Genomic DNA, 72,089 nt, shown 5'->3' on the forward strand with positions numbered 1-72,089 from the left:
AAAGACTGATGAGAGATCACATCACTTCTTCACTTCCTGCCACCATCGACTCACTTCAGTTTGCTTACCGGACTAATCGTTCCACAGACGATGCCATATCTCACCTGCTCCACACATCCCTGAGTCACCTGGACACTGGCAGAGGGAATTATGTTAGGATGCTGTTCGTGGACTACAGTTCAGCATTCAACACAATAATTCCCTCTAAGCTTTTCACCAAGTTGACGGATCTAGGACTCAGCTCATCACTGGGTCAGTGGATCCTCAACTTCCTCACAGACAGACCCCAATCAGTGAGGGTGGGAAAACAAGTCTCCCCCTCCATCTCACTCAGCACTGGAGTGCCTCAGGGCTGCGTTTTAAGCCCCCTGCTGTACTCACTGTACACTCATGACTGTGTAGCCACATCAGACACCACCTCCATTGTCAAGTTTGCTGATGACACTGTTGTTGTAGGACTGATCTCCGACAACATCGAGACGGCCTACCTGGAGGAGATTAGGAACCTGGAGACCTGGTGCCAGGAGAATAACCTCCTCCTAAACATCAGCAAGACTAAGGAGCTGATCGTGGACTTCACCACAAAGCAGGCGAGGAATTACAAACCCCTCATCATCAGTGGCACGCCAGTGGAGAGAGTGGACAGTTTCCGATACCTGGGTGTCCACATCACTCAGGACCTGTCATGGTCCTGCCACATCAACACCCAGGTTAAGAAAGCCCGTCAGCGTCTCTTCTTCCTCAGAAGACTTAGAGACTTCCATCTGCCACTGAAGGTGCTCAAGAACTTCTACTGCTGCACCATCGAGAGCGTCCTGACGGCAAACATCTGTACCTAGTTTGGGAACAGCACCAAGCAGGACAGACGAGATCTGCAAAGAGTGGTGCGCTCAGCCGAACGCATCATTCAATCAGAGCTCCCTGACCTGCTGTCCATCTACACCAAGCGGTGCAAGTCCAAAGCTAGGAAGATTATGATGGACCTCTCCCATCCCAACAATGGACTCTTCTTAAGGAAGCGCTTCCACTCCCTTAAGGCCAAAACAGAGACAATGAGGAGGAGCTTCTTCCCCCAGGCTATTCGGGCCCTGAACCAGGTGTAGGACTGTACTCTCCCACACACATCACTATAAGACTGGACTCTCACACACATCACATCACCACACGCACCACCACACATTTCCTATAATTTCCTATAATTTATAATCTTTATAATCTCTCTCTGCTGTTTGCACATTTTTATTTATTTTTATTTTTACTGTAAATTCCTAAGTTAATTTGTAAATTTTGTAGTAAATTGTAAATACTGTAAATCTTTTTTCTGTCATTTAATGGTCGGGCATTGCGCAGCTACAAGCATTTCACCCCCCATGTCATACTGTGTATGGTTGTGTGTGTGTGACAAATAAAATTTGAATTTGATTTGAATTTGATAATAGAAGATAAGAAGTCTGTAAAATCCTTCAAGAACACAGTAGCAGGGCCAGGATGGCAATAAATTAAAACACAATAAAACATGTTCGTAGAGCCAGCCTTAGTCCTTTGTGACTCAAAAGATGAATAGTTCTCAGTTTGCCCCCAGTTTGCTCAGGGGGCACTCAGATAGGCGCAGCCAACAGAGCACAGTTCGTTTAGGTAAATAAACCCACCATCCATTTGCCATGTTTTTGTGAGAAACAGAAAGTTATTTTCTTTTGAAAAGCTCATTAAGGGAGAAGGATTTGTTAGAGATGGAGTGAATCTTCAAAAGGGCAATCCAACTAGTGCTGGTGTAATGCAATCTGTACTTATGCCAAAACCTTTAATGCTTAGAAATCAGGACTGTTGACCTTGGGCAGTTTACTAGGTGTCGGTATCATCAGTTTCACCCCGATGTATAGGCCCAGAATCACAGTTTCTCTAGAAATAGGCTACAAGAATTCAATATCATTCAAATATCATTTACCAAATATCTGTATCCCATCAGAGGCTAGTTTCGTAAAGGAAATTGGTAGTAGCTGCTCCACCACAGGAACAGTAAGGCTTCCAGCACACAATGGACACCCCACTCACTTAACATAAACACATTTATTAGACACAATTTTAAATAATAACCCTTTTTTGTAGTGTCTTTCCACTCAGTGTCCCAAGAAAAATAAAAAAATAAATACAAACATATATCTTCCAAGGTCCTTTGGCAAAAAGAAAACGGTGTAGTTTCCAATAATAGCATCCAGCAAGCAGAAGCATCCACCCGCAGCAAAGACCATCTACCGGCCAGGATGATTCAGAGTCATCAGACTTCCACAAGGCAGTTCATCCAGTAGGATCCAGGATATCAAAAGAGCAAATAAACCAGCATACACACAAGTGTGCAGAAGAATTAACCAAAAAATGTTCATAAGTCTCAGTACCACTGACTCAGTGTCCATGTCACTAATGGCTTATTTACCAGTCTTACCACTGTAATAATACAGGCTTGTTCAAATAAAAATATAATAGAACATAAATGCTGTTAACAATGGTTATTAATGCTCTTCTCTTAGGCATAACACAATAACTCTGTAACTGATCTTGTATCGACACCATTTTAGGACATTAGCCAGGCTTGCTTAATGGCTAGCTTGCTAACAGTCAGCTATGCAGTCAGCTACTAACCTCATTCACACATTCTACAATATCTAGCCTTCTTCTTTAACAAACATGGCAGTGGTAGATTTGACACCTCGCTGCAGCATAATAAGGCACAAAACATTTAATGTGAAAATGCGCTGCAAGCTAACTCACCAGAGGGGTTCATGTAATGGCGAATGGCTGTCGGATTCAGCTCAGCTTCACATTCGTACTACTACAAGACTCCTTTTTTAAACAACCAGTGTAGGGACTAACGCATTATTAAGTAATGCGTTACAGTAACTACGTTATTATTGTGGTAACAAGCACGGTAACTAGTTATTATTCCAAAATCAGGAACGTGTTACTCGTTACTGGGATTTAGATAGGGTCATTATTCGTTACTTCGTGTGGTGTCTATTCCGGAGGTTCCACAGATTCAGTAACATTAGCAAGTGGTGGAGGCCAGCAGGTGGATGAGGGAAAGGGGAGGCAGGAGAAGGAGGAGAGACCCGAGGCGGCCGCCGGTCCGAGTGTCAGGTGAAGTGAATTTCAGGTAAGATGTTATGACCTTCAGTCTACCTGGGTCAGATATAAACCAAGTTTAGGTGGAGTTTATTTTCGTTATTCTGACTTTTTCGTACTGGGTACTAGCTAGCATGACGGAGTTTGTATACAGCTGGGTGGGTGCTATGATGTTACTGATGTTGAACTTTATTTTGTTCATAAGGTTAATTATTAGAGTTGCCAACCATCCCCTAAAAACGGAATTGTCTTGTATTCAGAGAAAATATTACGCGTTTCGTATTGGGGTGGCTGTAGCTCAGGTGGCAGAGCAGATCAGCCACTAACCAGAAAATTGGTGGTTCGATCCCAGGCTGCTCCAGTCTGCATGCCAAATATCCTTGGGCAAGATACCAACCCATGTTGCTCTCCGATGCATCCATCGGAGTGTGAATGTGTATGAATGTTAGATACTTAGCACTTAAGCTTAGAAGTGCTTGTGTGAATGGGTGTGATTGGGTGAATGGGGTTGTATAAAGTGCTTTGAGTGCTTAGACAGAGTAGAAAAGTGCTTTATAAGAACCAGTCCATTTACCATTGAGGTTAAAAGGAATGCAGTTTGTCCCGTTCTCCAGCTACAATGAAAAAGGCACAAAGCTGGAGTTATTCTGTGTCTTTGCTGCACAGCTGCCTCTTCTTCTCCCATTCTCTCCCTCTTCTGTTTCTACTTCAATTATGAAACTGATCAATGATTAGCTGATCGGCTTTTCTGTCACAAGTCCCGTCTCTCGTTTGTTTATCGCCCGCTTTGCGCCAGAAAAAAGAACCCAGCGGAGGTCGCGTTAAGATTGATTAGCTGTCCCGTTTGGATCTTTAGCCATCAGAATTGTTGTCTGAAGGCCAAGAAAGATGCCAAGCGGATTTATTTTACCAAGTGGATCATCATGGCCTTGCCATATTGGTCCATTTGATTGACCTTTATTATAATTATGTATTTATTTTATTTTCGGTTGCTACAAACGGGACAGACATGACTGGGGGATAGGACAGGGAGAAAGAATGAAAGAAAGAGAGGGAGAGAAAGAAAACCAGAGGGGAGAAGAGACGGTGAGAAAGGGGGGAAGAAAGAAAGAAAAACAAACAAAACACCTGGATCACCTGTATGGAGAAAAAAAACCCAGAAGAGAAAACAAACAAAAAAGAGCAACATAATAAATACAGCACCATGACAATAAACTAGCTAGCAGTAGATAACAGTAGATACTAAATATTAAATGATATTGTGCAGCGCACAAGATAGACAGTGCACAATGTGCATTGAGGCAGCAGCTAAGAAAGGTGTAGTCCGCGTCTGTGAACACCCGTGTGTACACCTGTGTGCACACCTGTGTGGATCAGCATGCTTGTATTCCAAAGGTTTCTCCATGTAACGATCTGCTAGGGAGTGTGGGGAGCCATAGCCCCGTCCCCCAGGGCATGAAGCCAGTATGGAGGAGATCCAGGCGCAAGACATCCAGAGGCCACAGAGTACGAGGACCCGAGGAGGACCACCAAAAGGGGGGGAACCGTGCCCCCCTCCTGGGAAGAGCTGAGTAGAGCCCCAAACGAGAGGTCACCCAGCAGCTGCGGAGCAGAGGCCAGAGGGGGTTGCAGTGGCGTGCCCGCGGGCTCTGCCGGCAGCCAGATGTGCCAGAGAGGACCGAGCTTCAAGCCCAGAGGCCAGAGGCCTGAGGGCACCCCACGCCCCGGAAGGGGCCCAGCCGGGCCACAGGCGCCAGGCCCCGCCAATCGGCCACCAGGAGTGAGCCGGTACATAAGTGAGCGCCCAGCCCCAATCGACAAGGACCACCAACACACCAACGTCTGAGGGCATCAGCCACCGGCAGGGAGTGTGGTGAGGGGAGATAGGCCTCCGTACTTTGGATGTACCCAGAGAGGTTGAGTCTAAGACCCAACCTGACATATAGACACAGACGAACAGGCGCATGCGGACACAAACATGCATTCCCACCCCCATATACACAACCAAATACTCGGCACTCACCCAACGTGTAGACAGACACAAATAGACACTGCACAGGCAGTCACACTCCCCAAACATACTCTATATCCCAGGTCCAGGTACCCCCGCCCCCAGAGGGGCAAGCCGCACCTAAACCCAGGAGATGTAACCCTTCTCTCTGGGGTGGAGGCAAGCGGACCACCTCCTTATCTGCAGTAGCAGGGAGGCCCCGCATCCCAGACCCCATTCTGACGGCCAGCACCTCCTCCCAGCCCCCCAGCCCTGACGGCTAACAGAACCGGGGTGAGTGAAGACCCCAAACCTCCCTACGCCCGCTCATATGTAGTGTTGTTGTGTGCTGTTCTAAAGTGCATTTAAAACACAGGAGAGCATGGTTCCTGCTTCCTCTCAGAGAGCAGCACGGTTCCTCCCGAAAACCCTTAGTGTCTATATGCATTTAAAATTGAGGGTAGGGCACCAGTGCCAGAGGTGGGTTGGAATACACCGACCATCCTCTGGATGCTGTAAAACGTGCCCACCCCCAAGGCCCTATATGTATGTGTTATATGAGAGTGTGAGTAATGTGGATGTCTAGGTTGCAGAATAAAATTGAGGCACAGGCGACCAGAAGGGGACAGAGGGGGAGTGCCTCCCCTGCACCCTGGTGACATACCTGCACCCAAAGCCCTGCGTGTGTGGGTGGGTGTGGTAGAGCGGGAATAGGGAGGCAGCTGAGGATGGGGAGGGAAGAAAGGGAGGGGCAAGCGGCCCCTCCCTGGGGCCAGCTCCCCCGCTGATGCCGACTCCACCCCAGAGAAAACTGCACCCACCCCATCATCCAATCATCTCCCAAACTACACAAGACAATAGACACCCAGGTTGAGTTCCTTCTCTACCTCTCCTATATCTCTCCCCCACCTGCAGAGTGAGCTCCTGTAGAGAGGAGACCACCTGCTTTTTTCCTTTCTATTGGTAGGTGGCACAGTGCACTTGTGGCAATTAAGCAAGCTAGAAGACTGGCAATCTTGCTGGGTATCCAGTTACGGAAGCAACACATTAACAAGAGAATTCTGAGTAAAACCAAAGTTACTGTCTCTAGTAACTAGTTACTTTGAAAGTAACGAGTAACTTGAAGTAACTAGTAATATAACTAAGTTACTAATTTAAAGTATGTCAATAGAAAATTGTACTTAGTAGTCAGTATAATCTTTTAATAATATAAGTTTGCATATGGCAGTGATAGGATGTGCGATCCTTAATAGTCTGCAAAGGCTTTGTGTGCATTCCAGAGTGCGCTGGCATTCACACCCACACCCTGGGAGCATGGGAGAGGTCGTACCTTGTCTTATTGTTTTATGGTAGGATAAAAGTAGTTATGTCAAGCTTTAGTCTAAGTGCTTAGATGAACTGTTGGACTTCCAGACCAGCAGATTTAGGGACTGACTCCACACCTACACTCACACACACACACACACACACACACACACACACACATAGACATCCACATTCCAATGTAAGGAACAAACACCCACTGATGTATAAAATAAAGACCAGGGAAGTCTCAGAGCTGCGAGTCTCTGAGCCCTCACTCTCGTGCAAGCGCTCTGGTGGCTGCCCTTGCTAGCAAGAAAACCCGTGTGTTTCTCCTCTCTGATTCTCTGCTGAAGAAGTGTTTTAGAATACATCTATTGACAAAGTAACTTACCCAACACTGCTAACAACACATTAAAACATTAACTTCAAGTATAAAGGTTTTGTAAAACTATTTACAGCGTCTCAAATATCAAATGTACCCGAAGTTCCAGCTCGCAGAGGGCACGAAATCAGCATGCGCCTCATCGGATGAACGGAAGGCTGTGGTGTGTTCAATGACTACCAAATCATCAGAAATCCCACACTCAAAAAATACCTGGGTTGCACTGGCAGCACAGATTTCACAACAGCTGGTCTCAGTGAGAGTGACAGCAAACACCTTGTCTGATCACGTGGTCTCTCTAGCTGTGCCACGTAACCAGCGGGGCCAGGCACTGGTTTTGCGATGCAAGCTGTGAGGACGCAGCGGTAAGGCACAAATCAACAGAATCCAGAGCATCACAAAAGAAAAGGCCAGGCTGCAGTGGCTGTGAGTGCATGTTTCCAACTACATCCGGAAGGGTAACTGGCAGCAATATTCAGGACACCTCCAGTCCACTCATAGAATCTCTGATCTGGAGGCTCATCTAATATGTACCTGGATGCCAACCCTACAGCCTCTTTTCCTTGATTTCTTCTTGGGATTTCCTGAGGCACTTTTTGTAATTATCTCCTTTTCCTATCAGGAAAAGCACACAAATAGTAGGGGGAAAGTTTCCTTGAACCAGGCACGTGCAGGGGGGGGGCTAGAGGGGCTTGGGCACCCGCCCCTTTCCTGATGAGTGCCCAAAGTGCCCTTTTGTTGAGGCAACTTTTAAAAATTTTTTTATTTATTTTTAATTTTTTTATGTGTGTGGGCGTGCGGAGTCCTGTCTGTGCCCCTCAACAATAATATATACTATTAATCACAGTTTTGCTAAATAAAAGGATCTGGCTTGCATCAGTCACATGATCACATTTAACCAATGATCGCCCTTGACGGCAGAACGCGCTGGTTACGAGCCGGGAACGAGCTCACAAAGAGCACGCACATTTTTTGCGGTCTGGAGCTGTAGGAGAAACACAAATTAACTCAGAGACACAGACTTACTATATTTCTTCCATACAGACTGATGCGACACAACCAGTAAGTAGGTGTACAGCGTACACTGTAGTGTATAGCACCCAGGAGTATTGGCTTATTACGTAAGTCAATATTACGTAAGCTGTTGGTAAGCTGTCTTGTGGCAATTTGACGAACTGAAACAAATGAGCGTGCTGTGTTTGCAACAGCGTGACAAACATTACCTGTCCTTTTATTAACTGCACAAGTAGTGCTGGTCATAGCTGCAAGCTCACTGGGTAAGGCTGTCATGGGTCTGTAGCTCTGTCACCGTTTTAGGGAATATATTTAGTTTTAAAGTAAGTTACAGGGCTTTTCTTGCCTTTCTGGAGGGATTATATTTCACTAAAAAACGATCTAATATGCATGTCCACATAATTATGCATTATTATGATTATAATGTATTAAAAAACACACGCTGTATTTTAAAGAACATACATTAAGAAGCAGATTATATTAGATGTATATTTTAAATAAGACAGAATTTGGATTTTACAGCAGTAAAATTATTGTATCTCTACAGTTTAAAAATGTAATAAGCTTTGCCCCTGCACAGAGTGGATAGTGAAACAAAGAGTGATTCACAGGCAGAGCCTAAATTATTTTTCACAGTTTTTGTTGCCTTATGGTTCCAAGCGCTGTCACCAGTCTTTGCATTTTGTTATTATCTCATGATACTTGTTTAATCAGCTACCATCTCTCCTATGAACTTTTTAATGTCTACAGTCTCAGATCAACACAGCCCTGCCCTCCAGCACTATCAGCAGCAGGAGCAGCAGAAACCCCTCAACAGCAACATTGTACCCATCAGGTAAAACATTGGCTACGTTTGCTTTGCCTTGTTGCCCATATTAGATTCTTGATTAATGTGTGTTGTTGTTATTCAGCCTGGTTCAATGTACCCCTTTTTAACTTTGAGCACCCGCTCCTTTAAACGTCTCTGCACGGCCCTGCCTTGAACTATCCCAATCATCATAAAGGCGTTCCATAGACTTTTTGATGTGGAGCAGGGAAGAACAGTCATAAGTCACAGCGGCAGAGGTGCATTTATTAAACGTCAGGGTTGATATAATAGCATAAAATGTAATAGGAGATTGCAGACAGGTAGAAGCCAAGCACAGGCGTCATCTTGCTTGTCATCAGAAGCTACAATGATTTTAATCATTTTACATCTCACCAAGAGATGTAAGAGATACTGTGTGTGTGTGTGTGTGTGTGTGTGTGTGTGTGTGTGTGTGTGTGTGTGTGTGTGTGTGTGTGTGTGTGTGTGTGTGTGTGTGTTTGTGTCTGTGTGATTAATATATTAATATATCAGTGGAACAGCTCAGATAGGGTAGCTAGAGAAACAAGACTAAAATGGTTTCAACATTTGCAGAGGACAGATAGTGGATATACTGGACAAAATATGCTGAAGAATAAGTTGCAGAAGGGGAGGAAAACTGTTTTATGAACAAAATGGACAACATATTTTGTATGGTGGTATACTGAAAGGACTTTATTGTATGTAAACACTTCCAAAAATAAGTAATCTCTGATACCCAACACACAACTAATGAACAAAACTACACTTTTTTTTTTTTTTTTAGATCTACTATTCTTAAGTATTTTAATTCTACAGTTCTGGGGGCTGCTTATCTTAATGCCCCTGAGAGACACCAAAAGCCAGATTACCATCCTCTGAAAAAATGAATTTTCCGTTGCTTATGAAGTTTCTCGATATATTCATATTCCACCCTTCCAGCATGTTGTCCAGTTCTCAGACGTGTGTTTGTGATTTGCTCATAGTAATGATTCCAGTTTCCATTCTTGTCTGCTCCAAATCCAAACACACTAACCTGAAGACACAAAAATGTGGATTATTAATCACAAATGAAATTAACATGAAATAATTATAGATTATAGACACTACAGATTTCATTAACATGCTTTAGCTCAGGGGTGTTGAACTCCAGGCCTCGAGGGCAGGTGTTCTGCAGGTTTTAGATATCACCCTGGGTCAACACACCCTATTCAAATGATTAATTCATTAACAGGCTTCTGGAGAACCCCAAGACATGTTAAGGAGGTAATTTAGCCATTTAAATCAGCTGTGTTGGATTAAGGACACATCCAAAACCTGCAGGACACCGGCCCTCGAGGCCTTGAGTTTGACACCTGTGCTTTAGCTTAATGCAGTGTAGGCGATTTGCCATTCCATTTTTCTTTTTTAAGTATATTTTATTAAAACCAAAAATAAAAATACAGTCTGTGTAAGTTAGGATTGTCAGTACTTGTCATAAATTCTACTACTAGCACCCTCACCATCCCCTGGAATTTTCTTATACCAAGGGCCTTATCAAGGCAATAGGAAAGGCCAAGAAACAAACACTTCAACATGCAAATACAGTAACAGTATAAAACTATAATAAATACATACAATTAATAATAAATAGATAAACTGAAGAGGGAGAAATAGGAAAGAAATCAAGGTTAATAGTTACCTGTTCCTGACTGATTAACTGATTTATGCATCAGTGTAAAGAGTGAGCTTATCCCCCCACTAATGTGCTCTGCATTGCTCTTAAAAAAGGTATTATTAGGGGACCAAGGACAGGGAGGCAAGTCCCTTGGTCCCCTAATTTCCTTGGAGGAAAGGACTCTAAAAGTAAAAGCCTCAAAAACTTATGTCTTGATGCATCCTCAATCATCTGTGTATGGAAATCTTGGTAAGTTAACTCTATTCATCTGGACATAGCATTTTCATTGGTAAAAATGTCCTACAGGTTTCCCAAGCCTTAACAGTACATTTGCATAATGACTGAAGATAGCATCACTCGCTAACAATCGGCTTTGAGGTCAGTTTTATGATTATTAATACACACATTTGTATAATCATAGATCAATTCTCCAGGAGTACCATTCACAGACAGTTGGGGAACGGCTGCAATGTAAAATTTGGTTCTCATTTTAATGCTCCAACCTCCACACTTTTTTAATTCATTCACTTCTCATTAGTACATGGGTCATCCAGCCTAGGGGCAACTGCCAGTTCCTGATGAGACCTTCCAAATTCAATTCCCTATGAAGCCTTCCAAATACAATCACAGATTGTCTATCTGTGATTGTCAAATCTAAATAAGGGATATTGTCCCAGCTAGTTTAATGGTATTTAGGTAATTCTGCTCTAGAAATAACCAGATGTTGAAGATCCCTTGTGGTAATGCTTAAGCTGGAAATGATATCTATGCTCTCATGTACAACCAATGGGCCAATAATGAATGGTGTAGCAATGAATTATCATATCTGTTTCTTGAACCTACCTCATCACACAAGTACAAGCTGAGAACCAAAGTCAGAAAGCCAGTGGATGGATACCTCCCATGCTTTTTTAGCCAAACATAATGGACATATTTCATGAAAGCTGGGCTGAGGATCATCACCTATTAAAGATTACAATTAGACTTCAATGACAGTTTAGTAAATAATAGAATTACCTTTCTTATGACATATCATATTCTGGATGTTTGAAGAATAAGTCATTCTACTCACCAAATTCGTGTTAGTTTTCAAACCTGATTTAGCAGTTTCTTTTTGCCTGTTGGATATAACAATAACATGAAATAAGTCCAAGCTCAAAAATGCAACTGCATTTTAAAATATGGTGCAGTTTACCTTTGTGCTTTTGTAATGGTTTGTTTGTTTTTTAGTTCTTCACTGCCAGGGAGGCACCGAGACCATGACACAACTGTGTGTCTCTGTCATGCCACATGTTTTTGTCATGGTCTGTGGCCCTATGTCTGAGGAGTGTGTGGGCTGCCCTGGTGGCCACACCCCCGGGCTGGGCCATCACCTGCACACCTGCTTTCCATTCTGGGCAATTACCTGGAGGACTATTTAATCCACGCTGACGGATGCTCCACGCCAGTCTTTTAATCACCCCTCAGGGGTAACTAGGCTTCCTGCAAAAGCTTTGTACAAATGTGTCATTTGAACTGCGTTAATTCTGCCTTCATGTGCTCCTGCTTGTGAGCAGTGCATCATCTGTCCTCATCCTTGCCTCCTCGGATTCGCTTCCCACGGACACACTCCCCCCCCTTCCGAGTCCCACTGTCCCGCTCTGATCGTAAGCCAATTACTAAAGCCCTGTCTTGTTGTGTCTCCCTATTTCCCAGCTCACTAGTAATTTTCTCCCCTTTCTGTTGCAGCCTCCCATGGTCCTGGTTATGGCTTCCCTGTGTCGTTTATCTTACCGTTTTTTCTTCAGTTCCTCGTTTTGTTTCTTTCTTTGTTCCGGGTCACCTTTTGTTAAAGCAATAAACTGTTTTCTTGCTCGCATTTGACTTATTGAGTCTACTTTTGGATCCCGTTTGTGTGCGCGCACTGTGGTGCATGACAGTTTTATTGTTGTTGTGCGCTCTCTCTCCCCCTCTCCTCTGTCTGGGTGGAGCTCCTCTTAGGCTCCCGCCTCTGACCCACGCACCTGCCCTGATTACAAAACCTCCCGTTGATCTACCTGATTTCATGAACACTACTTAAGATGGCAGTTCAATACTTCTCATCGGGCTTAAGCCGCTTTGAAAACTAACCCTGACATATGTTTTTGTGAATCTCTATCCAAATTTAAGACTGTTTGGCAAAGGCATCAGCGCAGTGCTGAAACATTTCTGACAAAGATATAAAAAAATAGGAAACACTATTATTTTTTTGTGTTTCAGGATGGAAACACTTTTTCATACAACTGTGTAGGGTTAAAAATATAGCTTACATACCCCCATTAGTATTATATTATAGCCAGGTTTTTGCTTGATTACATGCTTTTGGAAGCCGTAAACAAGCTCCTGATATAAATCTGATGAGATATTTGACCACTCTTCTTGGTGGTAGTATAGGTAATTTTAATTAGCTGGCTTCCTGGCACAGACAGAACTGTCAACAGATTTTCAATCTGTTGGGGCTGTGGGAAGGAACTTAATTTGTCTCAATATGTCACAACTTTGCTAAGATCTGAATGATGTCAGAGGATATTGGTTAGGATGTTCAGTTAAAAAAAACCCCACAACCACCAAGGTTGCCTGTCATGAACTGGAAAGTGCTGGGACACAAAGCACCATTGTCTACAGTGAACTACAATTTTACATTTAGTTTAAAATACACACTTTCATGCTTGACTAAAATTTGCAGCTGGGCACAAAAAACTCCTGGAAAACATTTTATAGTCAGACAAAATAAAGATTGAGCTATTAGGCTTTTAGATTTATATTGTTCATTGTCATTTATGCTTAGAAATATCTACTTATATATGCTTAGAGTTTTATAATTAGTTTTAGATTGGTAGAGGTTTGATCCTTAATAGTCTGCAGAGACGTTGTGTGCATTCCAGAGTGTTCTGGCTTTCACACCCACATTCTGGGAGCATGGGTGAAGGCATACCTTCTCTTATTGTTTTATGGTAGGATAAACATAGCTATATCTGTTTTAGGCTAAGTGCCTTTTGTTTAGATGAACTGCTGGACTTCCAGACCAGCAGGGTTAGGGAAGTCTTTATGGGGTCACACTCTGACCACACACACACACACACACACACACTTACACAACGCACATGCACAGGCAAGATACTCTTTGTTTGTATGTAGACGTTGTTAGGTTTTGTAATGTTGATTGTCATTTATGCTTAGAAATATCTACTTATATATGCTTAGAGTTTTATAATTAGTTTTAGATTGGTAGAGGTGTTTAATTAATTGTGTAGTGATAGGATGTGTGATCTTTAGCAGGCTGCAAAGGCTTGGTGTGCATTCAGTGTGTTCTGGAATCCACACCTACATCCTGGGAGCATGGGAAGAGGTCGTACCTTGTTTTATTGTTTTATGGTAGGATTAACGTAGCTATATCTGTTTTAGTCTAAGTGCCTTTTGTTTAGATAGATAGACTTTCCAGACCAGTAGGTTTAGGGAAGTCATTTATGGGGTCATACTCTGACCCCCCCCCCACACACACACACACACACCACACACACACACACACACAGTATTCTTTGTTCACATGTATACCTATGTAAGATGTTATATGTTAATGACCCTATGCATATTCATGTAACCACAATAAAAGGAGTGCTATGGGGAACCTGGCTGAGAGTCTGACGGGGGTCAAGTGGTGGAACGACACTTGGCTCCAGGCAGGTCTCCCTCATGCATGAGTAACATGAAGAACTTTGCCTACTTCGTGTCTTGCTTTGCTGTGTAATTATATTGTCTTCAACGTTCCAGCGAATAGGTTCAAGCTACAAACCTATCATTAATTGGTCCTTCGATGCCGGATCCCTGGAGTCGACATTCACCGAGGGGAGAAGAGACACACTGAAAGACTTACGTCAGCCAGGAAGTTCCTGTGGATGAACTGTCTGTCTTTCCTCCTCGATGAATGACGATCGGCGGGATCCGAGGCTGATATTACACGCTAAGCAACACCGAGTAAGTTTAGAGTCCAACTCTATAACTGTACGTCTTCACCGCTCAGTGGGGCGTTGTCCGTGGCCGCTTAGTGGGGCTAAAATTCGCATAACTGTACGTCTTCGCCGCTCAGTGGGGCGTTGTCCGTGGCCGCTCAGTGGGGCTAAAATTCGCCGTCTTAGTGGGGCGATGTACAAAGCCGCTCAGTGGGGTTTTTTTGTACAGAAGCATTAAGTCGCAGAGTTGCGCAGTTCGAACTTTTTTGGTTCGCTGTCTTAGTGGGGCGAAATGTAGACCGCTGTGTGGGGTCCGCCGCTTTGTGGGGCATTGAGAAGTTCCACGGGGTCCAGATTGTGCTGGACAATAGGGCTATTCTTTGTTGTTGTTCGTGGTGTTTGTGTTTGTGTGAGTGAGTGTGGAGTAGAACACGTGGTCTGAGACGCCAGCTGTTGTTGTTATCATGGGTTCCTAAGCAACCAAGAGTGCGTCAGAGGGTGACAGATGTTTATGCTGGACTTTGGCAGCGCAAAGTATTTAAATAAAAGAGAGCGACGGCTCCTTAGCTGCGCGGGTTCACGCGAGCACGGTCGCGCGGGTTTCACGCGGACCTGAGCCGTGTGGTTAATCGCAGGCTTATAAATGGAAGAGATTCAAATGTTAGAAGTTTTCAGAAAACACACCAGCCTTGAAGAGCGTGTGCAGAAGGCCAGCCCACATCAGCAGCACTTAAGATATGCTCTGGTGAATGGCTTTCCCCCACCCCTTGCTGACACAAAATGTTTATTCTTTAGCTTGCCCTGATCGACAACAGCCTGTGCTCCAGACCATAGATTTAATTGAGGTGGATAATTGTTAATCTGCATTAAGCTTAGGGTTGCTCAAATTCAGTACAATGACATATGAGATGAAGTAAAATAGGAAAATATTTAAACTGATGATGTGCATAGAGGCACTTGACCTGTTTGAAAGACTGTTGTCTTATTATGAGCCATTGTTGAGCTATAGAGCACACCTATGAAAACAACTAATATGCTGAACCCTGTATGAAGCAGCTGAAAACTACATGACGGAGAAGCTGAATTGAATATGAAAGTGCAAGTCTTTGCCACTGTGGGGCAAAGCACACAACCACTGTGTGAGGTTGCGTTGTGGTCTCTTCTGAGCTGAAGATCAAGCTACACATTATCAGATCAGGAGCTGGCTGAGAACTCTTCAAAGAGAGGGAAACAGAACTATGATAACTGTGATAACTGGAGTGTGCAGCATTTCCATGAGCAGTTTTCCTGCATCTTGACTCATGTGTGTAGAGAGTTCATAGCATCAGCATCATGTTTTTGTTTATTTGTTTTGTTGGGTTGAAAATAATTCAATAAATTTGTGATCATATTTATGGATCACCATGGCACATGCCATTGGCCAAATGATTTATTTACGCAGATGAAAAAAGTGAGTGTGAATGTGTCTGACGTCACAGTGTTTTTGTGCGCTGTGTAAAAGTAATTGCCTCTGATTGTGAGAGCGGTGATTCTGCAGGTCACCAGCTATTGAAAAAATAAAGAGTAAAAAAGAGACGAAATTTACATTGTAGATGAAAAATAATCATAGGAAAAAGGTTTTGTGTTTATCAGCCAAGAACAACTACTATCTCATTTTCTGCTTTTAAGAAAGGAGAGTTCACAAAAACAGAGAGAGAGATGTGTGTTGATTAAGCAGTGATGACAATAATGAAAATGTCTTAGTTTGTCACTTTCAGATGAAAAGCAGACCTGAATCAATTTTCCACATGCAGCGGTCGGAAGAAAGTTATAGTTTAACATCATTGGAAACATTCAGGCCAAGTTTCTGGCTAACTTATTTACAGCTCCATGTGTCCCTCAATCTCACAAGCGAGCTCTCACTCCTCCCTGAAGACAAGGAATGCAGCTCCAAAGAACAATAACATGGCAGATAAAGAGACAGCAGCAAAGTCCTGGGCAAAGAGTCCCAGCAAGCAGCAGCAGTGTGGACAAACAGCATCAGAGAAGAAGAGCAAACCCATCATCCTGCCTGATTGGATGAATGGCACTGTGTTTCCAACAAGCTGCAAATTCACTGTGCATGTGACAAGAACATTTGAGGAGAACTGAGGAGACTGTTGGAGTTTGACATTTGCCACCTTTGGAGTAAAATGGCAAGAAGAGACAGTGAAACACAGGACAAAGCTGAAGGACAACTGCCGGCTATTGGACTGTTGAAGTGGGAGAGGACAACAGAGTGAGAGCAGTGGTGAGAACACATAGGAATTTTGTTGTTTAATATGGGAAATCAAACTTGGGGTTAGCAAACCTGGGGAAAAGAAAACTGACTGCTTAAGTTGGAAAGTTGTGAAGGAGTCTAAAACACTGCAAAAAAGAAACATACAAAATCACACACACACAAGCAGAACATGCATTAACCCTACTAACACTTCCAAACACAAGAGAGCTCATGAAGATTAGACAACATCTTGAGCATGTGAGTCTGTTTACCATCTTGTCCAAGTCACTTAGTGTGATGCAAAGACCAGTACACTCATAGCACATTAGTTAAGAAATGATCAAATAATAGCAGAGAAATGTGTAGGACAGGCAGCTTTAAGAACATGCCCTGCTGGAGATGCAGCTCCACAGACATTGATTAAACCTGCCTAATAACACAAACACACATGCAATGAAAATTAGCTTGTTATCTTTCATCAGTGTTAAAATAGTGTGAATTTAACAGACACTTGTTATCAAATGCTGAATTTATCCAATGCTGAGAACTAACTCTCTAGGTTGCAGGACAACAGTTTAACTTTTGTGGAAAAAAAAAGATTCTGGTTTGACCACCCAGTGATCAGACAATAAATTTAGTTGTTAATATAGTAAATTGGGAGATGCTTCCTGCTTGATTGATGCAGCACAAATAATTTACTGTATGAGGGAAATTCTATTTTTGTGATAACATTTTGAACATGCATTTCTGTTGTCCTGTCATCTTAGTGGGTTAATAGCTGATATGTAAATTAGTTGATCGTTCTTAGATTAAGGAAAGGTGACTGAATTCTAGCACGAGTGAATGGGATGTGTTGGAGTCTGTTGTGTGTTGAGTGGAGACTCTAAAACACTGAGTTTCCTGTTTTGATGTGCGAGTGAATCCTGTACCTAAATACACAATTCTGAATACGTCAGAACAAACTTCTTTTGTGAAGTGCATGACAACATGTCACATGTTTTATGATGAAGGGAAAAAGGAAAACTGAATAAAATGGGTGTGTGGCCTAAATGAGTGAAGAGCACAGACCTGTGGATTAAACTTATAGCTAATAACATATTAGACTTATGTTGTGTGTTGTGCAGCTGATGGTTGGTTTGGAGTGAATCTAGTTGATGATTTTTCTTTTGTTGTGAAGTTGAGCCTGCCAATTAGTATGATGGTATGATAAACCGTGCTAATGGTATGATTTACCCTCCTGAGATGAGGAGCTTGTGTCATGACTTAACAAGGCCTTTTTATTTTGTTACTTTCACCGTGCACTGAAAGTTTTGTTCGATAATCTCTGTTTGAGCAGATCTGCACGATTAGAACAGAAAGCGCTGTACCACACGTCGTCGAGAAAATTGTTACAAGTGAGCTTCTCCACATTAAAATGGGCTCGGGAGAAAGTCACTTATCTGGGACAATTAGAGAGTAAGTTCCTGCCCAAAAAGGATTCAGCGAGGTAATCCGAGCTAAAGTTCTTCTTTTTCTTTTTGAAATGACGTCATTTTGCTGAGAGTGGAAACTAAATGCGACGATAGGTTCCACTATCAGCAAAGAAAGAATGAATGCATGAATGAATGAGTGAAAGAGAAAAAAAAACCTGACTGACTGGTAAAAGCTGACAAAAGCTGACAAGGCTTGACCACGACTCAAGGTTAACCTCCACCTAGACAGGACAAAGGGGTGGATGAATCTATGTGTGTTTCCTTTTACAGGAGCAGAAAGATGACAGCAACATTCGAGGTTGCGTGATGATTTAACCTTTTAGGTGCCACTTTCTGTGTCTGTGCATCTACCAGGGGTGTTATTCACTACCTTGTGTTGCTCACAGAGGAAACCGTGAGAAAGAGTGTATACATCTGTGCAGCGCTAACATTTGCATTTTCTTTTCTACAGCATTACAGTTCTTCATGTGAATTGATCATGTGATTTATACCAGGACAGCTGGTTGATGTTTTTTCCTACTATAGGATTTCTTGGTTTATGTGTGAAGAAAACTGTGTTTATAGGTTATGAGTGGTGATGCTGTTACACTGTGTTTTTGGGAAAATGTGAAGGTTACTTTGACAATGTGAATAACATGTGAGAAATTTCCTGTGTTGAAAACTAGTGTCACTTCTTTCCACAGCTATGGATGGTTAACTTTATGGTCCTTTTATGGCACCTCTGGAACCTGTCGACCTGCGTCTGACCACCGGGATGGTCAATGTGTATTGCTAATGTTTGTTTTTCTAAGAGTACATGTAGAGGATTCGGCAGAAGCGGACAAGTGACATGAGAAAAACAAATAAGAGATGCAGTGTTTATGGAATAGTTGAACATGGAGCTCATTAACTGGCCACTTTTGAGCTCCTAGTGATACATGAGTGGAGTGACTTTGCTTAAGGGAAGTCACCGATTACATTAATGTTAACTGAGTACATGGGATGATCCATGTCTGAGGCAAATTATGGTAATAATTGTAGTTTACTGATTTGAGAAAACCTGCACATGACACTTGTCTTGCTGATGTTGAATGCTTTATTACTCTTATGATACAATTTTTTACAAGTGTGAAGTTTGATTTCACTTCCAGATCTTGTTTTCCAGGCCATGATGGTGTGTATGCAGGCTCCTGGCAGAGCCAGGTGTTAAGCAAACTTAATATGCAAAACACGCTAACATCTTTTATTGCAGGGTTACGGAGCTACTCTGGAGGAGATGCCCTGATGTTGCCTGGGACATGATCTAGCTAACCTTTTTTTCTTTAAGACAGGAATCTAGGTTTGATGAGTTGACTCATGGGAGTGTCCATGCGTCAAGAGGAGGGGTCCAGGATTAACATGAAACAATGTTTTCTATTATTGTTGCAGTGATTTGTGTGATTAACAGTTCATTTATGGGTATTTTAACCTATGCAAGTGGAGCATCCATGTTCAGATGAGGCTTTGATGGCCTATAAGTGAAGTTCACTGAACTAAAGAATGTGGTTTGATGATTGTTGACATGCTCTCCAAATAGAAGTTTTTCCTCCTAGCAAGGAAATATAGGTGCAGCAGTCAGAGTATTGCTGAAAGGGATCTCCTGAGAAATCTCCAGAGGCCCAGTGAGAAACAAGAACCATTCCAGGCATAGCTGACAGCCCAGGCAGTGGTTGAGGTCAAAGGTCGAGCTGTTTGTGCCCATCATGAGATCAGACTTTGGAGCCACAGGAAGGAACTGAAGCTGCGTTGGAATGAGCGCTGTGCCAAGGGGGATTTCCAGAGGCCAACAGAGGAGATTGTGGACAACAGACGGGCACCTGAAGGATGAGGGGAGCGTGCCAAGCTCCATCGACAGCGCAGAGGGAGTCTAAGGATGGCATCATGATTCTGTGAAAAGCACAGGAACCAGAAGCTATGGTGGTGATGACAGCAGTTTCCTATGAACATCACCTAATGCTGTGCCACTGTACTGTGCATATGATGACACTCTGAAGACTGCTGGGATCTTAACAGCAGTAAGATAACTGGACCCAGCACCCTTTCCACAGAGGGGTTTTTCTGCAGAGCATGGACAATGGAGGAGTCATAAGTATCCCCCTCGCAGGACGAAGGCCTGAAGTGAGGTGATGGGGGTTGATAGAGGCCATAAAACTAGAGTGCTGAAGAGGTCTGCAGCTTTGGAGATAGCTGAGACCCATGTTGACAAACAACAAAGCCAACTGGTATGTTTGAATGTCTATTCTACATACATTTGGACTCTGGTCCTATGGACAATGATGGAAACAACTGGAAGAGACATTTATGATGCCCTGCAGAACTTAAACCACTCTGTAGAGAGACATGTGATTTGCACGCCCAGAGGAGCACCACCAAGCTGAGATGTTTTTGAAAATGTTACTTTCTTATTTTAACTATTAACTTAACAATTCATTTGTTTGCTCGTAGGATGCAGTTTGCCATTGGATGAGATCAATGAGGAATGGGATAACTGCTAATACATTTGTTAAACTGTGTACTGCTGAGTATGCTGAGTATAAAAATGTTTGCATTGACACTGTCAGACATGAGGTATTCATAACTGGGAACTTTTCTAGCATAAAGGTCAAAAAGGGGGGAATGTTAGGTTTTGTAATGTTGATTGTCATTTATGCTTAGAAATATCTACTTATATATGCTTAGAGTTTCATAATTAGTTTTAGATTGGTAGAGGTGTTTAATTAATTGTGTAGTGATAGGATGTGTGATCTTTAGCAGGCTGCAAAGGCTTGGTGTGCATTCAGTGTGTTCTGGAATCCACACCTACATCCTGGGAGCATGGGAAGAGGTCGTACCTTGTTTTATTGTTTTATGGTAGGATTAACGTAGCTATATCTGTTTTAGTCTAAGTGCCTTTTGTTTAGATAGACTGCTGGACTTTCCAGACCAGTAGGTTTGGGGAAGTCATTTATGGGGTCATACTCTGACCCCACACACACACACACACACACACACACACCACACACACACACACACACAGTATTCTTTGTTCACATGTATACCTATGTAAGATGTTATATGTTAATGACCCTATGCATATTCATGTAACCACAATAAAAGGAGTGCTATGGGGAACCTGGCTGAGAGTCTGACGGGGGTCAAGTGGTGGAACGACACTTGGCTCCAGGCAGGTCTCCCTCATGCATGAGTAACATGAAGAACTTTGCCTACTTCGTGTCTTGCTTTGCTGTGTAATTATATTGTCTTCAACGTTCCAGCGAATAGGTTCAAGCTACAAACCTATCAGACGTCATATGTTAATGAACCTATGTATATTCATGTAACCTCAATAAAAGAGCAGTGTTACGGGGGAGCAGATGAGAGCAACTGGGGTCAAGCGAAGGAACGGCGTTTGTCCAGTTCTCTCCCGTGCACGAGAAACATAAAGAACTTTGCCTACTCGTGTATTGCTTTGCTGTGTAATTAAATTGTCCTTAACATTCCAGCGAATAGGTTTATGCTACAAACCTATCATAGGCCATAAAGATAAGTGATGTGTTTAGAAAAGCAGTGGTGAGACTTCTGAATCTAAGAACACTTTGCCAACTGACAAGCATGGTGGTAATAAAATTATGCTCTGGGACTGTTTTGCAACCGGCGGTAATGGTTGAAAAACGTCAATTCAGAGCTATAATTGAATTGAATATTGAGACTGACATGTTGAGCTCCAGAGGAATTTGCAAACATTTTTACACATCATAACTAATATAAGTCAGGGTAATGTTTTTCTGGGCCAAGGGACTCTGAACAGAATGTCCCAGAATTAGGTTATAAGTAGAAAAAAACAGGCTAGGAATTGCTGGATAATATTAATACAGCAAGGTTAGGGAGGGAGGTGTTTTTTTTTTTTCAGGAAAGGAGCAGGAAATGCAAGATGAGATCAGACATGGATGCAGTGCAGAAGTTCCACTTGGGAGAAAGCAGGACTGGCCACATCATTTCCCATAACAGGATAGTCATAATAATAATACATGTTTTTGTTGTGGTATAAAACCACTTACAGGATATTACCCGCTTAAGGGGTCCTTTTTGTAAAGCAGACCGCTGGTTCACATCAAGGTGCAGCGCCGTAACTTGTAATTTCAACTTCTAAAATGAATTAAATATTTTAAAAGGTAGTCAGGGGCGCTCATTTAGCTCAGTGGAATGAGTACCATATCGCATGGCATCTAGTGCTCAGAGCCTGTTTCTCTGCTGCCATTATTAATTTCTCCGTGCTGTCTTTCAGTTCAGCTGTCTAGCCCCTGGTAGGATTTCTGGATATCAGCCACTTCTTTTACCTGACGGTGCTACATACTATGCAGGGGCCTGTTGTCCCATGATATTTCCTCTTCTTGCTCCTCTTCTTTCTTGGATTTCTGCTGCCTGAGGTATTTACTAACCAAACTAAGTTTGGTCTTGGCCATCTTCCTGATGTTCTCATGGATGTTTGTTGTTTCATCCCGGACAGTGGTTTTGACACCCACTAGTCCTCAGCCTTCTTCCTTTTGCTTACAGCGTACAGTCTCAGGGAGCTGGATATATGCAAGGTGATGAGCTTCCTTTTTTTTTTATATATTATATAAGATATATTCTATATCTTCCTTTGGCCATCTTATTATCCCATCGGGTCTCTCTTCACCAGCAGGGCATGGGTGTTGATTGCCCGGATTAGTGATGTGCGGATCGATACTGAAATATAAATTCCTCCAATACCAGTCATTTATGTTCTAGAATCAATTCTCATATTAAAATATCAATATTTTAGTAATTTAAGGTAAATTTGTAGTTTATCATTAACAGGAACAGAGTGGAAAGAAACTACATCATTTGGATTGTCTACATTGGAAGGAACTACTTCCACCTCCGCCTTTCATAGTCATGTGCAAAATACAGCTGCATAAATGTGTCGCAACCCCTTGGTGTGCGCACTCACAACAATGGCTGGGCATAAATGGAGTCATGTGCAGACGTATTTTACCTCCACAAACAGCCAAGACACAGTTTGCGATACATGTGGCAAGACAGTGAGGTGTTGTGGCAACACCACAAACCTCGTCAAATACCTCACTGTAAATCATATCTCAGAATATGACGAACGTATGTTGAGGCGAACTGAAGAAGAGGAGAGGGGTAGGTGCTGCTATGGCGAGACAGACGTCTCTCGCGGAGTCCTTTAGTGCTGCAGCCAGGCAACGTGCTCAAATGGCACACAACTTCAGTTTTTTTATTTCTATATGATAATTCTGCATTATTAAGTGATAAGAATAAGTAATCTGATGTCCTGTAATCATTATGAAGCTATAATTTGAGATACAATAAAAGATACAGTAAAAAAAAAAAACGTTTTTGTACAAAGTATCGGTATCGGAACAGTATCATCGATACCACCTTGAATTTTACTTTTTATCGGATCGGAAAGGAAATCAGTGGTATCGCACATCACTAGCCCACATCTTGTTTTTCCCATTCTGCTGCCTTCTCAGGCTTGCCTTAATCTCTGCAGGTATTTGGCTCTCGGATAAGGCGGATGCATCTTTTGCCCTCTCCCTCCCTTATCTTCCCTGCTGCTGCTTCTATGTCTTTGTCTAGTCTAGTCTGTGAATAAGACTGTGTTATTGAACACAATATGGATAACATCTTGGAGAAGAAGGAGAACGGGAATTCAGAGAATTGGTGACCAGTGATGGACATCAGACCAACTGTAAAAACTGGCTGCAGTTGTTCGCACTAAACCCAAACATTCACCATCTTCACTCCTGCGGCTATCCCACTGGCGCCAGCTGAAGGCCTGCCAAGGTCAAAGCTGACTGGAACAACAAAAATTCTTCCATGAAAAATAGGACTGTTGTGAGAACTCTTTGTCCCTCCTTCAAGGCCACGTGGGTCCAATGGAGACTGTTGACCTTCGCTTAACCGGGCATGGTGACACTTTCTCTCAGCTGAACACGGGATACACACACACAGAAAACATGTACACTGATACTGATACAAACTATCACATTCCCTCCCCCAAATCAAACGCCTACTCCCATGCTTGCCTCCAGTGTAGCTTGCCATCACCAGTGTGTGAATGGGTGGATGACTGAATGTAGTGTAATGCGCTTTGGGGTCCATAGGGACTAAGTAAAGCGCTATACAAATATAGGCAATTTACCATTTACATATCTGTGCATTCCAGATTATCCTTTTGTATTACACATTTCGATGTTTTTTTCCCACTTGCTACCTAGCCTGACCTGTCTCCCCAATGTGATGTTTGTGTATTGTATGTACGGTCGGCAAGGTCTGTCATCTCAATTGCGGGCAACTGCAACTGACAAAGGCCATCTCATCTCTCATCATCTTGTTTCTATTTGGTGGTTGTGGCTTTCCTAGCAGCCTCTTCATGATTCTTATTTGCCTGTGCAAACAACTGCAAGTGCATGGAAATCACAATGTCTGCAATGTTGCCTTCTGGTAGTGGAGTCCCCTCAGTTCTAAATTATATTCCTGCTAATTTCTTTCTGTGCCCCACTCATGTATTGATCCTTAGGGATCGGGACTATCTGGCCTTCAGTTAGCCATTCTGGATGTCTTTCATCTAGTAGCAGCTGGTTCATTTGTGCTGTCAGATGTTTATGAGGAGTGAAATTAGCTTCAGTAACCACAAGACATGATTCATGTCAGGGCTTGGTGCTGTCCAACTCTTTATACTTGAGACCCTTTCTTGGTCCACAAGAAAGCCACTGTGATGCATACTGATCCTGTTCAGGGAGGTTTCTGCAGTCTGCTCTTAAATGGTAAAGGGACTGATTCTTATATAGCGCTTTTCTACTCTCCCGGAGTACTCAAAGCGCTGTATACAACATGCATCATTCTCCCATTCACACCCACTCATACAAGCACTTCCTTCTATACTTAAGTGCAATCTAAGCATTCACACATATTCAGACTCCAATGGACGCATTGGAGAGCAACTTGGGGTTAGTATCTTGCCCAAGGATACTTGGCATGCAGACTGAGGAAGCCAAGGATCGAGCCACCAACCTTCCAGTCAGTAGCTGATCTGCTCTACCACCTGAGACACAGCCACCCCAAATCCACGAGCCACTGAGCATTGCCATTATGGGTTGCATATTTTTCCCATATGCTCTTCCAGTACTGCTCCGTCTCCAGCCTTGGTGAAGATGTTTTCTTATCACTCTCTCACCAGTGAGCGTATATGTTGGTTCTGTGGAGTACAGATGGCTGATTCTCCTGCTTTCTATATGTCTGGTATACCTTTTCGGCTGGCCGAGGCTGTGAGTCTTTACCTGGCATTTTCCAAGGCCTCAGTTATGGGCAGCTTGCTAACTTCTTAGACATCCCTTTCTACAACATCCCTTTCTGGAGCTTCGATAGATGGCTTTCCTCTGTGCTACCTTGATCTTAGCCTCTAGTGTCTTTCTCCATGGAGGGCATTGCTCCTTTGGCTGTTTATTTTGTAGCAGTGCATTCCACGTGTTCGCTGTTGCTGTGGTACAGATCAGTGAGTTGGTTTCGGTTATGGTTGCAGTCATTCTCATAGACCTTCAGAGGGTACTTCACGTAACCTTGATAACCGGCTACATAGAGTCCAGGTTTCTATCTCCCATCAATGATCCCATCTTTCACGTCAGCTGCTCTCGGGCTCAACACCCTCACTGCAACAGTTGTACTTTGGCAAGATACTCAACCCCGTCTGTCTGCATAATAGCAGTGTTGGAACACACTGTGGTACTATACTCTTGTGAGCATCAGTTGAACAGTATTGTATTGGGGGCGATCATGGCTCAAGAGTTGGGAGTTTGCCTTGTAATCGGAAGGTTGCCGGTTCGAGCCCAGGCTTGGACAGTCTCAGTCATTGCGTCCTTGGGCAAGTCACTTCACCCGTTGCCTACTGGCGCCACCGGGTCAGAGGGCCCGGTGGCACCAGTGTCTGGCAGCCTCGCCTCTGTCAGTGCGCCCCAGGGTGGCTGTGGCTACAATGTAGCTTGCCATCACCAGTGTGTGAATGTGCGCATGAATGGGTGGATGACTGGATATGTAAAGCGCTTTGGGGTCCTTAGGGACTAGTAAAGTGCTATATAAATACAGGCCATTTACCATATTGCAGAAAGTAGTGTGTTGATACAAAAATGGTAAGAAAAAGGAAATTATCAATGGAAGAAAGACAGACCATCATTACACTTAAAAATGTAGGTCTTTCCTACAGAGAAATTGCAAAGAAAGTCAAAGTGTAAGTGAGTACAGTTTGCTTCACCATTAACAAACTGGGGCAAACTGTAACAGGAAGAAGTCTGGTAGGCCCAAAGCAACAACTTAATCAGACGACAGGTTTCTGAGAGTTAACAGCTTGCATGACAGGTAGTTCACAGGACAACAGCTTCAAGCACAGCTTAATAGTGTTCATTTTCAAGTTTCAGTTTCAACTGTAAAGAGAAGACTTTAAGCTGCAGGTTTGACAGAACGAGTTGCAGCAAGAAAGCCATTGCCAAGATGTCAGAATAATATAAAGAGTGCTTGCCTGGGCCATGAAACACCGCCACTGGACTACTGAAGACTAGAAGAAGGAATTATGGACTAATTTATCAAAATAAATCAAAATATGCATGAGCTAGTGTTTATGCATGTTTGTAAGTGTAACTTATAAATATTTCTTCGGTCATGCAAACTGATTGTTGCTGCAGCTGTGTGGGTAGCTGGTCTCAAAGAATCCTGTGGGCTGGTGTGGTTACACATGGTCTGCTGTTGTGAGGCTGGTTGAATGTACTAGAGTTTGATGTCTTGAGACCGGTCTTGGTCCACTTTTACGTGGTCTTGGTCTTGTCTTGGTCTCAACGGACTTTGGTCTTGGTCTTGTCTTGGTCTCTGACCCCTCGGTCTTGTCTTGGTCTCGCTGTCTTGGTCTCACTGTCTCAGATCAACATAGTGGTCGGGAGATTTGGAGTCAACCATCGGCGGAGCGGCGGAGTGGCTTACTGGGCTTAAGTCATTTTTTCAGAAGCCCGGAGTGGAGTGGAATGGAGTGTAATTTGTTTCATAGTTAGAGGCCTGACTGACAACTGTATAAAACAAAAACTAGACACAATATTTGAAACACATAGGGGGAATTTACGACTGTGCGCTAATTTTGGTATCATCTGAGCTCAGATGCTCAGTCGTACTAGGCGACTGAGCACAGCACTTACGCATGTGAACGAGGGGGGAGAAGCTGCTGCCCGGAGTTTGCTGTAGGAGAAGCGCAAACAGGCAGACAGAGGAGAGCTTAAGTTTGACCAGGTACCAAAGCAAATCATTCATACTGTACAAATAATGTAAATATGTGTTACCCTCCACTTGGTTTCAGTTATGTACTGATGAACACAGTGGTAAAAGGTTTTTGTATAGCGCTTTTACTAGTCCCGCCTAGGGACCCCAAAGCGCTTTACACACCCAGTCATCCACCCATTAACACACACATTCACACACCACAGCCACAGCTGCCCTGGGGCAGACTGACAGAAGCGAGGCTGCCATATCGCGCCATCGGCCCTTCTGGCCAACACCAGTAGGCGGTAGGTAAGTGAAGTGTCTTGCCCAAGGACACAATGACTGAGACTGTCCGAGCCGGGGCTCAAACCGGCAACCTTCCGATTACAAGGCGAACTCCCAACTCTTGAGCCACGGTCACCCGTGGACATAAGATGGTGGTGGTCAGAGGGCCCGGTGGCGCAGTGTCCGACATTCGCCTCTGTCAGTGCGCCCCAGGGTGGCTGTGGCTACAATGTAGCTTGCCATCACCAGTGTGTGAATGTGTGTGTGAATGGGTGGATGACTGGTTGTGTCATTTACAGGCCATTTACGTAAATAAGCGTGACGAAGCAGCATCTGGCTGCAGTTTAAAGACTTTTTTTGTCTTGGTCTTGGGCTCATCTTGGTCTTGGTTTAGTCAGTCTTGACTACAAGTCTAGGATGTACTGCCAAATTCTCTGAAACGCAGTATTTGGCACAGATGTTTCAGTATACTATGCCGGCCACTTGGGTATAGCATTCCATGTATGCCCTGCCTGCTAACATCTTCCACCCTACTGTTTTGTGGTGGATTGTCTCATGGGCATCTTTACACAGCCTGCACCTGGGGTCTTACCTGGTGTTGTAGACCCCAGTTTCTAGGGATCTTGTGCTCAGAGCTTTGTCCTGTGCTGCCATGATTAGTGTCTCTGTGCTGTCTTTCAGTCCAGCTTTGTCCAGCCGCTGGTAGGATTTCTGGATATCAGCCACCTCCTCTATCTGCCGGTGGTACATACTGTGCAGGGGCCTGTCTTCCATGATAGTTCCTTGTCTTCCTCCTCTTTCTTCAGTTTTTGCTGCCTGAGATATTCACTGAGCATGGGGTCAGTTGGGGCCATCTTCTTGAAGTATTCGTGGATGTTCCTTGTCTCATCCTGGACCGTGGTGCTGACACTCACCAGTTCCCGGCCTCCTTCTTTCCGCTTAGCGTACAGCCTCAGGGTGCTGGACTTGGGGTGAAACCCTTCGTGTGCATGGTTAGGAGTTTCCTTGTCTTGATGCTTCTATCTCCTCCTTTGACGAGCTTATTATCCCAGCAGGGTACCTGATCACGGGCAGGGCATAGGTCAGGGGTGGCCAACTCCAGGCCTCGAGAGCCGGTGTCTTGCAGGTTTTAGATATCACCCTGGGTCAACACACCTGAATCAAGTGATTAGTTCATTACAAGGCCTCAGGAGAACTTCAAGACATGTTGGAGGTAATTTAGTCATTATATCAGCTGTGATGGATCAAGTACACATCTAAAACCTGCAGGACACCGGCTCTCAAGGCCCGGAGTTGGCCACCCCTGGCATAGGTGTTGATAGCCCGAATCTTGTTCTTACCATTCAGCTGATGCCTCAGGACTTTCCTGACCCTTTGTAGGCACTTGGTGGCTGCAGCTTTCCTAGCGGACTCTTCATGGTTCTGATTTGCCTGAGGGATCCCTAGGTACTTGTAGCTGTCCTCAATGTTTGCGATGTTGCCTTCTGGTAGTTCAATCCCCTCAGTTCTGACTACTTTCCCTCTCTTTGTTAACATCAGACTACATTTCTCTAGTCTGCAAGATGTTCCGCTGTCATTGCTGTATATCCAGGTGGTGTGGCTCAGTGAATCGATGTCTCATTCCCTCTTGGCATACAGGTTGATGTCATCCATGTACAGGAGGTGGCTGACAACTGTTCCATTCCGTAGTCGGTATCCGTAGCCAGTCTTGTCAATGATGTCACTGAGGGAGTTCAGGCCTATGCAGAACAGCAGTGGGGACAGATCCCGCACTTGATGGTGAGTGTTGTCCACCACATTCCCATTGAGCTCCCGATGAAGGCTCTTAGGGTCCTTTTGATCTTGTATAGGTCTAGGCAGTCCAGTATACAGCTGTGGGGCATCAAGTCATAGGCCTTCTTGTAAGCAATCCAGGCAGTGCACAGGTTGGTCAGCCTGGTCTTGCAGTCTCGGGCAACTGCTCGTTCTACACATCTGGTATTCTTGCCAATCCTTGTCTGTGCCCCACTCATGTATTGAGCCATGTGCCTGATCATCTGCCTGATAGGAGCTTCCATGTGGTACTGAGGCAGGTTATTGGTCGGTTGTTGGATGGGACCGGTCCCCTCTGTGAGTCCTTGAGGATCAGGACTGTCTGGCCTTCGGTAAGCCATTCTGGGTGTCTCTCGTCAACTAGCAGCTGGTTCATTTGTGCGGCCAGGTGCTCATGAAGTGCAGTCAGCTTCTTCAGCTAGTAGGCGTGTACCATGTTGGGGACTGGTGCTGTCCAACTCTTTATACTGGAGACCCTTTCTTGGATGTCTGGTACAATCCGTCTGTTGATCTCCCGCTCCCTTCTCCTGCCACTCGTGAAGACCCCGAGACACTCAAACTCCTCCACTTGGGGCAGGAACTCGTCCCTGACCCGGAGTGGGTATTCCACCCTTTTTCGGCTGAGGACCGTGGCCTCAGATTTGGAGGTGCTGATTCTCATTCCCACCGCTTCACACTCGGCTGCGAACCGTTCCAAGGTGAGCTGGAGGCCATCACCTGATGAAGCCAACAAAACCACATCATCTGCAAAAATCTGAGATGAGATGCTGAGACCATCCAAGTGAAAGCCTTCTGCCACTTGACTACGCCTAGAAATTCTGTCCATAAAAATTTATGAACAGAATCGGTGACAAAGGGTAGCCCTGGCAGAGCCCATCATCCACCAGGAACGAGTACGACTTATTGCTGGCTATGCCGACCAAGCTCTTGCAATGGTTGTATATAAGGACTGAATGGCCCGTAGCAATTGGCCAGACACCCCAAACTCCCAGAGCACCCCCCACAGGACCCCTTGAGGGACACGGTCAAATGCCTTCTCCAAGTCCACAAAACACATGCACCCTAAATCCTTGAGAGGATGAAGAGCTTATCCAGTGTTCCACAACCAGGACGAAAACCGCATTGTTCCCCCTGTATCCAAGGTTTGACTAACGGACGGACTCTCCTCCCCAGCACCCTGGCATAGACTTTCCGAGGGAGGCGGAGGGGTGTGATTCGTCTGTAGTTGGAACACACCCTCTGGTCAGACTCTGCTTCCTACACGGAAGACGTGCCAGTGGGATTAAGGAGGTCCTCGAAGTATTCCTTCCACTTCCCGACAATTTTCTCAGTCGAAGTTAGCCGCACTCGACCCGCAATATACACAGTGCAGGTAGATCACCGCTTTCCCCTCCCGAGTCGCCTGACGGTTTGCCAGAATCTCTTCGAGGCAGTCCAAAAGTCTTTTTCCATGGCCTCTCCAAATTCCTCCCACACCTTCAGCCACCGCCCACGTTGCATTCCGCTTGGCCTGCCAGTACCTATCAGCTGCCTCCAGAGCCCCACAGGCTAACCAAGCCCAGTAGGACTCCTTTTGCAGCTTGGTTAGCCTGTGGGGCTCTGGAGGCTCCCCTCACCTCTGGTGTCCACCATTTGGTTCAGAGATTACCACCATAACAGGCACCAACTACCTTGTTCAGCATCTCCATTGCAGAAGCTGCTGCACTGAGCTGCGGCCGCATGGTCCATTCGGACTCAATGCTGTTGAGGATCTCACAGACCTCTGCTAGGCATTCCCAGCACACCCCACTGTGCGTTTAGGTGCACCAGGTCTGTCCATTGTCCTCAGGGGGAGCACCCTCCAGTACCCCACCCAGGGACTCAAAGAAGGCTGAGTACTCTGAACTGCCACTCAGCGCATAAGCACAGACTACGGTCAGGATCCATTCCCCGACCTGGAGGCGAAGGGAACAAACCCTTCATGAGACAATATTGCACTAATTGCCACTTTTAGTCTTGTATGGCTCAAATTTGTACTGCTGCTCACTCCTGCCACTTTATCTCATGTGAAATTACATTGTCCCCCCTCCGACCTACCTCAATACATGTCACTTGTCTATTTCTCTCTTTTATGTCTTTCTGTAAGTATCGACAGGAAGTTGGGCCGCTGGTACTCTGGTGCAGTCAGAACAATCTGGAGCTGAACATGCTTAAGACTGTAGAGATAATAGTGGACTTCAGGAGACATCCCTCAACACTGCTCCATCTCACCATATCAGACCGCCCGGTGTCTACTGTGAAGATCTTCAGGTTCCTGGGTATTACTATCTCCCAGGACCTGAAGTGAGAGACTAACATCTCCTCCATCCTCAAAAAGACCCAGCAGAAGATACACTTCCAGAGACAACTGGGGAAGTGTAGTCTTCCACAGGAGTTGCTGATCCAGTTCTACACTGCAGTCATTGAGTCTGTCCTGTGCTCCTCCATCACAGTCTGGTATGGAGCAGCCACTAAAAAGGACAGGTGCAGACTGCAGTGGACTTTCCAGGCAACAGAAAAGGTCATTGGAGCCCCCCTGCCCTCCATCCAGGACTGGTACCTCTCAAGAACCAGAAAACAGGCAGGGGGAATCATCACAGATTTCTCACACCCTGGACACAGACCTTTTGACCTGCTGCCTTCTGGCAGATGGTATAGAAGCCTGCAGACCAGGACCACCCAACACAGGAACAGTTTCTTTCCCCTTGCCATTTCCCTCCTAAACCGTTGAACTGTCACATTGCTTCACACTGCCAGATTGCAACTGCAGTTTATGTACACTCTGTGGTATTCATTTCTGTAATCTTGTATTTTCTGTATATAAGGATTTAGACATTTTTATATTGTGGTTTATGTATATTGTTCATTGTGTCGCTCATATATTGTGTATTTTACATTGTTGTGCTTGAGAGACACCAGCGACCGGAACCATATTCCTTGTATGTGTTTGTGCATGCATACTTGGCTAATAAATGCGATTCAGATTCTGATCATTTTTTTCCCATTACTTTTATTTCTTGTGGGCTCTCCTTTCTTCATTCATTTTTTTCCTTTTAGAAAATATAATACAAAATATACAAAAGTGTATATTCAAAGGGTTTTGTCTTGCAGTTATGTATTCAGACTACACTTTCAAATCATAAATGTTAAATCACCAAGATACAAGATCAAATAAAAATATTACCTTTGTAATACACACATACCTTTGAGTAAAAGACCGGATAAGCCACAGTAGATCGGAAATTTTGAATGGAAAAAACACAAGATGTGTGGTGTTGTCCAAATTTTTGAAACTCCTTGGATACATCACATGGTATGTTGTTTTGTTTCCAACATCTCTTTCAAAGCCTTTTGTGGGCCCACGGTTTATTCTAAAAAGCACAGAGGATATATTGTTCATATTATCATCTATTGGATGATATATGTAGAATGAACGTCCATACTGGGGAAAGAAAATATCTTATTCAATTGAGTTTTAAAGGTTTTAGCAATGCTTACAGATATTTAAAGATAACACATGCATGAAGATTTCAAAATAGTATGTTCTACTCTTACCTTATGACAATATCATGAAAGTCTATCAGTGGTCCATAATGCGATCCATTGAGATTACCAGAATTCCCAACCACAGCACAAGTTCTACAAAGGTCAGGGCTGGATCTTGTGAAATTGACTTTGGTTGGGAAGATCTGAAAAACCTTGTCCACTGTTTTATTGTAGAAAGCGAAGTTGCGTCTGTCTGTCTGTATGCGCTGACATAACAAAAGTAATTAATTAATTTGTTGAGTTCACTAGCTTTTTTGTACTAACTGATTATTTTGAGAGTATATTTATTTTAAAAAAAATCCCTATTAGCACTGGAAATTTGGTTAAAAAGATGACAATGACTTGTCTTTGAAATCAGTAAAAAAAAGTATACATACGTTTAAAATACAGAAGTTAACATTTACCTTCCACCAGTTAAATGTATCCTCTGAGATATTGTTTGTGGGTGATAGAAAGGGCTCAGGAGATTCTTTCATAAGTTCACTAAGCCATGGGTCATATTCCATTAAACATTTGTTGCAGGCACAAACACTTTCATTCTGAGGGAGGAAGAAATCCTGGTACACATTTAAAATCCATGAAGCTCTTGTAATGACTCCAATGGCAAGGACACACAGCAAGACAAAGAAAACTAATGGTTTCCTCTGAAGCATCTTCACACCTTGATATTCTTGAAAGAGGATCTGATCCGTTCTGTAGATACATTACAAAACACAGGATTTAACAATGGGATAACACATGACCATACAGAATCACGTCATCACGCTGCAAACAAGACCAAACTGTTTATTACCACAATGATACTCAAAACAAGACCTTAGCCAATATTAAAATCAATTTGTTACATCCTAAATGATAGGATGCAACTAATGTCTACAAACATGCTTGGACTAATTGTTACTTCCACATCTCCAAAAGTTAATTCTGTTCATCTGGACATAGCGTTTTCAGTGGGAGAAACATTTCGTCACTCATCCAAGTGACTTCTTCAGACTCAGCTGACTGCAGGTTTCCCCACTCTTATAAGAAGTGCATTTGCACCATGACTGAAACCGGCCCACTGAAGGAACAATGGGCTGGAAGGTCAGTTCCTTCATCATAATTACGCAAATTCTCATGACCGTTGATCAACAACCACTGATCAAAGCCCACTGATCAATGGCCATGAGTACCATTCACAGAGAGTTGGGGAATTGGCTGCAATCACAGCATTGTATGATGGCAAAATATGTACCCTTAGGCCCCCTCCTCAATTCAGAGATGGTCTTTCCCTTTTTACATAAATGGCGTCCTTGACTCCCCGCTCAAACCAGCGTTCCTCCCTGTCCAGGATGTGTACATCCTCATCAGTGAAAGAGTGTCCACTGGCCTGTAGGTGTAAATAGAATGAGGAGTCCTGGCCTGACAAGGTAGCTCTTCTGTGTTATGGCATCCACTTCGCCAGAGGTTGTTTGGTTTCCCCGATATATAAATCCTGGAAATCCTCCTGGCACTTAACAGGGTACACTATGTGTTGGAGTCAAATTGTTAAATGTTGTCATTGTGTTTCTTAAATTTGTAAAGTCTTAGTTCAAGCAGCATGATCAAAGACATTCCTTTGTCTCTGACCAACTCTCCAGCTACTCTGGTGCTGGGGGAGGCTTTATTATAGGCACATCCTAGCTGAAAGATCTGTTTCTTGTGTGGTAAGCTCCCTGCTTTTATGACCCTTTTGGTGAGCAGGAGATCACACAAACGCACCCCCAAACACATTCTCACATATAAACGCACACATTCTCACTCACACACACACACACACACACGCACATGCATACAGGTGCTTATACGTGCACACACATACGCACATAGTGCCTTGTCTTTTAGAACCATAGGGGGGGTTTACGAGGGGAGGTGCTTGCGTAAACTGTAAACTGTAACTGTCATGGAAATAAATAGCTGCGAGGACTGCTTGTTGAAGAAGTTGGGTTGGAGATAGGTGAGGAGCCTTGAGCTCCAAAAGCTTGGTTCTGAACAGCCTTCCCTTGCTAGCAAGTAAAAACCACTGAAAGGAGGTCTAAGAAGGTTTCTCCACCGAAAGGAGGTCTGTTGGTGCCTACTTTGTGTGTGAATGCGCGCGTGAGTTTTTGCGGGCCAGACGTGGTCTGTTTAAGTGTGGCTGATTGTTGTCTTGTAATGGGGAATAAACTGAGTAAGTCTGCCTTGAAAGGGGATGAAATACACTGTAAAGTATTTACCCGGGCAGCACGTAGTATGTAGATCGTTGAAGAAAGAAGTGAAATTGTGCATAAAGCAGAAGTGAGTGTGAATGTGTCTGATGTCACGGTGTGTGTGAGCCACAGAGAGGTGTGAAAGTATTTGAGTGAAGTGGTCTAGAACTGGGGAAGAGATGATTCTGCAGGTCATTTTCTAACCCAGTGGACAAAAGAAATAACATTTGTGTTGATGAAATATGAATGATAAATGAAGAGTGTTTGGTGTTTCTCAGCCTGAAACAACTGTAATCCCACTTTCTGTTTTTAAGAAAGGAGGGTTCCAAAAAAAAAAAAAAAAACAGAGAGAGAGAGAGACGTGTGTTGTTTAAGCAGTGATAAGAATAATGAAAATGTCTTAGTTTGTTACTTTTAGGTGAAAAGCAGACCTGGATCAATTTTTCACATGCAGCAGTTGGAAGAAAACTATAGGTTTAACATCATTACGAAACACTCAGGCCAAGCTTTTGGCTGAGTGGTGTTTACAGCTTAACTCCCATGTGTTCCTCACCCTGAGAAAACAAGCTCCACGGAAGCTAACCTCTGCCTGAAACCAAGGAGTGCAGTTCCAGAAGCACAGGCAGGAACATCAACAGTTGGCAGCAGCCCAAGAGACAACAGCAGAGTCCTGAGTAGGAAGGTCCAGCAGCAGTGTGTGCAAACGGCATTAGAGAGAAAGAAAACCCATCATCATGGATGGATGGAGATGCGTTCCCAGCAAGCTGCAACTTCACTGTGTGTGAAGATGACTTTTGAGGAGACTGTCTGAGTGACATTTGCCACGTTTGGAGTGAAATGGCAAGATGAGACAGTGGGAAAACACAGGACAAAGCTGCTATAGGACTGCAAAGTGGGAGAGGAGAATGGAGTGAGAGGAGCAGGTGAGAACACAGAAGGAGGCTGTTCGTTTAGTGTGGGAAATCAAAATTTGGGTTAGCAATCCTGGGAAAAAAGGAAACTGCTTTAAGTGGGGAAAATTGAGAAGGAGTCTGGACTACAAAATGAGAAAGGTACACAAAAACACACACAAACAGGAAATGCATTAACCATACTAACCCTACATACACATACAATGACACTCATAAAGACCAGACAGTGTCTAAGCATGAGATTCTGTTTGTCATCTTGTCCAAGTCACTAGTAAGATGAAAAGTCATACATAGACTAGTGTCTAATATTATAGGAGGACAGATGATTGCATTATAACCTGGAAGAAAACAGAATGCTGATGAGGGGTCTTGAATGAGTGAGCTGATTGTTGAGTTTCTGGTGTGTGAAGAAGTTTTAACATGGCACACATTTGGTTACATGAGAAGAAACTTATTATGTGATAAGACAACAGGGTTATGTTTTGTTGTGTGGCTGATTGGATGAATATTTGAGATTAAATTGGCTGATGATTTGTCTTTTGTTACAAAGTTGAGCCTGCCATTTAGGTTTGGCATGATTTCCTCCCTGAGACGAAGAACAAGTGTCATGACTTAAAAAGGAAAAGAAAAGAAAGAAAGGCTTTGTTATTTTGTTACTTTCATAGTGCACTGAAAGTTTTGTTTGATCATTTAAGTGAGTTTCTACAAATTAAAATTGACTCGGGAGAAATCCACTTTGGGACAATCAAAAAGCGAGTCTCTGTGTAAAAGGATTCAACAAGGTCTAAATACATTTTCTTTTTTGAAATGTCGTCGTTTTGCTGAGGGTGGAAAAAAAATGCGATGATAGGTTCCACTATCAGCAAAGAAAGAAAGAAAGATGAGTGAAAATAAATAATAGGGACTGACTGGACTGACAAAAGCTTGACTGACTTGACCACTATGCAAGGTTAACCCCCACCCAGATGTGACAAAGGGTGGATGTATCTATGTGTGTGTGTCTCTTGTTGCAGGAGCAGGAGGAGACCAGAGGAAACTTGGGTCACATGACTATGTGCAAATTTAAGCTTTTTAGCTGTAATTTTTCTGGGTGTTTGTGAATTTACCAAGGGTGTGTTATTCACCACCTTGTGTTGCTCACAGAGGTCACTGTGAGAAAGTGTGTATACACCTGAAAAGGGCTAACATTTACATTACTTTTCTACCGCAGAGGGTTAATCTTGTGATTTACAGTAGGACACATAACTTTATGTTTTTTCTACCACAGGATTACTGGGTTTTTGAGTCAAGGGAACTGTGTTTACAGGCTGTGTGTTGGTGATGCAATTACACTGTGTTGTTGAGAAAATGTTGGAGAAAATGTGATTGTTACAGGGAAGAAGTGAATACAGTGTGAGATATATTGTGTTGAAACCAGTGTTATTTCTTTTTATAGCAGAGTGTTAACTTTATGACATTTTATAGCACCTCTGGAACCTGTTGACCTAAGCCTGACCTCCAGGATGATCCGTGTGTTTGGCTAATGTTTGTTTTCCTTTAAGAGTGCTTGCAAAGAATTCAGCACAGACAGACAAGTGACAATTGAACAGATGTGTAGTGATTGTGGAGTAGTTTAATATGGGGCTCATTATCTGACCACTATTGAGCTCATAGTGAATGACAAATTTAAGGAAAGACACTGATTACAATGTGGAATGAAGTTGAGATGATTCATGACTTGGAGCAAATTATGGAAAAAAAAAGTAGAGGTTTAATGATCTAGAATAAACCTGCAATGATACTTGTCTCTGTGATGCTGAATACTTTATTACTCTTATGAGCTACAGTTGTTTGGAAATGTGAAGTTGTTTTAACTTAAAGACTTTGTCTTCTAGGATACAGGCTCCGGGTGGAGCTGGGAGTTAAACAGATCTTAACATTTAACTGCTGACTAATGGTTTTAAACAGCGTTACATATTTGGAGTGGAGTGGAGCTGCTCCGAGAATGGTTCCTGCTTTTATGATTCTCACATATACACACACACACACACACACACACACACACACACACACACACACACACTCTTGCACATGCATACAGGTGCTTATACGTGCACACACATACACACATAGTGCCTTGTCTTTTAGAACCATAGGGGGGGTTTACGAGGGGAGGTGCTTGCGTAAACTGTAACTGTCATGGAAATAAATAGCTGCAAGAAGGGCTGCTTGTTGAAGAAGTTGGGTTGGAGACAGGTGAGGAGCGTTGAGCTCCAAGAGCTTGGTTCCAACCAACCTTCCCTTGCTAGCAAGTAAAAGCCGGTTGAAGATGTTCATCTTTTTTTTGTCGTTAACGAGCAAGGTTATTATCGTTAACGAAAACTAACGAAATAACGAAAACTAGAAGTGAAAAAACATTTTCATTAACAGAAATAAAAATAAAAACAAAAAAAGGAAAACTAACTAAAACTATAATGAGTGTTCACAAAACTAACTAAAATTAACTGAATTTATAGCAAAAATGTGTTTAGTTTTCGTTGATGTGTGCGTGTCATACAATAGTCAAGGGTGAAAATGAAGTTTAGGTTACAGATTTTTTTCTTGCTGTCTAATTATGCCAGCAGGTGGCAAGTACGTTAGTCGAGTCGTCTGTGTTGCTGCTCCATCCACGCGTAGAATCATGTCAGGAAAAGTCGGGAGCCACAGTCCAATTTGGGATTACTTTGAATATGACTGTGTTTTGGATAAAGCAAGTGTCTTGTAGTGGAAAGAGACAAATTATGAGGGACATTTCTAAAGGGAAAAAAATCCCACAAACCTTAAAGTGCACTTGAAAAGCTCACACAAGAAGGCTAACCTAGCTTACCTTGAGAAGGTAAGGGAGCACACTCAACCCTCATCCCCAGAAAACAGAAGCTAACCCCAGGCAAGGCAGCGTGATGCATCCCGAGACAACAGGACGGGGATATCTACATAACTGTGTGAGTCAATTGCCTTCAAAAAGTTTATCAATTCACTTGAACCACAATTATGAACACCCGGTGCTGCGAGAGTTAATAGTCTCATTGGGGCCAAGATATACATTTTATAGTTGCCTGGTATCAATGGTTGTTCATCTGCCTTTATTTATTTATTTATTTATTTGAAGAATAATATAAATTTCTAAACAGCGGGGCCTGTGGAAGCGCAGACCCAACACTTTGTTACTCTGTTTGTGTCGGGGGACCCAATCCTTGGGGCGGACCAATTTTTGGTGCAGCGTGTTTTGGGGTTTGAAAGCCACACAGACACAATGTTTAGAAAAAATGCGTCTCAACTGCTCCGATACTCCTTACACATAGAGGATCACCACAGGTCTCCTGGATCGGCTGGAACTTTCTTTTGGCGCCTTCCCAGCTTTGACAAAAGTCCAGCTGGGATAACCACATTTACTCAGGGCCTTCTTAATGTGATGTTCTTCTACTTCCCTGGTCGCTGTGTCAGTGGGGATGGTGTTCGCTCTGTGTTGTAGTGTCCTGATGACACCCAGTTTTTGCTCCAGTGGATGATCGGTATGCGTAGGTTTATGGTACACATTAGCTTTTAGATGGGCCCCATTACTGATGGAAATCTCACAGTCTAAGAAGGCTAATCTCCCACTTTTCATATCCTCCCTGGTGAATTTGATGTGTTGGTTGACCGAGTTAATGTGATCCGTGAATTGTGGTACATCCTGAGATTTGATTTTCACCTAAGTGTCATCCACATATCGAAACCAATGGCTTGGTGGTGTTCCAGGGTAGGATAGCAAAGCTCTCTTTTCCACTTCTTCCATGTACAAATTGGCCACAATGAGTGAAACTGGGGAACCCATGGCACACCCATGTTTCTGTCTGTAGAACTGGCCCTTGTTTGTGAAGTAGGTGGAATGAAGACACAGTTCCAAAAACAAACGATGCTGAGAGCAGTCCTGTTGCTGGATCTCTTAAGAACTACCGCCAACACCTCTGTGACTGGGATGCAAGTGAAGAGAGATCTAACATTGTACGAGACCATGGTTTCACCATAATGACATCTCTCACCTTCTCAACAAAATCCGAAATGTTGTGGATGTGATGTTCATGCATAATGAGTGAAACCAGCCTGAAACCATAATAACAATTATGCAAAAGTATTTGAGAACCATGGCAGTTAGGCTGAGCGCGGTAGATGCTGTTATTCGGAGCAAACCTCGGCTAACTAGGTTTTCTACGGACACTGGGCTGGGCAGCTCTGTAGCTTTCTGGATGGTGCAAGTCAGGGCTGGTGAGCTTGCTCTCTCCATCTCTTCACCACTGCCGCAGCAGATGGAGCTTACCACGGCACTGCTGCAGCAGCTGCAGTCACAGCATCAGAATCCCTCTTCCTTCACGTCCTGTTCTGACAACCCCTCACCTGCCTCATGCTTGGCAGGAATGTGGTCAGAGGATGAGGAGCCGGTCACTGCTGCTCCGAGACTCTCAGTTTCCTTCGCCTCTCCCGCTTTCAGGAAGAAGCACTGTCTGCGCCAACGGCTCTCTTCACCACGCTCAGAACCCTGGACTTCCTCGAATATATCATATCATATGTTTGGCTCTCAGTGAAGGCGGTCGCACTTTCTCCTCTCCTGCCCTTATCTTCCCTGCTTAGCTTCTTATGTCCTTGTCTCGTATTGTGTTTTTGCTTACCTTTCCCTGGAACACTCTCTCACAGTCTGTTCTCTAAAACCTAAAAGAGGAATTATGGATTTGAGCAACTGGTCTCTGAATGCAATTGACACCCCTTCTCAATGAGAAGTCTGGGCTCGGGTGAGCCTGACTGCTGAAGATATCTACCTATTCGGAACCATGATAACAGGGTTCTTGCTGATCGGAGCTGGCTTGGCCCTGGCTTATCAAAGAATTAAGGAAGCGAAACCGGCTGTTGAAACCCCCACAAGGCTGCCCGCTGGGATTGAAATGATGGGACGAGGCGTGAGTTTCTCAAAATGGGCTCATTGAGTGCAGCACGGAGAAGATCTTGGAGAAGGCACGGCTGCCGTGAATACTCAGAACAAGACCTCTGAGTGAAAAACTGGATTACATCTGGAGGGGCTAGCTCGAATAACACCTTTGAGTGCAAATTCGATCACATCTTGGGGAAGTGCACTGCGATCGTGAGTTCTCAGAACCTGCTCTTTGAGCAAAAAGAATGACAACATCACGGAATGTAAGTTTGGATAACATCATAGAAAGTTCACGGCTCTCCAACGGGAGATTGAGAGACCAGTGTTGGACTGTTAGAACAGTTTTGAAATTCATATGAGTTGCTCGCACTAAAGTAAAAACCATCATCACTTGATGTGGAGACCCTCTCGGCGCCAGCTGGGGTCGCAAGGCTGGAGCCGATCAAAAACACCCTGATAACGACTGTGTTTAGACTGTTCCCCCCATTCCATGCAAGGCCACCTGGGTTGGCTGGAAGACTGTTTACTTAGCCTAGCAGGGCGAAGGACACTGTCTCAGCTGAACTCTGGACACACACACACACACACACACACACACACACATATGCACACACTGATCCCCCCTCCCTTTCCAAACGCCTTCGATGCTTGTGCCCTACCGGAGAAGATGGCAGTCAACTGGACCAGCGCAGACATGCTGCAGGACCTGATGCGCTGTCTACACCGGCTCTGTCTTACCCTTTACCCGCCCCTGTTGCTTGTCTTGCGTTTCTATGGTGTATTGATAGTCATGTGCTTTTTGTGCTGAGGTGTTTTTTCTGTTATCAAACTGTTCTCCCACTGGGAGCTCAGTCTGAGTGGAGTTTTTTTTCTCCTCCTCTTACCTCATGTTATGTATTTTCGTTGTTTTTTTCCTATCAGCCTACCTTTCTGACATGTCTCCCCAGTGTGATGTTTGTGTAAAGTTGGTCAGAAGGTTCCTTTGTAAGTGTGCATGCACCATTAGCGTGCTGCACGCTGTAACCCTAATTTCCTTCGGGTTTAATAAAGTATTCTGATTCTGAAGCAGCTGCCCAAGTCTGTTAATGAGGATTCGCCACCCGCTGAAGAAATCCCAGTGCCAGGATGTACGGTTCCACTCTAGATTCTTCCATCTCCGTGAGTGAGATTGACTCTTTGCCACGAGCTCTTGCTAAGTCTGGAACTACAAGAACAGACTCTGCTGTTTCCAGTTCAGAATTGAAAACAGTTTCTCGTGTTTTTAAAGCTACTGAATGTAGCTACTGAACCAGTGCTGACCAAGGCTGTGGTTTGTAGTTCCGCCACTTTCCTCACAGCCGGCCTCCAGAACTGCTTTGTTGCTGCTGCTGGCTCCGCGGTCGACCTCAAGAGCTACTCCATCTTGGCTGCTGGCTCCGCAGTCGGCCTCCAGAAGTGTTCCGTTGCCACCGCTGGCTCCGCGGTCGGCTTCCAGAACTTTCTGAAATTTGGTACCGTCGACCTATGGGTTAACTTCCTGAACTGTTTTGGTATGGACTGTTGTGCCGTCAACCTCTGAGCCGGCCCCCTGAACTGTTTATGAATTTGAGTTTGAGTATGAGTTTCCTCAGCTCCAGTGTCTTTCGTGGACATTTTGCTTTGGACTTGGACACAAAAATACAAGAAAACACAAAATGCTTATCATGACAGTTTACCTTTTTCCTTAGTTTGTTTTTCTTTCTGATTAATCCTTTAAAGCCGGTCGGAGTGGGCACGCTCCGTTTTGCGTAACTATTTTTAAATCCCGGTAGCACTGCAACCACATAAGCTAGCGCAATAATTTTCTTTTGCATATGAAACCGGAGGAGTTGTACTTACATCTTATGCCATCAGCTTGTCCTAAGTCACAGTTTCCTTCCACATATAGCTTTGCAAAAACTGCATAAAAAGCGCTTGCAGCAACAAAAACATAATATTCCAGAAACACGCTTTGCCGATCCGATCAGCTGTTTGTAACACTTCCTACGTCCATCAGCACGAACTATCGCATGTCCACCATGACCTGCCCGAAACTGGAAGTGACGTCATTTTGCGGTAATGTAGTTTTTTACTATCAGGGCCTTATGAGCCTATACTGGTGTTTTTAGAAGTTATGTTTGACTTTATGACTTTCTGTGTCGTTTCTGGGATGCTTAGGACTCATATTGCACTGCTGGAAATAGTTTATTTTGATGCATATGCTGTTTTTTTTTTTTTGCAAATTTGCATTATAATATTTATTTTCATTTTTCCTGCAGTATATAAAAATTGGTGTATTTCAAAAATAAAACTATGAACACACTCAAAATAAATTTCCTGTGGTGGGAAACTATTTTGTATTTACAGTTTTGTGGGATAAGCCTCTTAAATTTCTCTAACTAGAAATATATGTTAAAAAACCAAAAACAATTTTAATTTTTTTTTGTAGTTTATTGCACTTTTTTGCAATTTATGTAATTACTATGCACTTAATGCAGACATATTATTAAAATTTGGGATGCAATGTTTGTACTGATGTATATCAACTTGAAATGCTCCCAAAGATGGCACTACAACATGTAAAAATATAATATAAGCTCTGGCGGATTTGGTTCCATGGTAGGTCTTAAAGGGTAAAAGTACACAAAGTTTGGCCCTGTGATTTTAAGAGAAAAATTGTGTTTTCTTCTCAATGTTAACAGATATTTGATAAAGTTTTCTGCTTTTATTGTAACTACCATGGTTGATTGCTTTCTGCAAACTGAGAAACCCATCGCTGAGAGGTGAGAGATGATGGAACAGAAGCTTTCTACACCCAATGATACAAATGGACAAATTCAGCAGAGTGAGAAAGAGAAGCAGAAAAATAAAAAGTTCAAAGTGCTGCAAAGAGTTATACATTTAGAAAGTGTGTAGAAAGTATTTTCTAATAATGTCATGTCTCTATATCATCTCTCTCCTGTTAGAGCCTCTCACACAAAAAACATCAGCCTGTTTAATACTCTGATATCTTTAACATGTTAACAAAATTATATTGCAAAAAACTTCTTATGCAATAAAAGAATATGCATTTAATCTCCTAAGACCGGAACTCTTTCATGGCATTCATTTTTAATTTCTCTTTGCTATTTGGGCGGATTGGGAACTGATTGATGTAAAAACAAAGAATTCGTTTTTCTTTGGGGGGTTTTTGAGAAAAATTAGATCCACATATGATGACATTCATTTTAAATTTCCATAGAACACTGGTAGTATAATGTCCTTGTAAGTTATATCAGGCCCTTGTAGAGCAAAATTTAGTATTTTGGTCAGTAGTTCCCAAACTAGCATACACGTACCCTTGGAGGTACGCAAGTGGCTGTAGGGGGTATGCGGGTTGGGGTTGGAGTGGGAATCAAAAATTTTAAAAGCCGAAGTTTTATGTGGCTATCAAATACATGACTATATACCACCCTCTGGTGTTCAGCAAAACAATAGCTCTGAGGGGCGCTATGGAGCCGCGGACCAAGATGGCAGCATAACGTGGTTGCTCCGTGTAACCTGCATTAAAAACCCAGAACAACCCAAAACTGGAAACTTAACTGCTATTGGAAAATGTCAAAAACGACTAATCTCAAGGACTGTGATATTTTCACCCGAAAACGCGGTTCCCAAAAACCAGTTAAAACCGATATTTTGGCAACGCCTGAAAACAGCGAGGGAGCTGCTAGCGCTAGTAGCATGGGTGACCTTAGCACGGTGTTAGCTGAACTTCGGTCGTTGCGCTCCGAGTTTAGTGTATTCGGAACTAAACTGGACAGCATAGATAACCGTATGGGCGAAATGACGAAGTCAGTTGCTGCATTGGAGACAAACATGACGGAGGTAAAGCAAAATGTTGCTGCAAATGCTACACAACTGGAGGAAGCTGAAAATAGAATAATGTCGGCAGAGGAGCTCCTGGGAAAGAGCGTGGCCGATCTCAGCAATGCCATGAAGCGGATATCCTACCTGGAGGCAAAAACCGACGACCTGGAGAACTGGGGCCGAAGGAAGAACCTGCGGCTATTTGGCCTCCGGGAGGGTGCCGAGGGTCAGCGGCCACTGCTGGAGTTTATAAGGGAGATGTTACCGCGCTGGCTTGAGACCGACAGATCGTTCGTTATTGAGAGGGCTCACCGCACCCTAGCACCTCCAAAGCCAAACCAATACAGAGCTGTCCTTATCCAATTCCTGAACTTCCAAGATCGGGAGTTTGTTTTCCGCTCCACAAAACACAGTAACATCGAGCACAACGGAAACAAACTCTTTTTTGCCCAAGATTTCTCAGCTGAGACCATCCGGCAGCGAACCGAGTTCAACGCGATCAGAAAAGTGTTTGCCGACGAAGGAGTGTTCCGCGGTTTTCAATATAATCCATGCAAGATGAGGATCCTCCACGATGGGAAGATACGCCTGTTTTCATCTCCAAAGGAGGCCAAGGATTTCCACCGTAGACACACTGGACAGGACTAACTGTAGCGGTGAGCGTTTCACTCCCTGAACTGCAGAATCAGCTGCTCATAACTAATAGACGAGCTGTAAAAATCTGTATTTTCGCTCAGTTATAATATTTGGCTTTTTGCTACTAATTGACCTGCCATGTTATTGGACACAGGAAGTTTTTTTTTTCTTTTTTAGAGCTTGAAAATTTTCCATTACGTTTTAATAACGCCACTACAAACGTAATTTTTTGTTTGTTTGTTTTTCCTTTTTCTCTCTTTCTCCCTCTTGAACACAACAATGTTACCTACTTTGGTTAAACTTTTATCCTTTCAAGTGGGATTCTGTAAGTTACAAAAAGGACACTGCCATGGAATTATTCTAATTTAGTGGCAAGTATGGGTTTGTTATGTTTATGTTATGTTTGAATATGGTGTATGCATGGTTGACGGACACCACTGTTGCTTTAGTTGGGTTGGGTTCTTATAGTTCAGCTATTCCCCTTTGTAGTGGAATAGCACAGCCCCTAGTTTACTACTCTGAGTAAGGGAAGGGGGGGAGGGGGGCTTTAAGTGTTATGGGTCAATGCCAGGGTTTTTTTTCTCTATTTATTTCTCTATTTTATTTTATTCTAAGTTTACTTGTCACTTTTGTTTACTCGACATCAGCATCACGTGTTGTTATCTTAATATTACAGAATGAAAACTCCAAGTATGGACCAACTAAACACCCGCAATATCTCTGACATAAAAGTCACTAGTTGGAATGTCCGGGGTCTCAGGAAACTAATCAAACTGAAACAGGTTATAAGCAGGATCAAGCAATTGAAATCAAAAATAGTTTTTCTTCAAGAAACACATCTGACAGACTGTGAACTAAAGTCTGTGAGGAACAGATGGCCTGGCCAGGTGATCCACGCATCATACAATAACTATGCAAGAGGTGTAATTATTTTGATTCATAGAAGCATACCATTCCAAATGACGAAAATAATAAAAGACCCTGCTGGTAGGTACGTAATCACTCAGGGTACCATTCTTTCTATTACTTTAAACTTGGTGAGTCTCTATGGCCCAAATGAAAATAAGCCCAAATTTTTTGAAGATCTGTTTCTTACTGTATCTGCTTTGCAAGGACTGTATATAATTGGAGGAGACTTTAACTGTACTCTCAATCCGAGTATGGACCGCTCAACAGGTTCAGATACATATAAAGCACAAACTAGACAACTAATAAATCAATTTATATCAGATATCAACTTGGTAGAAGTGTGGAGAGAACAAAATCCTGATAAAATAGAATTCTCCTGTCATTCAAGTATACATAAATCCCGCTCACGTATAGATTACTTCCTTGTCTCAAGAGAACTTTTATCAAGGATCAAACAGTGTCAGTATGATAGCATAGTGATCAGTGATCATGCAGCTATCTCACTGGGTATCCATCTAGGAAAGTTCATCCATAACCCCCCTCACTGGCGGTTTCAAACAAAATGGCTGCAGAATCCTGAATTTGTTAAATTTATAGAGGAGAAAATAGAAAATTACTTTGAGTTAAATACAGATCAAACTTGTGCCTCAGTGAGATGGGAAGGATTCAAAGCATATATTAGAGGTGAAATTCTTAGCTTTACGAGTACAAAGAATAAACAGCAAAGAAAGCGAATGGAAACCCTGGATAAACAGATTAAATCTTTGGAATTAGACTTAAACGTTAGCGACGACTCAACAAAACAAAGTGAGTTGCTACGTCTGAGAACTGAATACAATAAATTATCATCTGATGCAGCAGCAAAAAGTCTAATGTGGCTGAAGCAATCTTATTATGACCAAGGGGAGAAAGCAGGTAGACTTTTGGCATGGAGAATTAAGAAAATGCAGAGTGAAAGAGCAATTAATAGTATAAAGACCTCTTCAGGGAATGTAACAGTAGACCCATTGGAAATTAATGACAGCTTTAGAGAATTTTATGAAAAATTGTATAAATCAGAATGTGCTCAAACCTCAGAAGAACAGGACATATTCTTAGATCAACTTCAGTTTCAGACGTTAACAGAAAACACAAAGCAGGAATTAGACAGACGTCTAACTACTGAAGAGATATCACAGGCTATCAAAAGCATTAACAGTGCTGGCCCAGGTGCCAAAATCTGGCACCTGGGCCAGATGGCTTTCCAATTGAATTTTATAGAACTTTCCAAGACAAATTATTAATTCCACTTTTTAACATGTATGAAGAAGCGTATCAAAATGAAGCTCTCCCACCCACTCTGAGACAGGCAATGATTACTTTGATACTGAAACCTGGCAAACCCCCTGCAGAGCGTTCATCATTTAGACCAATAAGTCTGATGGGGGTTGACACTAAAATACTTTGTAAAGTTTTAGCAAGGAGATTAGACCCCTATATATCACATTTAGTTCATAATGATCAAAATGGCTTTGTGCCAAAACGTCAAGGGTTTCACAATATAAGAACAGTTCTAAATATAATTCACGAGAAATCTGATGCTAAAGATACAGCATTATTATCACTTGACGCTCGTCAAGCTTTTGACAGGATAGAGTGGTCATATTTATTTACTGTTCTCTCAAGATATGGATTTGGAAACAATTTTCTCAAATGGGTTAAACTTTTGTATACAAATCCCAAAGCTAGTGTTTTAACAAATAACATAGTTTCTAACCCTATCACATTGGAGCGTTCCACTCGCCAGGGGTGTCCATTATCTCCAATGCTATTTATCTTAGCTATAGAACCCCTGGCGATGACAATTAGAATGAGAACTGACATATTTGGTGTCCAGTTAGGAGATCAGGAGCATAGATTGGCTCTGTATGCTGATGACCTGATAGTGTTTCTGACTAGGCTGTCCATTAGTATACCAAAATTAATGCAACAAATGGAGTTATTCGGACAATTCTCTGGCTATAATATAAATGATTCAAAATCCTCAATCCTATTTCTGAACAAAGATGAAAGGCTAAATCCTATTATACAAACCCCGTTTATTAATGCAAAAGAAGGATTTGTGTATCTTGGAGTTAAAATCACCCCAGACATTGATACCATTGTAGCAACAAATTATGATCCTCTGATTAGTGAAGTGGAGGAATCTCTAAATAAATGGATGACAATGCCCATATCAGTGATTGGCCGTATAAACATGATTAAAATGAATATATTGCCCAGATTTTTATATCTCTTCCAGTCACTTCCTCTGCCTCTTCCAAAAGAATTCTTTGATAAGCTAAATGGTATCTTTAATAGATTTATTTGGAATAATAAAAAACCTAGACTAAGACTTCGCTTGTTGTACCTACCATATGAAAGAGGGGGGTTACAACTCCCTAATCTTAGACTGTATTACTGGTCTGCACAACTGCGCTCAGCCATGTTCTACTTTTCCACTGAGACACCCCCGGCCTGGTTACAAATTGAACAAACATCAGTAACAAATCTTCAGTTAAATCTGTATTTATATTCTGCAAGCCTGAGCAATTTAAAAAAAATGACAAATAACCCTTTTTTAAAAAACACAATAGATGTTTGGTATAGGGCCCATCAGTATATGGGTGATAAGTCTTCTATCTCTCGTTTTTCACCTATTTAGGGCAACACATGTTTTAAAGCAGGAAGAGCTGATGGGGGTTTCAAAATCTGGGCAGATAAAGGTGTACAGACGGTGGCAGATCTTTATAAGGATGGCAACCTTCTTACATTTGATCAGCTATGCCAAATATACAGCATCTCCAAAAAACATTTTTTTAAATATCTACAAGTTAAACATTTCATTATGTCAAAATATAAACAGATTGTATCCGAGCCACCATTATCACACTTGGAGAATGTCATACTTCAAAAGCCAGTGGGCAGAGGTCATATCTCTTCAGTTTATACAGCTCTGTTAACGCATGATAGGGAATCTGCCACTGACAAGTTGGACGCATGGAGGGCTGACATCCAAGAGGAGATACAAGAGGTGGACTGGGAAACTGCATGTTTAAAAGCCCAAAGACAATCAATTAATACAAGGATGAAACTCCTCCAATATAAGTGGTTGATGAGAACGTACATAACCCCAGTCAAACTGAATCGCTGGTCGCCTGTCATCCCAGATAGCTGCAGTAAATGTTTAGACGAGAAGGGCACTCTGCTCCACTGTGTATGGAGCTGTCCAAAATTACAGTGGTACTGGAAATTAATCACGCAAACTTTATCTAAGATTGTTGGAGTAAATATACCTGTTGGAGCAAAAATGTGTGTGTTAGGTATATATCCAAAGAACTGTAACTTTAGCACCAGACAGCTAAAATTAATTGACTTTGGCCTCCTGCAAGCTAGGCGCTTAATATCTTTGTATTGGAAGAAAGTGGATGTACCCTCAAATCATATGTGGGTGAAGGAGATGGCATCATGTATTGTATTGGAACGACTTACTTATATTGTCAGAGGAAAGGGAGTAGATTTTGAAGAAATATGGTTACCTTTAACTGAGTTTCTGAGACATTATGAAGGGAATTAATTTAGAAGGTGATACTTGGTGCTGAGTTTTGGGTTTCTTTGTGTGTGGTTTTTTTGTTTTTGTTTGTTTTGTTTTTTTTTGTTTTTTTGTTTTGTTTTTGTTTTCTTTGTTATCTGTTTCTTTGTTTTTGTTTTATTTTTTGTTCGCATCTTGCTTTGTTTGTTTTACCCATGCTGTGCATAGGTTTTGTTTTATTTTATTATTTATTTATTTTTATTATTATTGTTGTTGTTTCTTCTAATTTATATTTGTTTATTTTGGGGACTATGTTCTTTAATATAAATCTCATGTTAATTGTACTATTATTCTTTGCTTGTTCTGTAATATAAAATTCAATAAACATAATGTTTAAAAAAAACAACAAAAAAAAAAAACAATAGCTCTGACAAAATACATGGGTGTGACTTGCCCAAATGACTGACACCTAACAGTTGAAGTTGCCTCCAAGCATTCAGTGCAGCGCGAAAATGGACAAGTGGTTAACAAGAAAAAAAAAGGCCCTACCACAGAGACACCGGCCACAACAACCAATCAGCTCATATCTGACGATGCATTTTCCAGTGACAGCCCAGGTGATCAACAATGTGTTCGTCAGATTTGGATGCTAGCACGGATTTATCTGTGGTTACTAGCCAAGTGGCTAGCATAGCTGGAGCCAGTCATGTGGAAAGTGATGAAGTGTCTGATGCTGAGCGTCAAAGTGGGAGAAAGCATGACAGCTTGGACTGTAACACAACCTCATCAAAGAAGTACAAATATGATGACAATTATATTTCCTGGGGTTCACATGTATAAATATTGGTGTATTTTCCACATTTGCCACAATGTGTTATTTGTGCAAAAGTATTTTCTCAGAACTCAATGAAACCTTCACTTTTGCGCAGACATTTAGAGACAAATCATCCCCATTTGAAAAATAAACCAAGAGAATATTTTGAGCAACAGCTAAAATCACTTTCAACAAGTAAAACCTGCATTCAAGTGCCAGATCTTATGAATAAAAACAGACTACAAGTATCTTACATGGTCAGTTACAGAGTGGCGAAAAAAAACAAGAAACCCTACACTATTGTGGAGGACCTCATTCTCCCTGCTGCTTTAGATATGGTAGGGACAATTTTGGGGGAAAAGGCAAAAAAGACGATACAGTCCATTCCATTAGTGGTGGGCGGATCGATCCAAATATCGATAGTATCGATCCCAAGTCGGCATCGGATCGATACTAGCCTGGTGAGATTGATTCTTTACTTTGAGTTCTGCTTGTCTGCTATGCTGTGCTTTCGGTAAAAACGAAACAACCAGGTCGCTGGACTCACCGCTCCTGTGTCAGCGGAGAGCACTTTGCTCCCTCTCCCCCACTTTTATGTTTCGGTGTTGCACTGACATGTCAGGTGACTTAGACACTTTGGGGGTTGTTAAGTTGTTTACATATTAATTATATATATTTTTTGTTTTTGTTGTTGAGAATTTTAATTGTGATTTTTTGTATTATAGTTTATCAACAGTATTTGTTTTTATTTGTTTACTGGTTTGCGTGCACTTAAGATTAAAAAAAAAAAAAAAAGATCGCCACCACGGCAGACCCGATGGCATTTTCATGCTTCGCAGCATCATTTATTCTTACAATAATCACACGGTTGCTGTAACAGTACATTCAACGGCTTCAGCTCTCCCGCTGGCAGCCGTACACATCACCACCAAACCTGCAGCGTCATCGCAGAACACGCCCTGCCACATACCCCCCTCGCCCGTTTCACCTCACCCAGGGAGCAGGCGAGGGAATCGGCGCCCCATGCCCCAGCCCAGCGATAGGGAAGTGTCCACTCTGGCGGTTGCCCGCGCCTCCAGCGGAAGCCCCGGGGCTAGCCTGATGGCCACCACCCATATGGCAAGCAGCGGCGGCGCAGCAGCCGTGGAAGTGAGCTGGGGCTCACAGGCAGCTGGGCAGACGGCCCAGGACCATGCAGCCTGCGTGCCAAAGTGGACAGCATGCCGCCTTCAGGCGTGGCAGGACCCCCACGCACCTCGACCTCCGTCTCCAGCTTGGCAGGTCCCGCTGGCGCGCCAGCCTCCGGCTCACCCAGAGCCGCGCACTGTCCACCCTTACAGTGATCATACGGTTGCTGTAACAGTAGCCTACATTGCCAGCAGTACACATAAACACCAAAAACAAGTATCATATCGGTATCGGCGTTACTGGCCCGAATTTACTTGGTATCGGATCATACCAAAATATGCAGTATCGCACACCACTACATTCCATCATCAAACAATACTTTCTCACGGCGCATCAATGCAATGTCAGAAAATGTTTTACAGCAGCTACTTGGGATACACGGATTTGACTGGGAGACACGGAGGTGTGGTTTCGTGTGTGCAAGCAGTCGCGCCAGATGCCTCTTGGGTACACTGCAGCATCCACTGAGAGGCTCTTGCTGCAAAGGGAATACCTGTCCGTTTGAAACATGTTTTGGACACGAGTGTATAAATGGTTAACTTTGTGAAAGCCAGGCCGCTGAACTCCCGCTTATTTGCTGCGTTGTGCAATGAGATGGGCAGCGAGCATGAGACATTACTCCACACAGAGGTTCGCTGGCTATCTAGAGGGAAAGTGCTGACCCGTTTCTTTGAGCTGAGGGATGAACTTAAAGTTTTCTTCAGTAACCATCCCTTTGAGCTGTCTGAACATTTGCATGATGAAGAGTAGCCTACGTTACGTGCCTGGCTTATCTGTGTGATATATTTTCTCGTCTGAACGAGCTCAATCTCGGATTACAAGGCGTTTCTGCAACTATATTCAATGTTCAAGATAAAGTTGAGGCCATGATAAAGACGTTAAACCTTTGGAAGAACTGCATGGATACAAACAATACTGAAGTCTTTCCCGTGCTGCATGATTTTCTGCGCTCTAATGATCTCACACTATTAAAAAGTGTAAAGCGCGAATGTAACGTGCACCTTGAGGAGCTGGCGGTGCAGTTACGCCGATACTTCCCAGAGACTGATGGCTCAAATGATTGGATACGTCACCCGTTCACCGCCGTGCCTACTTCGTTATCACCGTCTGATCAGGAGTGCCTAATTGAGATCGCCACAGATGGATCTCTAAAAGTTGAACACGCTCAAAAGACCCTGGCGGATTTCTGGATAGGACTGCGCACTGAACAGCCCGCGCTGGCTAAGCGCTCTGTCAAGACTCTGATGCCTTTCGCCACCACATACTTATGCGAAAGGGAATTTTCTGCTTTAACAAACATGAAAACAAAATACAGAGCAAGACTTTGTGTGGAAAACGATATAAGACTCAGCCTTTCCCAAATTGAGCCAAACATTGAAAAGCGTGTGCCTCTGCTCAAGCACATCCATCACATTAAATAAAGTTCTGTTTAATGAAAGTTCATATATGGCCTTTATGCTCTCGACAAAACGGTGAATTCTAATAAATCTTTTGATACACTGCTAGTATTAAGTAGTAAAGTTCGTTATTAAAATTCTGTTTTAACTAAAATATATTAATAAATTCATTTGTTGGTGAGAAATAATAGACTGTGCAGTATTTATTTTTATGCATGCGGTATTGCAATGTATTTATAGACACTAATTAAGAGTCGTTCCTAGCAAGGGGTATGCGGCTGAGGGTGACATGTCTCAAGGGAAGCACTGGTCTAGACAACCCAAAATGTGATGTCCACATATGTGGACGCCAGGTCCTAGGAGGTTAATGTTATCTGTCTGATTTCAAAGTATCTGTCGCATCTGAAACATGCTGCAACTTGCAGCTGAACTCTGCACTGGTCCATCTTAACCAATATATCTGTGCAGCAACGCTAACACTGGGATTACCTAATTTGTAATATTTTTAAAACCATCTGTTTAAGCTTATTATATGTAAAAAGAACTAACAGAAATAAATAAACAAAAACACATTGAGCCATCTCCCAAAATAAAAGTACACACCCTATTTATAGTAGTGAATCATATGAGTGATCATTCTATCATATGGAAATTAGATCTGTCAATCTACTCAAGACTTTTGATACAAATTAGGACAGAAAAAGTGTGTATAGGAGCTACATTTGAGAAAAAATAAAATAGAAATAATGATAAAATGAAAACTTCATTATAACAACATAGAAAAGAGTTGTGTCGTTATAAATGTGTTGAGATCAGAAAACACACTAACCTGTTTTATACAAAGAAAGTGGAGAGAGTAGTTGTGAGATGTGATCAGTCTGCAGTCTCTTTCTTGTCTGAAAAACTTTACCTTGTGGTAAAGACTTGCAGTATCCTGCCATACTCAGAACTGCTTCCTCCTTGTGGTGAAGCCCTGTAATTATCTACAGTTTATAGATAAGTTTATATTTCTTATACACCTCCAACCATACCATTTTCGAAAATTTCAAAATAGGGTTTTGCGTCTTACCATGATTATTCACTTTTTGTGATAAAATATCAATTGGTGTGAATGGAGATGCAAGCTCTTGTTCTATTAAAATCCAATCTATATTGTTTTTCCCTGCCCAATGTTTGCCTAATCTAGCCATTTCAAAAGAGATGCTATAATACTCTATATTGGGCAGGGCTAGCCCCCCTTCTTTCTTAGGTTGGGACAGTCGATTTATGTTAATACGGGGTTTACCACCCTTCCAAAGAAAATCTTTTATCATATTATTGTAGCTTTGCAACATCCATCGCGGGATACACATAGGCAGCATTCCTGTATGGTTGTGGCACCACTCATCAGCTATTAAGTTGATGAGTGGTGCCACAACCATTTTAACTGTGTTCACTTTTCCCCACAATGTCAAATTTAGTTTACTCCATTTACCCAAGTTTTTATTGATCTTTTTTAATAATTTTCCCATACTGTTAGCCATAATATCCTCAATATTGGGGTTCAACTCAATTCCAAGATATTTCATTCCATTGTCCACCCACTTAAAGTTAAAGCCCGATATTAAGTTATGACTGCAGGCCCGGGAAACTAGCATCGCCTCTGATTTACGCCAATTAATTTTGTACCCCGAAAACAATGAATATGTATTAATCACCTCTAATAGTTTTGTGATAGAATTAGTTGGGTCTTGGTTTAATACCAGCACATCATCTGCATACAGGAATAATTTGTGTTCTCTGCCTCCCCCAAATACACCTTTAACCTCTGCATTTTCTCTGATTTGAATAGCTAATGGCTCTAAAAAATATTATAAATAGCAATGGGCTTAAATTGTATCCTTGACGTGTTGATCTGGAAATACTAAAAAAAGGAGAAAGTACCCCATTTGTAAATACAGCTGCTTCTGGACCAGAGTACATGGTTCTAATCCATCTGCAAAAGTTGTCACCTATTCCAAACCTTTCCAGGGCTGTGAACAGAAAGTTCCACTCCACCCTATCAAAAGTTTTCTGTGCATTTAAAGATATAGCCAATACAGGATTTGTGTTATTTCTATTCAGCCACAGCAGGTGTAGTAATCTCCTCATATTATCAGAAGCAGATCTATTCTTGATAAACCCTACTTGATCTTGATGAATAATTTGTGGTATTACAACCTCCAACCTTGTTGCTAAAACATTGGATAGAATTTTGCAATCCACATTGATTAAACTTATCGGTCTGTAATTACCTGGATCAGTTAAATCCTTGTCACCTTTTGGAATTAGTGATATTACTGCCTGATTAAAACTTGCAGGGAGTCGTCCAAATTCAAAGGCTTCATGTAATACTTCAGTTAGAAAAGGACATAGCAAATCTATAAATTTATGGTAAAATTCAACTGGGAATCCATCCATTCCTGGTGACTTCCCAGCTCTCATTGCACGGATAGCTTCTTTTACTTCTACCTCAGTTAGTGGAGTTTCCAATTTGTCCCTACCCTCTTGTGAGATTTTTGGTATTTTCATTTTATCAAAGTATGTACTCAGCAGATCCATACTTACTTTATTATCGGACGTGTATAAATCTTGATAAAATATTTTAAAAATTGTGTTGATCTCTGAAGAGGAAGTAACTAATTTATCATCCTTTTTAACTGCCGTAATAACATTCTGATTGTCCATTTGCTTAAGTTGTCTGGCTAATAAGCCTGCCTGTCTTCTCACCATTCTCATAGAAATTAGTTTTAAGACGAAAGAGGGCATATTCTGCTTTTTTGTTATAAATTTCATGAAGATCATATTTAAGCTGACAAATCTCTTTAAATTTATTATCATCAAATTTTCCTGCTAATTGTTTTTCCAATTTACTTATATTTTCCTCCAAAGTTTTTATTTTCTCTATTTTTCTTAGAACTATAGCTTATGCACTTTCCACGAATAAATGCCTTCAAAGCATCCCATACAATGGCTAACATTCACCTCTAAAAAAATCTTATATCCTCTTTTAGGGTTGATACAAATTTTTTGTCCTGCAATATGCTTGAGTTTAGTCTCCACCTACCCGTTCTGTTCTTTTCGACATTTAGATTTATGTGCAATTCTACTGGTGCGTGATCTGTTAAAGCAATCACACCTATGTCACAGTTTACTACTAAATGGACACATGATTTAGAAATCAAAAAATGATCTATTCGGGAACATGTCTTATGCAAATGAGAGTAAAAGCTGTATTCTCTTTCCATAGGGTGAAACAGCCTCCAAATATCTACCACACTGAGATCTTCTTTTAAAGCATCTATCGCTGTCCCACTTCTAGTACTTGAAGTTGCATTAATGGCACTTCTATCAATATATTCGTCCATCACATTATTAAAGTCTCCACCTAACAAGATCTGGCCCTTCATGTTCCCTAGCATCTTGTTAACCTCATCCATAAAATTAGGTTCATCCCTGTTTGGGGCGTAAATATTGCACAGAACGACCTGAACTCCATTAATGAGAGCCTGCAGAGCCAACACTCGCCCGTCTTCATCCCGGCTTTCCTTCAATAATACAAAGTTTAGTCTTTTATTAATAAGTATCATGAAACCACAACTCTTGCTTGATCTTGAGTTATGAAATACTTTCCCAACCCAATCCCTTTTTAATTTCAATGCTTCATTTTCAGTCGCAAAATGCGTCTCCTGGATGTATGCAATATCAGCATTATGAGACTTGAGGTAGCTAAGCACTTTTTTCCTTTTGACTGGTGTGCCACAGCCATTTATATTCCATGACACAATATTAACGTCCACATTCCCCATGACTATGCCATGTTAAGGTATCTATAAGCCTTATATCTTCCAACCCATAACCATTTAACATGTGCTGATAAGCCTGCTTGAACCAGAACATAAGTTTAAATAAGAACAGTACCTCACCTATAGAATCTCTACCAAAAAAATACAAAAATAAAAAACAACAGCCCCGTGGGCAAAACCGTCTCTGGTCCGTGATTGTCCCGTGGACAGTGAACTGCTGTCCTCCTGCTGTCCCGTCGACACCCCAGGGAGGCCGCCCCCGTCTTATGAAATTATTAACAATGCGCTCCCATGCACGTAATTTAGCTTACTAACCCCTTACTCCACCACTTCCTGAAAGTTCTCACGCATGAATTTCTCTGCCTCCTCAACGCTGTCAAAGCTCTCCTGCTGGCCTTTCCATGTTAATCGAAGTTTTGCTGGATGTGCCAGGGTGTGCTTTATCTGATGCTGCCATAGCTTCTTCATTACTGGGGAGAAAAGCTTCCTCTGCGCCGCTCGCTTCGCGGTCATATCTTCATAAAATGACAAGCGGCAGTTCTCCCACAGTATTCCTTTCTTCTGCTTAGCGGTCATGAGAACTTTTTGTCGTGCAGTGTAATGGAGAAATGTCACCAGCACGATTCGAGGTGGCTGACCAGGTCCCGGGCGTGGTCTCGTACTTCTATGGCATCTTTCCAGCTCATATTCCTTCCCTTGTAGACCTAGGCCATCCGCGAGTATCTTAATCACAGTCATAGTTAAGTCATTTATGCTGCCACCACTTTCCAGACCCTCTTCCAGACCGATAAGCCGAACATTCTTTCTGCGGTTTCTGTTTTCCTGGTCGTCTACTCGGGTCCAAAGTTTTTCAAGCTTTTTAGCGTTTTTACCATTATCTTCTGTTATGCTCCTCATTTTGTCTTCCACATCTGAAATGCGGCCCTCAGCTTCGGTCACCGTATTTGGATTGCACTTATAGCATTTTTAAATTCCACCATGTCTGACTTGATGTGAGATACATCGGCCGCAACACTAGTTAGGATAGTTCCAAGCTTAGTCATTTCGGCAAACAGGCCACTTATATCCATCTTTGGCCCTTCTTCTTGGCTAGCAGGGCCAACCTTGGCACTGCTAGCATTACTTTCCCCCGCCGCCACCATGGAGATTCGGGTTTGCACGCTCTTCCTTTTAGTTCCTGTGGCCATGTCTCTCAATAAATCCGAGGACACTGATCTAGCAAGTCACCGCAGTGAGGAAATATATTATTTGGGAGCGTTTACCTTGTTTTAAAACTAATGTAGGGTCGACGGGGGTCAGAGACTCTCTATGGCGCGGCCATTCCCAAATGCTCCATCACGTGACTCCTCCCAGTCTAATTCTTGTCAGGGTTCCTGGGTTGCTTACCCAGTATTTTCAGTTCATTCATATTCACTGTATTTTTCACTTGTTCCTGTGCCATCTCGTTCCATGTGTCATTAGCCAGATTATGTTCAGCTGTGCACTCACGGGTCTCTCATTATCATCCTCATCAGTCTGTGTATTTAAGTCTTCTGTTTCCACTTGTTCACCGTCGTGTCATTGATGTTGTCATTCCCGTGTGTGCCGTATACTCAGTCAGCCATTCAGTCAGTCTTTCAGTTGGCCAGTCAGTCAGCCATCTCATGTTCTGTTAATTCCTCCGTTCTCTACAATAAAACACCAGTCCTCACCTACCTGCAAGTCCTGCGTTTGGGTTCTTTCTTCCTCGCCTCCACACACAACCCCTGACAATTCTTCATTCAGAAATGAAATTCCAAAAGTCTCTGAGGTGAGTTTATAATCGGGGGGGGGGGGGGCCCTCCCCGAGCCAAACAACACCCGTAGAAGGCTGACTCGAGCTCCTGCGCATGCTTAGCCTCCTGCCTCACCCTCTCCTTGGGGAAGGCACAAACTGCGAACTGCTGATACCAAGCCGAGTCTGCTGGGTCCATGTTCTGTATTTCTGTCATGTGATGTGTGCAGCAGGAGAGAAGGACCCATGTGCGGACTCCAGGAGGCAAAAAGTGTATTCCAAAAACAGCTTTATTGCTGAAGATAAAATAACTAATGTGAAAATACCAGTAAACTAAACAGGCAGGCTGGCAAATGGACCACACAGTGTGAGATGAGGGAGATCGCGACACAGACCGAAGAAAACACAGGGCTTAAATACCAGTGTTGGTCAAGTTACTTGAAAAAAGTAATCAGTAACTAATTACTGATTACTTCACCAAAAAAGTAATCCCGTTACTTTACTGATTACTTATTTTCAAAAGTAATCAATTACTTAGTTACTTTTTAAAAACACGATTTACAACCTGAATAGGTGATAAAGAGATAGATCTTTCAGCCCAATTCTACTTTTTCTGCATAACCCATCATACAAAATGTAATCAAATGGAAAAGTCTATTTTTAAAACGTGTTTTATTAGTTTTAATCTTTTAACTTTATGCATCAAGCAAAAATTTTATTATATGCAACATTCTCTGACTGGAAGAAATTTGTTTAATATTTAAACCTATTTTCTGCACATTCCAGCACATAAAATTGGGGTGTTTTTTTGTGTTTACACTCACTCTTTCAAATAGATGCAAGTAAAACACAGCAGAAAATAAATAAAATCAAAGACTAGCGGTCCTTTTGCTCTATTTTCACCTGTAAAGCAGGAGTAGGGTAGGCGAGGATTACCCTGGTTTACCCAGGTGTGCTGCAGCGGTCAGTGGAAGAATCCGCGAATTTCTCTGTGAATTTCCCATTAAGTCGTAGCAGACTTGGTGCTTGCTTGGAAGTGTAGGGGGGTTTTTTCACTGTAAAAAGAAGTTTTCTTCCCACACACAACGGACGTTAATGTTTTTGTCACTTTTTATGGAATCAAACTCAAAGTAAGGTCAGTACTCGCTTTAAACGCTGCATGCTCATACTCTCTCCCGCACTCGATATATTATCCATTGTTGATCTGCACACAGCTGTTGTCACCAACGTCGCACTTGCTTACGTCACTGTCATGAAAAAAAATCACGGTTTTAGTAACGCAGCGTTCCTATGGGAAAGTAACGGTAATCTAATTACCATTTTTGCAATAGTAGTCCCTTACTTTACTCGTTACTTGAAAAAAGTAATCGGATTACAGTAACGCGTTACTGCCCATCAAATACACAGAGTGAGCAATCAGGGAATGGGAGACAGGTGGGAAACACAGCTGGGACAAATCAGGGCTAACGAGACAAGGGAAGCAAAACCAGATTAACATGAGACACGGACGTTCAAAGTAAAACAGGAAACATAACACAGAGACGTGGACTTGACAAGGGGATACAGCTGACAGGGGAGACAGCAACTATGGAACACAGAGACATAAACCATAGGACAGAGAACTCTAAGGAACCAAAAGACTAGAAATTATAAATAATATCAAAGTTCAATAATAATTTAAAACTGAAAACTCTGGGTCGACAACCCAGGCACCCCAACAGTAAAAGCTCTGCGTTTCACTTAAAAATTTTTGTTTGACTTGTACCATCCAAACTGTAAAGGAAAAGATTTGTTTATGGTCCAGTGTTGAACACCTATAAAGGCTACAACATAGTGTATATACTATCCTCCTAAGACCCAAAGTCTTTCATGGCATGCATTTTTAATTTCTCTTTGCTATTTGGGCTGATTGGGACCTGATGAATGTAAAAAACAAGAGTTACCAGATTTTTTTTTACTTGATTTTTGTTTCAGAGAAAAAAATAATACCACATTAGAGGAAATTCATTTTACATTTCGATAGAACAGTGGCAGTGTAATGTCCTCGTAAGTGGATATCAGGTCCTTGTAGAGCGAAATTTAGTATTTTGGTCTCCAAATCACTTAATGATTTGATTCCTTATCAGTTCTCTTATTGATTCTAATTGGGTTGGTTCCACTAAGTGACATGTTATACTACTTTCACTTGACCTGGAATGCACTGTCTCTTAATTACCATTTAACAATATAAAGCTAATGACTACAGTTATACACACCAACCCAAGATGAAAACCAGTACAAAGAAAAATAAAAGCTCTGCTTTTGGTGACAGATGTTACAAAGAGCTCCCACAGTCTCAATCAAAAGTTTAAAACCACTTGAAAAATGGCAAAGAAAATTACATTTTGCATGGTTGGATCTTAACAAGGTTCCAAGTAGAGTCTCAAGATGCAACCAGAAGAAATGAGAGGGACACAAAACATTTCTTTGAGCATGCAATTTATTGAAAACAACGCTTAAACTGAAACAAGCTGTTTTACAGCTGATCAAAAGTTTAGGACCACATGACTTTAAAACAGTGGTCCCCAACCCCCGGGCCTCAGACCGGTACCGGTCCGCGAGAGTTGAGGCTCAGGTGTGAAATGTATGGTTTTCAGGGTTTTTATCGGTTTTCAGCGTTATTTTGTTACCATTTTTATCGTTAACTCGGCTTTCCTTGGTCTTTTCACGTGTGTTATGAATAAATCTTCTTTTTTTCTGTACCGGTACTAGTTTTAATTTGTTGTATTTATCCGCGACACCTTAAAGGCCGGTCCGTGAAAATATTGTCGGGCATAAACGTGGCGCAAAAAAGAAACATGGTAAAAAATAGATTAAGAAGGGAGAGATTCAAGGATTAAAGTAAAATGAATGGCTACTTAGGGCACGAGGCATTGCTAATAGCTAAAGCATAGCTTTTAATTTTCGTCATATGCTTCACTGCAACTAAGAAATAACATTTGTACCAGTCTGATTAAAACCTGTTTCAATATCTATAATCAAACAAAATTAAATATATGCATAATGTTAATGCATGAGATATATAGCAAGATCATGGTGCAAAAATACCAGAGATGATTCTGAATTCAGTAGCATTTCATTCGGATCATAAAATACTAGGCATCAACTCATTCAGTGACCACTTGTTCTTCAGTGATAGAGGTTTTGGCGAATGGAGAGGACCATACCTATCATTACATTAAATTTCTCTTCTCTCTTCCAAGGGGATAATTGGGGAGAATATAAAAATATAAAAAAGTAATTTATTTTTTTTATATTTTCTGCTAAAGTTAGAAGTTAACATTTTGTCTGCAATACATTAATTTTTTGTTTAAAATAGATTAATTTCACTGTCTGTGTTTCAATTTTGTAATACATGCGGTGCTATGAAAAAGTGTTTGCCCTCTTTCTGGTTTTTGTATTCTGCATATTCGTCACCCTTACTTCAGACAACAGAACACATTTTAATGTCAGACAAAGATATTAACAGAGTAAATTAACAAAAGATAAATACAAACATTTCATTAAAGGGAAAAAATATCATATCATATTAATTTATTGGAATTTACCCACAGAAATGCACTTTAGGATAACAGTGACTTTCTGAGATGAGTGATGATAATCAAATCAACTTTTCTCCAGATGGTTTAGTTTGTGTGTATAGTGAGGTATTACTGCTGGGTCATTTTTTTTGCAATGATAAAACGACAAAAGGAGTTGTAAAAACAAACCAAAAAGCTACCATCATGAGTAAACCTGAGCATCACACATTGTCTCACATACACTGAACAAAAATACAAATGCATTGTTTTTGCTCCCATTTTTCATGAGCTGAACTCAAAGATCTGAAACATTTTCTACATACACAAAAGACCAATCATTCTCAAATATTGTCCACAAACCTGTCTAAATCTATGTTAGTGAGCACTTCTCCTTTATCTCCTTTGTCGAGATAATCCATCCCACCTCACAGGTGTGGCATATCAAGGTTCAATTTTATTTATATAGCGCCAAGTCACAACAACAGTCGCCTCAAGGTGCTTTATATCATACAGTATATCCTATAATAATAGATACAGAGAAAAACTCAACAATCATATGACCCCCTATGAGCAAGCACTTTGGCAACAGTGGGAAGGAAAAACTCCCGTTTAACAGGAAGAACCCTCCGGCAGAACCAGGCTCAGGGAGGGGTGGGGCTGTGTAGAAAGTAATATTAAATAAATTCTAACAACAGCATATCAAGCTTAAATGTGCTGCTGTTGTTTAGCCGCTGGTTTCCTCTTTCTGGTGCAAAGTGGGCCAAAAACAAACAACAGAGATGGGAGTTGCAAAAGAAAAGTCGATGATTAATCAGTTCCATGATTGAAATAGCAACAGGAGAGGGAGGGAGAGAGAAGAAGCAGTCGCTCCATTGATCTGTTGTTAAACTTAAGTGGGAATGCTTTACAAACATTCAGAGATGAACTACCACACTTGCTTTACTTCTCTCTGGGATAACTTTCTTGGACATGAAATGCCGGTTTGGTAGTGAGAGCCTCGCTCAACCAGACGCCGAGACGTCTCGCACGGCACGTCTATCACGTGACGCATAATTCTCGTGCTAAGGTTATGCCGCAAGTTTTGTAAGGTCAGATTACATTTTTTATTTCTCTCCGATATACAATCCAGTAATTTAGGTCAGTATCGGACTGATACTGATACGTAACATCGGATCAGTCCATCCCTATTGAATGATGTCCCTTCATAATTTCTTTAATTGGGATGGATGCAGAAGCGGTGGCATAAGTGTGGCCTCTACAGCTACCTGTCCAACCTTAGTAGCCTTACTGCTCTGACTTAATGTTCTATCCTTTTGCTTCGCTCCCTCCAACATATGGTTCTTTACAAAATCTTTGACCTGTCTAATATTTGTGAGAAGTCCTTATTGTTTTTTCTTCGAGGGCTGCCGTTGCCATTGTAATTTCTGTCCTACATGTGTCCACTAGAGGCTGGCAGGTGACCTGCAGTACTACCCTCCTTCCACCGGATGGAGCCAGATACTCCTACAGCTAGTTGGTATTAATTCACTTTTTCTTTTTGGAATTACACTGTTTTGTATCCATGCTGTGGCACTCTTACTTTTTTTTTTTACCAGATGTGGAGTGATTCTTAATCACCCCCCCCCCCCCCCACCCCACCCAAAAAATAAGGACAGACATTTACACTTCTAGTTACACTTCTATATCTATCTATGCTAGCCTAGCCTGTAACATTATTATGACAGACACATTTTATGAGTTGACTTGACATTAAGTGACCTACTTTCTTATATCCAGGTCCTTCCTTTTTGCTGCCATCCTACTCTCCTCCTTGCAAGTCCTCGCAGCGCAGGCTTGCCGCTGCTAAAACTAAACAGAGCTCCTGAAAGGCACAGCCAATCACATTGGCCATATTTGTCAAATGAGGTAGGACTACAGTAAAGAACGTAATTTAACTCTTAATAGTAGGTGAATGAGACGCTGACAGATCTTTTTTTTTTTTTCTTTCTATCGGTTTTGTTTTTCTTTACTCGAAGAAAACAAATTATTGGTGGGGACAATTCAATAATAGCTGCATATTGGTGGGGACATGTCCCTTCAGTCCATGCCAAATCTATACACTTGATTTGTATAGTGCTTTACTTAGTCGCTAAGGACCCCAGAGTGCTTTACATTACATTCAGTCATCCACCCATTCACACACACCGGTGATGACATGCTATATTGTAGCCACAGCTGCCCTGGGGCGCACTGACAGAGGCGAGGCTGCTGGACACTGCCGCCACCGGGCCTTCTGACCACCACCAGTAGGCAACGGGTGAAGTGTCTTGCCCAAGGACACAACGACCGAGACTGTTGGAGCCAGGGGTCGAACCGGCAACCTTCCAATTACAAGACAAACTGCCAACTCTTGAGCCACGATCGTTTGAAAAGTTTGTTGGACGTAGAATTGTCCAGACATCTCCTTTGAAAGCTATCCAGCGTGGTCTGCCTTTGACAAGAGGGAGGTGGGTCTCTCTGCGTTAGCTGTGTGCTTGGCTAGCAAGTGGTATTTGAGACTGGACGTACTATGGTGATAACTCAGCTCACACCAACAGTAAATACAAATTACTTTGGTCTTGTCAAGAGAACCATCTGGCATTGCTTTAAAATTGAACTTGCTGTTCAAAAGGACCCTTTCTTTATCCATTTCTGCTCACATCTACAACTGCTGCGTCGTAGTATATATATATTTATTGTGTGTGTGTGTGTGTGTCGTTCTAAAGCAGGGGTCTCAATCGTAAATGAGCTGTGGGCTAGTTTTTTAAACTACCTGAAGCCTTTCATTCAACTACCAAATAATCAAATTGGTACTCACTTTCTGGCCAGACACGTGGCAGCACTTCTGCTATAATTTTGTTCTTATATAACAAAATAAAAATGCAGACGTAAGTGTACACATTCGTTTTTGACTGCTTTTCTTTACAAATAATTCTCTCACTGAACTAACACAGCCAATCCCTGAACATGTTTGTGTTCTCTGGTCAAATTGTTTTCATATGAAATTATTTTTTGCTTTTTAAAGAAATTATTTTAACATTGCACATAACAACAAACACATCCTCCCTAACATAAAATCGTAACTACAAGGGCCAAGTTGGATTACATTTCTTCACGTCAATGTACGGACCACAAGTAGGGGTGATGTGGGCCGCGAGTTTGAGAACACTGTTCTAAAGGGTGGAGTTTTAAGGATGATGACAGGTGCTCAATTCTTGATGAAAAAAGTAATATTTAGATTAATTCCATAAAAAGGGTGGAGACCAAAGAAATTGCAGTGAAAAACATCTTGGCAAAGATCCAATCTGTGGATGCAATGTGTGGTGGACAGAGGTGGGTCGAGTATCTAAAAATTGTACGCAAGTAAGAGTAGCATTACTTTAAAATATTATTACTCAAGTAAAAGTGAAAAGTAGTCTTCAAAAAAGTTACTCAAGTAAGAGTAAAAAAGTACTTGGTGAAAAGACTACTCAAGTAGCGAGAAGGCAGCTCAGTTTACCATAAATTGTATGGGTGTGCATCTATTTCTGCATATTTAGCAAAAATGTGCCAATTCTTCACTCACTGAAGTGATGGTTAAGCTTCAGCAGCAGTTTGCTCTCAAGGTTCTATCTGTGAAGCTGTTTAGCAGTGAACAGGAGTCCTGCCTGACTAAGAAGTCCTTCACAAGCTCCAGATGCATGAAGAGCTGCATTGATTGCATTTGACCGACAGCTTCTTGATGTGAGGAAAGCAATGCAATAGATCCACACCTCCAGTGAATGGACATGAAAGGAAAGGCTCCAGCTCCCTGCTTCTGGCTTTCCTGACCCCATGGATCCATCATCTTAGTTGGTTAGGCTGCTGTTTGCGCTGGCCTCATCCAGCTCTGAGTGTAAGGCTACGTTCACACTGCAGGCAAAAGCGCATTAAATCCGATTTTTCTGACACTATGCGACCCATATCCGATCATGGTATGACAGTGTGAACGGCACAAATCCGATATTTTCAAATCCGATCTGGGTCACTTTTGTATGTGGTACTGAATCTGATACATATCAGATGTTTTAGAAAGCGACTGCTGTTTGAACGGTCATGCCGCATTAAATCCGTCTTTTATGTCACTGACACAAGACAGACGCCAATTATCAGCGCCGGAGAAGCGCCCGAGAAGACATTGCGAACGGTTCCTGTATTTGTTAGTGAAACTGTTGGGAAGACAACGTTGGAGAAACGTGAACATTTTATTTGTACTGTATAATCTGCAGATTCTGACAGAAATCTGCAACTATCCTCTGAAACAGCAATAAGGATAATTATTAGGTTATCTACATTATTATGTAAATAACAAAATAACTTAAAGCAAATATTGGGAAACGTAAAGTCAGAAGTCTTTATATTAACCCTTTAAAGCCGGTCAGAGTGGGAACACTCTGTTTTGCGTAACTATTTTTAAATCCCGGTAGAACTGGAACCACGTAAGCTAGCACAATAATTTTTTTTGCATATGAAACCAGAGGAGTTGTACTTACATCTTATGCCATCAGTTTTTCCTTCCACATATAGCTTTGCAAAAATTGCATAAAAAGCGCTTGCAGCAACAAAAACATAATATTGCAGAAACAGGCTTTCTGGAATATTATCAGCTGTTCGTAACACTTCCTACGTTGGAATAGACGTCAGCGCGAACTATCGCATGTCCGCCATTCCCTGCCCGAAACCGGAAGTGACGTCATTTTCGCGGAAATGTAGTTTTTTTTTTTTTTTTACTTCAGGGCCTCATAAGCCTATACTGGTGTTTTTAAAAGTTATCTTTGACTTTATGACTTTCTGTATCATTTCTGGGATGCTTAGAACTCAAAATGCACTGCTGGAAATAGTTTATTTTGATGCATATGCCGTTTTTTGCAAATTTGCATTACAATATTTATTTTCGCTTTTCCTGCAGTATATAAAATTTGGTGTATTTCAAAAGTAAAGCTATGAAGACACTCAAACTAAATTTCCTGTGGTGGGAAACTATTTTGTGCAACTTTTTTGTATTTACAGTTTTGAGGGATAAGCCTCTTAAATTTCTCTAACTAGAAATATATGTTAAAAAAACAAAAACGATTTTCAAATTTTTTGTAGTTTATTGCACTTTATGTAGTTACTATGCACTTAATGCATACATATTATTAAAATTTGGGTTATAATGGTTGTATTGATGTATAGCAACTTGAAATGCTCCCAAAAATGGCACTACAGCATGTAAAAATATAACATAAGATCTGGCGGACTTGGTTCGGTAGGTCTTAAAGGGTTATGGGCCATCAGTCAAACAATATTGTTTGCTCTCGGTCTAAACAGGGCGCGTTGTGTGTGACATCTTCTTTGCGGGCCGCTTTGAGCATTCACAGTAGAGAGCGTTTGCTGTCGCATTTGATTTGTAGTGTGAACAAGCAGACAAAAAAATCGGATTTGATCAAAAAAATCGGAATTGAGCATTAAGACCTGCAGTGTCAACGCAACCTGATGAAGTTGAGACCTGTGGAAAGATGTATGGTTTTCAAAAGAATTAGGTCTGGTCATTATAGTGCTGTATACACTGCCAAGCTGCGGATGTTTGGCAAGAAGATTTGATGACACTGGAGATGTTTTTTTACTAACTCTTGTAGAAAAACAAAATCTTGTCATTCATATCCTGCACAAACAGTTTGCAATGAATTCCAGATTAAGTTTAAAATGAGAACACGTGCAAGGCTAAGCAGTGATAGCCAATATATCCTACTGTTTGGCTGTTACTCTGGGAAAAGACGAGAAAGACAGTGATGGAAGCCGTGACTGGAGCTGCGATGTAGCCTATATAATATTTATATTGTACAAACGTTATAATTATGCATATTGTAATAACATGATATTATATTGTGCAAACGCGAAAGGTATATTGTACTAACATGATAGTATATTGTACAAACATGAAAAGTATATTGTTAGAACAATATACTTTTCTATTTTTCTTTTCCCTGGGTGGCAGCTCTACGCTTCCGTATCCGAGTCTTTTCCATGTGGCCTCACAAAATTATCACGACTACAACAACCATGAAAAGAGCTGGATTGACACTCCTGCTCAATTGCAGCTGCCTGGCCAATGTTTTTCATAAGTAATTTAGCAAAGTTGATGGTGGTGGTGTGTGTGTCTGTGTGAGTGAAAGACAGCAGCAGAAGAAAGCAGTAGAGATGAGCTGTTTACATGTGCGTGGAACTCTAGAGTCATTAACCAGGCTAGCTTTTAGCTTATAGCTCACGCTAGCTAACCAGTGAGCAGTTTAAAGGACAGCCGAAGCTGCACAAAGCACCCACAAACTTATCTCACTACAACGTAGCGCCAAAAATATGACTCGCAGCTCGAGCTCGACAGCTCGTCCCTTCGACAGCTCAAGCTGCAAGTCTGCTGTAACATGAGACTGACATCCAGCTAACCACAGCTAAAAAGATATTTAGAGAAAACTTACTGTTTCCTCAGGTTACACGTTTTTTCACACTGAAAAGTTGGTTTGTTTTGGCTCTCACTGGAGACACCAACACTGAAGACATAGCTGTTCTTTTGTACTGCTTTTATGCAAAACATTCTTTGTATATGAGGCCAAGGGTGTTCATCCTCTTCAGCTCTAGCGTAGACAATTGGCTCTGCCATGTTTTCATGTGTTTCTTCTTTACGTGTGTCCGCTACTTTGAAAGGCTTGGGCAGCTCTGCCCGCCAGTTTCAAACTGGTCATGTGACTGCATGGCCACATCTGATTGGTAAAAACGTTACCGGAAACTCCACTGGCAGCATGATATTTAATGTGTTAAACTAATTATTTTTTTAAAAGTAATGAGTTGAATTTTGCAAATGTAGCAAAGTAAAAGTACAGTTTCTTCTTAAAAATGTACTCAAGTAAAAGTAAAAAGTATCGTGCAAAAGGGTACTTTAAAAGTACATTTTTTTCAAAAACTTACTCAAGTAAATGTAACGGAGTAAATGTAACTCGTTACTACCCACCTCTGGTGGTGGACTATTCAAATGAGAACCAAATGTGCAAATATGGAAACTAGGAGTAAGCCCATAGGAAAACAATAACAAAATTATATTTTTTAAAAAGTATTCATTGTTTGCTCCATACCAATACAATAGAGTGCACAAACATCACATAAGTACAAAAGAGGGGTTAGTGTTGTCTTGTATTATGATACTTGAACTGAAAAACTGCTCTTCAGTTAAACTGTCATTGTGATGCTGGTCTTAGGTAACCAAAAATTAAGTAACATAAAAAGGAAAAAGAGGATGATGGTTGTTTTTTTTACAAAATGAAAAAAAAGAACCCAACCTCAAAATGACATATTGAAATTCCACAAAGGACTGTCTACTTGAGGCAGATTAAAATACATTTTTAGTTAATGAATGAAAAAATTACATACATGCAAATACTCTTGCTTGAGAAATTCAAAAACAAACAGACACATTATAATGTTTGCTGTTGGCTCATGTTACTCAGTAGAGTTCAGCAGGCATATTATGTTTAATGTTTATTTTTCTCTCAAGTGAAACACTGCAAATGTCACAGAGAAGTGTTCCTTGGCATTCTTCTTTTAATTCCTTTTGTTTTCATAGATCCAAATTAACAATAAGCTGTTCGTAATATTCCAAAAAAATTCAAAGACCCATGACTGTCGAGCAGCTAAAATCCAAACAAGAATTGGACATAAATCCCCTCAAACTATAGCAACTGGTCTCATCATTTCTTACAAGATTATGAACTATTGTTGAATGAAAAGAAGGAAGTGACTGAATTAATACTTGCGCAGGACCCTGTTTGCATCAAGTTGTAATAGACATGGAACCTCTTTGACATAATTTGTTGTGACCTCTGTCCACTGTTGTCACTGTGTTGAGATCATCACTCTTGCTGTGATCTTTCCTAGAATTTAACCAAGACATCTTGACATCAAAACCTAACCAATCCTCTATAAAAACTGTTTTGTAGTGTTATATGATCTGTTTGAGTTAATTGCATCAATGTACAGTAATATTGTATGTCTAAAATCTAGGATGAAATTGTGTTCATTTTCAATTACTCCGTAAAAACATGGTGAAATTAACATGGTTACAATCTGTATAATACACAACATAAAAAAGGGCTACACATGTGTAGCTTATAAACCTTGCCTGTTAGGCTAATTAGGAACAAACGTTACACAGTGTCCTGAGAAAGTGCTTTACTAATAACTCCTTACAAAGCAAATTTGTTCCTTAATGACACTTTAGAGGTTTAAGTCTTTTTTGGATTATGCCATTATTTATAACATTGTGTGACTATATGACTGTAACATAAGTTAAAGGGCAAAAATGTCTGGTGTTTTTTAAGGGGCAAATGTAGATTTTTAGGGATTGTGCAGCAGCCCTATATTGTTGATAAAAAGAGTTTTGTTCTCATGAGAGTAATCAATGTTGCCATCCATCACTGGTTGTGATTTCAGTAGAAGTCAAGAAATAGCCAGCTTCAATCAAGAAACAGCTTAATGATACTTCACTAACCTTGAGTAGATTTTCATTGTATTAGAACTAATTTTCTTGTTGCAGTGCATTCATTTGCTATAATTAACAATTCAAAACATAGAAAAGGGCTTACGTTTAGTATATTTACCTTACTTTGGGGGCTTAATAGATTCATTTTGTCACGGCTGGCGGGGTGAGCCGTGTGGTGTGGAGGAAAAGGAGGACCCAAAATGCAGGCAGCCGACTGATGATATGAGTGAGGGTTTATTTACAGGTGACAGTGGCAGAACAGACAACGAAGCATGACAAAACAACTGAAGAAACCTAAACTGGGAGAACTAAATGACAAACCTGAGAGCATACAAAAGAGGTGTGGGGCAGAGAGCCGCAGAGACAGGAACGGAACACCATAGAAGCAGACGAGCCGACAACGAACACAGACAAACACCCACTATAAATACACACACCAGGTAATCAGGAAATGGCACACAGGAGGGGACACAGCTGGAACTAATGGGCATAACGAGACACAGACCTACAAAGTAAAACAGGAAACACACAGACTGTTTTACAACACAAAACTCGGGGACCTGTACAGAGCACAGAGGGAGACACAGGTCGGGAAAATAAACACTACAACCAAACCCCAACAACCAATACAAGATCAGAATAAACTAGAAAATAATAATCACAAACTCAAAACGCTGGGTCACCGACCCAGGACCATGACACATTTCAAGTAATTTTATCTAAAATTGAGCTTTTTAAATGTTGCTTAACCCTCTTGAATTCTCAAATGTAATCATTTATTTCTGGATTAAAAAAGTCTTATTTCAAGAGTTCTTCTTACGTAAAATCAGTTTGCTGCATAGGACAGATCATTTTTAGGTAGGTTGCATAGTTTTTCTATGGTGAGTGTAAAGCTTACCTTTGAAATTATAATGGAGACTTTACCAGTGTGCAGTATTTGCATTGAAAGCTGAAATTATTAATTACCACTAGTGAGTTTTCATTTTGAACTTAGAGACTGAGAGAGATATAATGACTAACAGTCAGTGTCAGGGTATTGATAACACATGTGCTGTGATGGAACTTCAAGTCAAATTTCTGTTGAAATGAATGTTGACAGAGAAGGTGTGGATGTGTCA

General features: G+C 41.9%; 1 protein-coding gene across 3 annotated transcripts; it reads right to left on the reverse strand.

Moving 5' to 3' along the window:
- Nucleotides 1-9,032: 9,032 nt before the first annotated feature.
- On the reverse strand, nt 9,033-54,197 carry LOC146493677 (CMP-N-acetylneuraminate-beta-galactosamide-alpha-2,3-sialyltransferase 1-like). 3 transcript variants are annotated; one of them, XM_085149053.1, is made up of 7 exons: nt 54,119-54,197; nt 33,318-33,606; nt 32,923-33,119; nt 32,571-32,738; nt 11,361-11,406; nt 11,132-11,251; nt 9,033-9,667 (listed from the first exon to the last, which is right to left on the reverse strand). In XM_085149053.1, the coding sequence occupies exons 2-7, from the start codon at nt 33,564-33,566 to the stop codon at nt 9,500-9,502; spliced, it is 948 nt and encodes a 315-aa protein (XP_085005179.1). In that variant the 5' UTR covers nt 33,567-33,606; nt 54,119-54,197; the 3' UTR covers nt 9,033-9,499. The 3 variants fall into 3 exon arrangements, with proteins under 3 accessions (XP_085005179.1, XP_085005177.1, XP_085005176.1); XM_085149051.1 differs by lacking the exon at nt 54,119-54,197 and adding an exon at nt 35,674-43,375; XM_085149050.1 differs by lacking the exon at nt 54,119-54,197 and having other exon boundaries at nt 33,318-43,375.
- Nucleotides 54,198-72,089: the final 17,892 nt, after the last annotated feature.

The sequence above is a fragment of the Neolamprologus multifasciatus genome, chromosome 22, assembly GCF_963576455.1.
Source record: "Neolamprologus multifasciatus chromosome 22, fNeoMul1.2, whole genome shotgun sequence".
Lineage (NCBI taxonomy): Eukaryota > Metazoa > Chordata > Actinopteri > Cichliformes > Cichlidae > Neolamprologus > Neolamprologus multifasciatus.

Coding starts and splice junctions, on each gene's coding strand:
- LOC146493677 (XM_085149053.1), bottom strand. CDS start 33,566: ATGCTTCAGAGGAAACCATTAGTTTTCTTTGTCTTGCTGTGTGTCCTT. Junction 33,120..33,317: donor ATACATTTAACTGGTGGAAG/GTAAATGTTAAC, acceptor TTGTTATGTCAG/CGCATACAGACAGACAGACG. Junction 11,252..11,360: donor TGAAAACTAACACGAATTTG/GTGAGTAGAATG, acceptor AATCTTTAATAG/GTGATGATCCTCAGCCCAGC.